This window comes from Sphaeramia orbicularis, chromosome 5 (assembly GCF_902148855.1).
Source record: "Sphaeramia orbicularis chromosome 5, fSphaOr1.1, whole genome shotgun sequence".
NCBI classification, from domain to species: domain Eukaryota; kingdom Metazoa; phylum Chordata; class Actinopteri; order Kurtiformes; family Apogonidae; genus Sphaeramia; species Sphaeramia orbicularis.
The window spans coordinates 28,673,601-28,745,689 of record NC_043961.1 but is presented as its reverse complement, the minus strand read 5'-3'; the positions used below and the strand labels follow the sequence as shown (position 1 = coordinate 28,745,689).

The 72,089-nt window shown below is 37.3% G+C and overlaps 2 protein-coding genes across 4 annotated transcripts in view; one reads left to right on the top strand and one right to left on the bottom strand.

The window, feature by feature from the left end:
• Nucleotides 1–17,452, bottom strand: part of c1ql4b (complement component 1, q subcomponent-like 4b) — a 24,350-nt gene extending 6,898 nt beyond the window's left edge. Inside the window, exons 1-3 of one of the 3 annotated variants that reach the window (XM_030134845.1) lie at nucleotides 17,002–17,452; nucleotides 16,434–16,516; nucleotides 15,109–15,782 (exon numbers count right to left, since the gene is read on the bottom strand). In XM_030134845.1, coding sequence (XP_029990705.1) covers nucleotides 15,109–15,648 — 540 coding nt within the window. In that variant the 5' untranslated portion in view covers nucleotides 15,649–15,782; nucleotides 16,434–16,516; nucleotides 17,002–17,452. Of the gene's footprint in view, nucleotides 1–15,108; nucleotides 16,517–17,001 lie in introns of all 3 variants that reach the window. The other 2 variants (XM_030134844.1, XM_030134846.1) reach the window with 2 other exon arrangements.
• Nucleotides 17,453–54,318: 36,866 nt separating this feature from the next.
• Nucleotides 54,319–70,616, top strand: pfkmb (phosphofructokinase, muscle b). The gene is made up of 24 exons (XM_030135483.1): nucleotides 54,319–54,444; nucleotides 57,264–57,329; nucleotides 59,282–59,386; nucleotides 60,747–60,820; nucleotides 61,030–61,107; nucleotides 61,664–61,853; nucleotides 62,598–62,763; nucleotides 63,513–63,557; nucleotides 63,975–64,083; nucleotides 65,299–65,394; nucleotides 65,480–65,572; nucleotides 65,683–65,808; nucleotides 67,334–67,398; nucleotides 67,483–67,546; nucleotides 67,638–67,784; nucleotides 67,878–67,948; nucleotides 68,536–68,623; nucleotides 68,822–68,974; nucleotides 69,057–69,221; nucleotides 69,306–69,367; nucleotides 69,459–69,570; nucleotides 69,670–69,769; nucleotides 69,862–69,967; nucleotides 70,478–70,616. Exons 1-24 carry the CDS (start codon nucleotides 54,354–54,356, stop codon nucleotides 70,614–70,616), a joined length of 2,511 nt encoding a protein of 836 aa, XP_029991343.1. The 5' UTR covers nucleotides 54,319–54,353.
• The last annotated feature ends 1,473 nt before the right edge of the window (nucleotides 70,617–72,089 follow it).

Here is a 72,089-nt window from a genome sequence, read left to right as displayed (position 1 = left end):
TATGAATCTCAAGTGAACACCTTAGAAAACCACAGAGCATATGAGACATTTTGTTATTTTATACTGTAGACTGCCTCTCTGTGAAGGGACTGAACAGCTCCCATGAGGAGACCTAATGGGTTTTAGGAAAAATATAACAGAAAAGAGATTCTGACATCTCGTACATCCAACATCTGTCTACATGGTTGAGCGGCAGGATTCCCCTGATATTATTTTCAGCTGAGTTAGATGCTGACAGCCTGCTGTAACTTGTACTATATATGTTTACAGCTGAAATGGGTTGACTTCAGTGCATGTACATGTACATATCCAATTACTACTTCCCACCCTGTTAAAATATCACACCTAACTGCTCGCAGCACATTAAAAAAGACTTGAAACCTGCGGTACATTTACCAGCTAAACATTCAGCCATGATATTCAAACCATCTCACTGAAATGGCCTTTTAAACATGAATATCAGCTAATTATATTTGCCAGGCAAAGGACACAACGTTATTTATGGCTTTTTATGGTTGACTTTCCTGTGAGATGTAGGTTTACAGACAGTGGAGATGCTGACATTTAACACGTTGTGTTTATGATTAATTCATAGTTGCAATCGCCTCCTATACAGTAACTCAGTGGAGACATTTGCTATACTTTATACATCGTATGCACATATCTTTAAATATGTGACATTTAAAACATTATCACTGATATTATTGGTACCTGTAACTATGTGCACAATCATAAATTAAATGTCAGATAAAAGAAAATTAACATGGGAAGATCTGCTCCTTTATTGCAGTGAATAGTTCAGGCAGGTTTAACTATTTGTTAATATTAATAAACCTTTGCCATGTTACACCAGCAGTTAAGTGATGTTAATATAATTTTGGTTTTGTTCTGGTGTGACTTAAGTTTGACCTGCTTGTTTGATTTATGTAAAAAAAAAAAAAAGAAAAAAGAAGCATCTCACCATGAAATGAAAATGAAAATTTTGTAATTTCTTGGGAAAGCTCTTTCTTTGCTTTATAGAGTGCTGTGGCATAAAAACCAGCACAGATGACTCTCAGGTTCAGCTGTCACTAAGAATCACAGTGAAACCTTGTTTTCTTAAAGTGGGCAGGAGGCACTGGGGTTTTCCGTGTGAAAACAAGAGGGAAAGGCAAATCAGGGATATTGTCAACAGCGACGGAGATTGATAGCGACAGGGGAGCAAATTTCTGTCTGTCGGCCCAATGCTGTTGTGACTTGATCTGCTGCTGTTGGGGAGCAGTAGACCCATGGGACAATAGAGTAGATTACACTGCTTCCACTTTTCATTAGGGGGGAACATTAAATGGGGAAAGAGGAAGAGAAACATGGGAGAGACAGTCGGTTAAAAAAATTGATAGTGTAAGTACTCAATAAAACATGCATTTTTATCTGTGGGAAAGCAATTGCTGTGACATATATAAAGACTGATATAGTTCTTATCTATTTCTCCAAAAATGTTATAAATGTTTACATCAGTGTCAAAATAAGAAGCTAATATTTATCTGAGCCCTCAGAGTGATGATAGTAGATAAAAATACTCATTGAAAACAACTGTGTGATTGCAGATATGGTGACAATACTACACAAATAATGAGCAGATGCATACACTGTTACAGCCTAAGCAGGATTTGGGTGTGGGAAGCCAAAGTTGAGAAAGCCTTTGAGTGATGGGGATGGAGCCTGTTGGATAACAAACTGATCAAGCATGCCTGTTCCAGAGGAGGGAGGGCATAAATGAGGTTGGGGAGGTGGGCTGTCCACATAGTGTGTTATTTTTTTTCAGTTTTGTTTTGTTTTGCAGCGGTGCCTTGATCCTCTGGTAATAAAACTGACAGGATTCATTCACTGTGATGTACAGACCTCTCAGAGCGGAGCGAGGCGATTGAGACGGGGTCTCTTAAACTTACCTGAGGGACCTCTAAGGGTGAACTGGGAGTGAGCCTGGTAGAGAGAAGAAGGGCAATTGAAATGGCCCTTTTTGTAAAAGCTGTTGTGTTCTTGCTGCCTCCATTCATGTATTTCAGCCTAGGGTGTCCTGTTTCTATTATACAGCCCGACACATAACCCCTCTCCTGCACTGCAGACTTACGTACTAATTGGCATACTAAATGTTAATATTTTTGCCATGACACTCAAGACCCAAGGTGTCAAGATGTTGATTAGAAAACCTCTAATTGGCTCCAGACTGAAACCTTTGAGGGCAGAAAAGATGCTTTAATTGGATATAAATGGGCCTACCTGCAGCGCATTAGCTAAAGCTCTAGTTAAATTATACTATTACTTTATGACAGTTTGTTTACTAGATCATTATAAATTGCAGTCTGTTTTACAAAGGTGTGTGCATATGTATCTGCACACACAAACAATAATCAAAAGTAATAAATTGACACAGACCTATTCATTATAAAACCTGTGTGAGAGGTCACAATGCACAGTAATGTCCAACAAATTATGTACCTAGTTGAAAAAAAAATCAATGGTGTATTTTAGTAGTGTAAATGCTTGTTCTGCAAATGTCACAATCAAACACTGAGACAGTGCTGTTTATGAAAGAGGAGAAATGCTACATCCTTGATTAGGAGAAATAATGATAGAATGGGCAGGCAAAAGGAAAACACAACAAAGGCATGACAAAACACAGTAACAACCAGCTGGGTCGGCTTAGTCGACAGAATATAATGGCCTCAGCCATTATAACAGGAATATATAGTCAAATAATGGCTGTGTGCATGAACGTGTGCATAAAAGTGTGTGTTCTCATGAGAAGAAGACGAAAAAAGGGGGGGAAAGGGCAAGCCTGAGGGTACATGTATATGAGAGGATACTTTTGGTTTGCTCAACAACAAATGCTGTCTAAAAGAGTACATGTTTATTTTGTATCATTAAATGTTCCCTATTATAATGTCACATACTAAAGCAATGCAATGTAGAATCAAGATTATGAAGTATTCCACCAATAAAACACTGCTCTGAGAACAAAAACACAGATCTAAAAGTGCCAAAATAAAATACATTTGAGTCTGTCTAATTAAGTGCCACATGAAGCCCATATTGACACCTTGTCTGGCAAACTGTAATTAACAGCTTCCACCTCTCACAGAAGCAACATCACACCTATCTACTGGAAGTATATTTCCTCATCCTAATTGAGCCCAATCTTGTCATTTCTGCAACTTTGAAGATGTTTATTTAATAGTCTAATTTCCTTCCAGATTTTTTGTGCACACTTGTAAAGACACAAGACACAGGCTTACAAATCTAGGAATCTCACTTTAATAGGACATGGCAAGGCTTTATAAAGACAGCCTCACATGTGGTCACCAGGATGTTCATCATAACAAACACTGTTCCAGGCCTTCCAACTGAACAGAACCAGATACAGAACAGGGTGATATCCGTGGGAGTCTTGATATCAACTTGGTTCTCAAATACAGTAAAAGGTCAGGTGAGAACATTAAACTTATGATTGAACTCACTAATTGTGTTGTAATTAAAGACCAAAACTCACAACACCTCAACCTTCATTTAACTTGTAGTAGCAAAAAATATTGAGTACATTTCCATCCAGCTATGTTTCCACACAATTTATTTAATTTAAGAAATGTGATTAAATACAATGCAATCAGAGTCAGCAAATGATGATGTGCCAATCTCACATAACTTCAATTTAACTAAAAAATGTCAAAACATTAATGGACGGGATAAGGACCTGTAGCAATTCATTGAATGAATATGTGAAACAAGCATAAATGTAAGATGGGAAATGGCAACAAAGCACTTCAGTGAATTAGGAGCTACATACAAACATCTGACAAACTGTGGAAGAGCTTGAAGCAATGCTGAATGAGTGGTTCAGTGGACAAAGCTAAATCCAGTTTCAGGTTTGATGAGTTAACAAAATTCTGGTTCACAGACCTCTGGTTTCATTTACAATGTTTTAATGTTTTAAGATACATTTCTAACAAAACCAACAAACTCCTAATAATTATGTAACAATAGAGGATGGAAACATAAAAATATAAGTGGTGCCAGGCACAACAAACCCCGCCTCTCACACATATTGTATCTTATTCTGGCAGCGATTCAGCTGATGTCATCATGTCTATGTGTGTGCTAATGTCAGCATAGACATAGACAGCATAGACAAATTTCGGCCATAACAAGTAAATGGGGGAAAAAAAAGATTTTAAAGGTGTTGTACAGACTTTCTGCGTGATCTTGAAAAAGTCTCATTTTTATATATATGACTGATTGTAGTCTGCAATTTAAAATGAGATTATCAGCGCCAAAATAGTTTTTTTCTAAATGCTATTTCCAGCTTCCCTGGTCGGGTCGGACAACACTGGACTGATTTAAGGCAGACTTACGTCACTATGACAACACTACACCTACCAGCAGAGTTTAGTAGTAAAAGTAAGCTGAACGAGTGAGGAGTAATATCTGTCCTTAATTCCTAAAGAAAGGGATTTATTGGATTTATTTTGTTGTAATGGTGGACACTGGAACTGGAGCTGGACTGGAAGAAAGAAAAAGAAAGTTAAACGGGACAGTGATAGAGGACGAGCTAGAACACCAGTAAACCTCTGCACTGGTTTGAACCGATGGAGAGAAGTAAGGGAGTTAAAGGAATGAAAACAGAGCTGGAGTTGTCCCTCTTCCTTCTACACAGGTATAGAATGCTTCTGTTCTTTATACATTTGCACTGGAACATTGTATTGGACTATAGTGGCTGTTGGTAGCTCAGTCAAACACTTAGTAAACACTTCTGTGTTAGCCACAGGGCTAGCTCTGTGACATGCTGTTTCATTTGGAGCATTGTTTCAGTCCAAACTAAGGGCTTCGGAAGGTGAGACTGAAATGGTTCTGTATGGAGTTGAATGTTCATGTCGGGGCCTGGATACTAAACTGACCTTCAGGAACACGACAATTCTAACAGTAGAATACTGTGAATGCAGAAGGCTGAAGCAGCTAGCACTGAACTGCTAATGCTGAATGAGGAAGACGTTGAATGACTGAAGTCATTTATGAAAATGCTCAAATACTTTGTGGAAAAGCTGGTGCAAATATATATTTTTGGGACACGTCTTAGTGCACCGGTCTGTGAATAACACTTAGGAGCTCCACAGTAAAAGAGACAGACAAGCAGGAGTCTGACTTCCAAAGTTAGTTTTCACTTTCGTTTTCACACCAGTTACTAAACTATGTAACGAACATTATGAAGTTTGCTTGTTGTCTCATTTTAAACGTCACTTTGCACCTGCAAGTTGCTGTCTTGAAAAAAGAAATGCAGTGTTGTAAAAAGGATTCGCTCTTCAGTCATTAGCTTCAAAACGCATTGGCCAGAGTTATGCCCTTATGACAGTAGGTGCTAGTGCTCATGGGAAACGGAGTCTTTGTCCCTTAAAAACACCACAGATTCCAGCTGAAGGTGTTGCTGCAATCCACTTTAAACAAATTATCTGTACAGGACCTTTAAAAATTCATAAAGAAATTTGAACGATGACCTACTTTTCCCAAAATGTAATCACATCTATTCTGAGTCACTGGCAATCTATAAACCCAATTTGGTATGAATTCAACCAATAGTTTTGCTGCTAAAGTGTTAACAAACAAACAAAGAAACAAACAAAACCAAAAACAATACCACTTGCCTCCCCTTCCAGGGGGCGGGGTAAAAATAAATTGGCATCTTTCTTTTGCCAATTTTCTGAAATCGAGTTAAAATTTGTGATGCATTTCAATGGAAGTCTAGTTTGCACAGCACTGTCATTTCTGTTGCTCAGTTGCCTTTTGTTCTACATGTTCAAATAAATCCTTAACTATTCCCTAACTAGAATAGTATGCACTTCAGCAGAAGCTGCACACCTGTTTCTAACCTGTACCTTAAATGCAAACGTCCATGAGCTTAATTCCCCACTTTGAATTCACCTTTCCTTCTAACCTTTACACCTTACATTGTTAAGGCTGAGTCACAGTCAAGCACATGTCAGAGCACATTGCTGGGTTTTAATAAGGCACCGGTTTGTCCACCAGTTTCTCCCCCTGCAGGTCGGATCCAACCTATTACCACGGCCATATAATGAGGTTACAGGCTGACAGTAGCTGAGCTGTGTGTTTTAGGATGAGCTGCTGAAATGCTGCCTCCACTGGTCTTTAAAACTAGAGTGTGGGCACAGCTGACCAACTGGCCACCACAAGTACAACCATATAGGACCAGCTATAAATATTCATGCTCCCTCTTCATGCTCATCACTGTAAAGGGCAAAGTACATATTGGTGGTGAATTATATATCCATTGAAAAGGTCATCTACCTCAACACCAATCATTTGATGAGTTATAGGACACCTGGAGTCAAGAGAAATCCTTTCTTTGAGTAATTTAGTTTTCCAGACTTGACGTAAACTTTCACATCAGATACACATTTCAACAGTGAGTCATCAAGACAATCTACTTGTAACAAGAGTGTCTGAAATGTCTCATTTGCTTCATATATATCACCAATCTGACTGATTACACCTCTCTTCAGCTACACCTTCATCAGAGGACAGAGGCCTCTATCGTGTTGCCCTTTCTCTCACCTTTCTCTGTCCACTCTGCAGTGAGCATCCATCCATCCATCCATCCATCCATCCATCCATCCATCAACCATCCATCCATCCATCCATCCATCCATCCATCCAACCATCCATCCATCCCCCTTGTCTGCTTCCTGCCCTTCTCTGCAGTGATCTCTCAACAGGATGTGTTTAATTCCTCCCCCTTTGACATGACATTGATCAACACCATGCACAGCAGCCTGATACGACTTGTTAACATACACACCCATGCTGTGAAACACACTATGGATAGACATAAAAAGGTACTTTATGCATGTTTTATGCACATTTTCTCATAATGAATAAAATTCTGGTTCAGCACGGCAGTTATCAGCCAGTTACAAGAATCAATAAAGTCTGAGAAAGGATTTTAACTTCTAAATACAGTCATGGAAAAAATTATTAGACCATTAAAAGCCATCAAAAAGATTGGTTATGCAATCAAGTACTAACTCCTGTGTGTATCATGAGGTTAAAACAGACAGAAAAGAAAACATGGAATGCCTAAAAGCAGTTTGTGGCAGTACAATGCCATAGATACTGATGTAAGAACTTATGTGATTTTGGTTATTATCAAGAAAACCATGGAAAATGGCTAGATATCAGCTCTTAAATTAAACTCTTTTGAGCTATTTTTGTTGTTATATTATATTTGTCCAACCAAAGTTACCTTTAGTTGTACCAGGTATTAAAATGAACAAGAAATTTAAGAAAACAAGGGTGGTATTTTTTTCCACGACTGTATGTGCTTAATGATCAAGTAGTCCACTTACAGTGTTCATGTTGGGTCTTCTATACCTGGAGCTGGTGCTACAGGCTTTTTGAATTCACTTCTCTCAATGAAAAATAACAGAAAAAAAACGGCATACCTGTGGAAGAAGCTAATTGTAAAGCGGGATGTTAATACAGTCATGTGACACTGATGGGGGAAAAAGGATTGAGCCTGAGAAAAGACAGTTTTATGCCCTGTTCACAGGAATACCAGTATTACACTTATATATAAATGGGTATTTTCCATTCAAAGAAGACTCCATACAGCCCAGGACAAGCCATGGTTTTTGTTGGACTTAAAACTGTGGACACCACAGACCTCTGATAATATTGGGTGCAGCAGATACAGAGGCTTAAGTTTGTCATCAGGTTTAGCAGCAACTTGATGACACTTCAACTTTCATCAAACTTTCAATCAACCTTTAGTGTTGATTTGTATTGTTGAAGGATATTCTTTATATTCTACACTGTTACATGTGTCCGTTTCCCGAATGTGTCTGTGCTGACCATGTTTTAGTGCAGGTAATATTCTCTCTTGTACAGCTACATGGCCTATATTTGATGTTTCAGGCACAGGTTCATTACAGAAATCAAATATAGAGAATATGCAACCGAAATCAGAACGGGAGGCCATTGTTTTTTAATCACTTAATTTTACACAGCTAAGGTTTAAAAATCTTTTTAAAAGCAAATGCCCATGTTAGTGATCTACAACTTGAGAGAAAAATGTTAATTTAGCAAAATATCCATATTAGTGTATAGAGGACACAGTTTGTTTTAAAACTAAGGGATGCTAGAAACAACACACTAATGTGGCGTTATTGTGGTCCTTTAAAATATACCATTGCCCTACATAGTGGGGAAAATCCTGCCATACATGTGCCTTTCTGTCAAAGTTACTTTGTATAGTTACAACTGTAGCTTAACATGTATGAATTTCTATCTATATCCATCTTTATTTACCACCACCCACAGCTTCAGGTAAATTAACCCTATTATCACTAATAAAGCTAGTGCTAGACCTAGAGATAGCTGACAGATTAAAGATTTGATCATACTAATCATATAGAGATCAATTTGACCTGGATAAACATGATCACTACAAGTGTTTCCATAGTCATTAACCCTTTCATGCATAGTGGTCACTACAGTGGACAGCTATTCTACAGCTCTCTTGTATATTCATGGATTTTGTTTTAATTTCATATCTGCCAACACATGCATCATCCCATACACTACAACTGATAACATTACTGTAACTTTGCTGTTCTTGATAAATCTGATCTAACATGTTTGAGTGTAAATCAATTGCTTGTAACTGTTATTAGACTACAATTAACAACAAGAAGATTTTTTTTTGCATATTATCTCCATGAAGTGAGTAATGACTCATATTAGAGTTTTAGAGAAAACATCAGATTAACAGCAATAAAATGTTTTTATTTCATAATTTTCACACAGTATATCAATAAATACTTGTTTCTTTGCTTCTTTGGTGTCCAGCTTAGTGGACATTTTTGCAACTCCATGAAAAATAGCTTCATAAAGAAATTTCAATCCCATTTTTTTTTAATACCTAAAGAGGAATAAAAACACTCAGGGAAAAAAAATCTCGATTAAGGTTCTCATAATTCATGCATGAAAGGGTTAAAATACGGTATAGGTTGGTTTTAAAAAATCTGCAAGTTGGCAAATCTTGCCATAATGTGCCCAAAACTTCTTCTCACTTCTCATTGGCCTAATACTTCACTCTGCAACAAGAGCACTCTTCTAGCCACAGAAACACACACACACACACACACACACATACAGAGGCACCCTCTGAAACTGTGAGGGCAAGATCAGCACTGAATTGGGTTAAATAATTTAGTTGATGGAAAAGATAATTAATGGGGAAGAAGTCAATAGCCAGTGTGGGTGGTGAAATGTGTATTTGTATATGTGTGTGTGTGTGTGTGTGTGTCTGTGTGTGCGTGTGTGTGTGTGTGTGTGTGTGTGTGTGTGAAGGAAGGGCACAGGTTGAGGGGAGAAGATCTCATCTAAAGGCTATGAAAGATTTAACAGCAGGAGAAGACAGGAATGACAATGTCTGTGAAGGCACGCAACAAACCAAGTCTCCCAATTATATGTGGCATTTAACTGTCTGTCGCCTTTACTCTTCATTTTATGCACATCATGTTAAGTCGATAAAAGCAGAATAACTATTTTAATGGACTTGATCAGTTGCACAAAAGATGTACTATATGACGACAAGTTTATTTTGGAAGTCTGTAAACCTACGAAAATGATAAAAAAAATATATATATATTTTTTTGTCTGATGTTATATTGATCCTTGTGCTCATTTCTTATTTAGCAGTAGATCTAAACATACATTTTCAATATATGTCAGTACAGTCTGTCGAATGTACCATAGTTTGTGATTACATTTTGGAACGGACAAAATTTTATTTATTTATTTTTTTAATTTCTTTATTTTGTTTTTTTTTGTGTGTGCTAGATCCAAATGCCACTAAAATTTACCAAATCTACTAAATTTTGCAACCTTAAAAGATTTTATGAAAGAAAAGCTTCAGAAATGTCCACTCTGCATCTTGTGCAGAAAGGCCGTAAAGGCAGTAAAATACATAACAATATGATCCTTATTCAGTTACAAAAAGAGTGTCTGAGTCTATCAAATCAATTTTTTTCTGTGCAAAGACAGACTTTCATGAAACAATTTTGAGAGTACAAAACTAAAGCAGTGTGAATTTGGAACTGAATTTCAGTGATTTGCTTTGAATGTATATAAACAGTGTGTTGCCCCTTATGTCTATTTCCCCCTGTGCATTTATTAATTGATGCAAAAATCAGCAAAGATGTAGATACTGTGTAAATTCTAGATGTATTTCTGAGTCTGGGTCCCAGGGAGACATCACTGAACCACTAGTTAGAAGAGTTAAAATTACCAGTATTTTGGTAAAAATCTTTGAATGGTCTGTTGATGTCATTACAAACTCCTCTGTGAGAGGAAGTCAGGGTGAACATGGTGAAGTAACAAACCTATGGGCTTCAACACTGGAAACTAAAGTTAATGTCCTATTTGACAGTTATTTAAAGCAAACGCTGTTATTTAAAATCATGTTTATGTATTTGTCAATGTAACCAAAACGACAGTTTTCATGCAACTTATTTCACTAATAAAGTGTTTTTTTGTGCCCAATTGTAAATATACCACTACCATGGAATTGCCACAGCCTAAATGCAACAGTCATTTAACACATTTCCCTGTTATCCATGGTATTTTGTGCCCTGCTGCCTTCACCTGCATTTAGCTTAAATCCTTCTGCCTGTAGTGGTGCTAATCTGTCATCCATGGCCAGATCAACATTTTTCCAGAGGACTGTTCCAACTGAAATAGCAAGCAAAGGACCATATTATTCATATAACTGCTGATTCTTGGATGATTGACTGCTTTATAAAAACATTCAGACTGGAAAACAGGTTGGAGGACAATTATAGAGGTTTTTGTCTTTCCTGCTTTCCTCCTGTTTCGTGGAATAGTTAGCAAATGTAAATGAAAGTTAACTTTTTGTGTTGTACCGTTGTTGTTCTTTGGACCCCACAATACTCTCTATGTATATTATCTTACTCCATATGAAATAGCATGTCTGATAAAACATAATAGACACTTTGTATTATTTTTGGGCAGGGAATTTTATTTGCCTTTGAGGACATTGTAGATTAAGATGAGCCAGTGGCCAGTACGACCTACCAAATCAGCTAAATAATCACATACTTATATATATATACTTTTTTGTTATTATTATCAATTCTATCATTTAAGTTAGAGGATGTGTTGATTTAGCCAACAGGTCCCTATCCAAATGTGTTGAAAATTTCAACAGAATTTTCAGAAAATCTGCTAAATATTTCAGATATAGCCTATTTGATCATCTGTTGTGGAGCTCATCAACATATTGCCTCTTCTGTTTCAGAGTTTATCAAAGATTTTGTCTAACATTTGTTCCTTCATCTCCACAGATGGAGGAATTTCTTAGCTCTTTGGCAGCTAATGTATTTCTGTTTCTTGTAATAAATCAAGTTTAGTTTAATTTATTATTTATTTGTCACAGACAATGTACAAATACATTAATCTCAAAGAGAAGAGATGCTTTGCACCAGTTAGCTACGACTTACTTTCCATCTGCTGTCCCCAAGCAGGTGCACACACAGTATAGAACATTTACATTACATGCAATTCAAAACAAACCTTAACTCATAACTACAATAGTTAAAAACTTATATATTTATTCCAATTTCATAAATTTCATATTGTTTCCTAAAAATGCAATTTCATCATACTTCATTCCTAAAACAAAGTGACTGCTGTGTTCTTTTTATTACTTCACACATGCAGACACACACAACTATTCTATTTCCACTTACTATGATACATACATTTAAAATTTGAATAAAAATATAAATTAAGAGAAATGTTGCAAAATTAAAAAAAGGAAAAAAAAACCTTTTAAAAAAATTGTTAGATCAACTTATTTAAGCTTGTTGTTTTTAATATATTTTATGATGACCCTGATGAAGGGCCTGATCCAAATCAAGATGGTCTGTGCTGAATTACTGACCTCTTTAGACTATTATTCCATCTCTGCGTTCTTTAAAAGTAGATGAAGTTATATCAGAACCCTTTTCTCTACTTTGGCAATAAATCAATAAAAATCCTCCAGATCCCACTGGAAAGTATGATGCCAGTTTCCATATTTATACCATTACATGAACTTGAAACTAGGATAATTATTTAGACAATATCAGTGAAAAAGGTTTCCATGTTGAATCTGTACTGGCACATTCTTTTAAAGATGGAAATTCAGCCAAACGTGACTGAAAAAAAAAAAAAAAAAAAAAAAAAAAACTCAGGACGATGATGGTCTGCCTTGTAGCACACTGCTGTCAGTTCATACACTGTGTAAAATATGTGTATAAAGAATCCACTGTTGTACTATCAACTGCTGCCTAGTTTAGTCTGGCCTGTAACAATGCAAAGCGTGTTTTCTTCTTCTCTGGTAATCCCCAGGACGTCACTCTTCTGTTCTGTAGCACATGTCAGAATCAGCGCTCCTCAACAGAGTGAGGGCTTAGTACTTCAAGCTTGTCATAGATCTCCAGATGGAAGCGTTCAAGGCTTTTTCCATGCATTTGTATTTGTTTATTTATTAGTGTTAAAGTCAGAGTTTCTCAGAGGACAGTAGCCAGCTGTTGCATTTTGGCTTCATTCCACTGAGACATGGAGAATTGTTATCCTCTTGATCGCTTGGCTGTCACTCTCTCTCTCTCCCATTCCCTCTGTTTTCAAGTTGTGCAATTAATTGCACTTTTTGTTCTCCATGCAAAACAGTTCTCAGTCCCACCTCAGTTTCCCCTTTCATTCAGCCATCCATTCTTGTTTGTTCTTCAAAGTGGATCACCAACCTTTTTTTTACATTTTATTTTGTGATTAAAATGTACTACTGAGTACACGTTTCATAGTAGCAGCAGGTTTTTAGAGCCTTAATGTGTGACTTTTCATAACCTTTTTTGCAATGAGCTCTTCATTATTGTATTGTCAGTGCTTTATTGTGCAAATAATGTATCAACAAGTGGTGCCAGGCACAACAAACCCCGCCCCTCACACATATTTTGCTCATTATAAGTAAATGAGAAGATTTTAAAAATTCCGAAAACTTTGAACTTTGATGTACTGTTCCAAAATGTGATCACATCTATTCTGGGTCACTGGCAGTCTATAAACCCAATTTAGTATGAATTCAACCAATAGTTTTGCTGCTACAGACATTTGAAATGTCACCCATTATAAGTAAATGGGGAAGAAAGATTTTACAAATTCATAAAAAATTTGAAGTTTGACCTACTGTTCCCAAAATGTAATCACATCTTTTCTGGGTCACCTGGCAATCTATAAACCAAATTTGGTATGAATTCAACCAAGAGTTTTGCTGCTGGAGTGTTAACAAACAAACCAAACCAAAAACAGTACCCCTTGCCTCCCCTTCGGGGGGCAGGGTACTAATACCTATCACACAGCAACAGCATACCCTTTGCAGAACAACACAACTCAGTTCAGTTACTGCAATTAACATGCTACTTTTTCTGATGTATTGAAGAGGACATATATGAATTTAGGTTGTACAATATCATATCCTATATTCTTTCAGCTCGTGTGTAGACTGCATCTTGACAGAAAATGGTGACAATGAATTTAACCAAATACTTTGTTTCACTTTTAATAGCTAATAGTTACAGAATAAAACACAAACTCTCTGCTCAGGACAGTAGAGTTATGTCAATGAGGATGGCGTGTTCTGATTATCTTATATTGTGATCGATGTAGTGGATATGTACAATCTGTCATTTCTGTGGGCCTGAGATTATGTCATTTTATGTGAGAATTTTCATTGTAATTTTATATTAAATTATTGCTCACTGTCATTAGTCTTGGTTGACTCAAACCAACATAGTAATGATTACTTTAATAGCGGATTAACGACTTATTAGTGAAATAGTGGTGTCTTTAATGTTATATAGTTCTTTAAAGCTGCCAGAATATCAGAATTTGAGAATACACACCATTCTTCTGCAGTTCTCTCTTCTCAGTCCAAATTAAAAGACTAAACATTAGTATAGATCAGGGGAATTCAAATCCGGTCCTAGAGGTCCGGTATCCTGCATGTTTTAGATATTTCCCTCTTCCATCACACCTGGAAGCCATTACATCGTAATCAGGCTTCTGCAGAGCTTGATGATGAACTGATCATTAATTGAACCAGGTGTGCTGGAAGAGGGAAATATCTAAAACATGCAGGATACCGGCCTTTGAGGATGGGATTTGAATACCCTTGGTATAGATAGATGATGCCACTTCATGCTCTTAAGGAAAAGTGCAGCCACTTTTTCCAAGTTTCTGTGTCAAAACCCAGAGTAGAACAATATAACTGCATCCAGGTCATGTCTGACAGAATCTGATCAGTGATTGGTAATTACAGCTGTCAGTCATGTCAGTTACAGGCGCTTACCTGTCTGAAAACACCTGTGATTAGACAGAACCTGTGTAAAAAGCCTTGTGTCTTCTCAGACCACTCCAGTTACGATATACTGAAAGATGCTAATGGATATTTTTGCCTGATGATGATTAAAAGAATGAAGCACTGCAACAACTAATTTTGCTAATAGAGTAATCAGCTGTTTTGAGTCTGTCCTGACTCCGCTGTACATTTTGCGATACTGATCTCATGAAATGGCACTGAATGTCACGCCAGTTCTTATGGAATTTGGCGTCCTATACGTTTTCATCCTTTCATATGCTATTCAATGCCATTTGACTGCGTGTCAATTTACACCAAGATCTCTGGTCCACATACCCCTAACCCTAACCCTAACCCTAGCCCTAACCATAACCATAACCATAACCCTAACCCTAACCATAACCATAACCCTAAGTAACCCTAAGTAACACACGGAAAGCTTATAATGCGTACAGATTGTACGCCAATTAACGCCAATTAAAAGTGGAGTGTATATTTATACGATTTCATGATATTAAATTGCAATTTGAAAAGAACACAATTCAAATTGTGGATCAAAATCACAGTTTAAAATATGGTGATAAGATCTTTAGGAGAGATTAACCACATCTGCATCATCCACACACACACACACACTCACTCACCTGTCCGTTCTTCTTCAGGTCCGCCCACATGCTCGTGCCGTCGCCACCTCTCATCAGGACATGGTAGGTGAAGTAGTAGATGCCAGGAAGTGGGCAGGTGAACTTGCCTGTACTTGGCTCGTAGTAGTTCCCAACATTGGTCACCACATCGTCAAACTTGAGTATTTCACTCCCTTCATGTTGTTTCCGCAGGCCAGCGTAGAAGGCGATTTTAGGACTGTAGAAGGAAGGGCCGTAACCTCCAGGTCCAGGCCCGGGTGGACCAGGTGGCCCAGGCTTGCCAGGTTCTCCAGGGGGTCCTTTAGGACCTGGAGGTCCAGGAAGTCCAGGGCTCCCTCTGAATCCCTGTTTACCTCTGCGGCTTTGGTAGTCAGGGGGCTGAGGGGAGACGGCTGTCAGCTCTCCCTGTGGGGGGGTGAAAGTGTCACACACCATCTTGCAGCTCCCAAGCATCTCATAATGTGTGCCCCCTCCTCCGGACCCTCCCCCTTTAGTGGTGTGGACCAATAGGGGGATGGCCACGAGCAGGACCAGGACCATGGCCACGCCAACTCCAGCCCCAATGACACGTTTTTTGCGGCTTAGTCGGGAGGCGGCCAGTGTGAGGAAGTCCTCCTCGCCCTTAGCTGGAATGGTTGTGCCGGCCAGACTGAAGTCTTGGTGGACAAAAACTTCTGGATGGAGAAAGTGGTAGAGGGAAATGTGTGATTGTGTGGGGCAGAGAAAACAAATGGGGAGCTTTTTTAAGAGCAGGACAGGCAAATCTCAGACAGGATCAGGAGAAAATCAGAGGCCAGGAGGAGGATTACAAATAGGTTTTTCCATTTCTTGGTTCCATTTGTTTTGTATCCTCCTATTTTCCACTTTGCCCTGGTTCACAATGTTTTCAGGCAATGAGCTTATCTAGAGACAATACATCACTTATAAGCCACAAATATCTTAATTTTCTTTGTCAAATGACCATTACCATTAAGATAATGTCAATTAAGGCTTAGTTTTATCCAACTCTATGGCTGTGGATGCTCCAGTGGAAAGCTTTCAGTTGCTCAGGCAGAGAGCTGTCAGGTGGGGTCTACAGTATTCCCACTGGAGTTCATCTCACCCACCACATACAGAGAGGGGTGCCTACTTCCTGTCCAGGAATGTGTAAAGAAAACAGAGGAAATCGGTCCTCTTTTTTTTTTTCTTCTTTCTCCCTGCTTGTGTTCCTGTTGACAGGTTTACACCTGTCTGTGTTGGAGCCTGGATTAGATTTATCTCAGTGGTCTACACCCTCATATACAGCACACAGTTGTAATATGTCATGAAAAAGGGAAATTCTTTACACCAGCAAACTGAATAGTGTGTTGTTTAAAAGCAGAGTGGACAGACTGGAGAAAATCACAGCCGAAGTCTTGTATGAAGCAGTCTAAAGAAAAAGGAGAAATACACACAAACAGACAAAATAATTCACTTCATAGAGTAGTTAGTATTTTAGCAGTTAGTAGTACTGAGTTTTGTTTTTTGTTTTTTTTTTTAGCAATAAGTAAACTACACAATTATATGGTATTTTAGCAATAACACGTTTAAAAGTGTGAGAAAAAATATATAGGCTATGCATCATGAAATATTAAACATTTTAACCAATACATGAAAACAATGTGATGGATTATTCAAGATTAATGTCAAAGGGATGGAATAAGTAAAATAATCAAATAAAGTGGTGTCTTTAGTTACATGCTGACCTTGTTGCAGGCCTACATTAATTCTGGTCTAAACAAACACGTGGTTAACAGAGAAAACATACCAGCTTAAATAACTGTTATTTCATTAAAGTGGTCACTCATATTCTAAACATCAACAACGCATAATAGTATTTTCACCGACAAACTTTTCATAAAATCATCGTCTTACCCAGTTTTTATTTGTCTTCAGGCTCTTTTCATTCCGCGGCTTGTGAGGGAAACGCCGCAGGAAAACTGATCCAGGACCGGAGGAGAGGGGGAAAATCCTCCCAAAGAATAAGCGTTTTCACGGTTGCATCGGGTGAAGTTGCGCCGCGGTGCAAACTCAGCTCGGATCAAGTCCCACTAATATCTAAAACTTGCAGCATCTCATCCAGAACTCATGCATGGTGGCCCGACCTCCTCACTCTCCTAAATGCCAAAGGCGGCGCTCACGGCGGTCCGAGCAGACACTGAGCAAAGGAGAAAAAAAAAGGAAAAAAAAAAAAAAAAAAAAGAGTGAAAATATACGATAAAGTGGCGACGCGCTCTTTCTAATATAATCACATATTTTTCCGAGTCACTTTTGCGGACTTGTTTTGCAGAAATATGGATGCGGATCGACTTGAGAGCAACAGTTCACTCACTTGTTGTATCCTCCGTCCTGCTTCTCTCTCCTCAGCATCTGCCCACTACTGCTCCCCCGCCCTCCATTCCATCCGTAACACACACATCCACTCACCGATCCACCGTCCCATCCCGCATGTGACCTTTTTACAAATCAAATGCCTACATATGTTTAATCAAACCGTTTCCTTTCAATTATGTCAGATCTCCAAAAACCACATTAATACATCAGACTGTGATGATGCTCCAAAGTGCTTTTACGCACCACACCTAGAGTTTTCAATGGGATTTTTTTTTTTTTTTTTTTTTTGTCTTGGAGCATCCATTTATCTTCATGAGTACGGATCACATCCTCTTTTGACCATGCACAAAGATTTTCACATAAGAGTAAATAAGATGTACTTATGGAGGAGTGTGTTTGGGAGCAGAGCAGGTGTGAAGAGACCAGCGTGTGAGTACAAAACGTGGGCTACCGATGTGAGACTGACACATATCATGCAGAATGGAAGAGTGAAAAGGATAAGGTGAAAGAAGCAGAGTGGTGTTCTCAGGGTTATTGTCAATGTCTGTGTTTCTGTAGCTTTCAGACCTCGTTAGAGATGAAAGATGTATTACTGCTGACAACCTCCCTCCTCCTCCCCCACCTCCTCCACCTCCTTTTCTTTTTGTTTCTTTTTCTTTCCTTGCTTAACATTTATAGCAGTTGTAGATTTATTAATTCAGGAATTACAAAATCTCTGTGTGCTTTTTTTCTTTTGTATTGCTTATGCATAGGGCAGGGATTACTCCTCTAGAATAGGCTGTTTCCGATGTTTCATTCTATCATGCAGTTTGTATCAGATACGGCTAACATTAAAATCTGTAAAACACACTTGTCCTAAAATTCATCCCAACTTTCATTAATCTTGCTTGTTGATTTAAGCGTATTTACAGCAGAAACAGCTAAGTAAACCCTTTAAGCACCACTGTGTCCTCCAAGGCACAAGCGGACTTGTATGTACTGTCAGTTCTGCTCTTTATTTATTCATCTCCCAACTTTACTGAGCAGGAGAGTGTAGCAGATATTGAATATGGATCAATAGATCACTCCCCAGGATGCATACTGTCAGCCGACTGAGCCCTCAGGCAGATGCCAAGCCTCTAGTCACATTTGCATTTGGAGATAGAAAATAACTACTGCTTGTCAGAAAGTGGGAAACTGTATGGTCTTTGCATTTTACCAAACTGGCAAATCAGAAGTATGGAGGCTAGGATTTTTCTGCATTTGTAGATACGTGTCGTTATAGTATATGGACCTCCCCTCTGTGTGTGTGTGTGTGTGTGTGTGTGTGTGTGTGTCTTTGTATGCTTTTTTATGTCCCTTTTATGGCATGTATGTGAGTGCTTACATGCATACATATGTGCACAGATACACATATAATTTACATGTAAGCTCTGACACACTGGTGTGACACTCAGAGCCTCCCTGCATTTAAATTATTATTGCCAAGAAGGGAGGACAATTTAGAGAGAATGAGGTTTTTAGAGCCCCATGAAATATTAACTAAGTCGATGAATATATAAGCTGTGAAGCGATAATATCTGTCTCTGACTCTGTTTCCTGGTGATATATGATCAGATGTTCCCGTTTGTATAATATCATCCTCTCCTGACCGGTTGTCTTTAATTAAAGCTCAGGATGGCAGGTTAGAAATGTTTTACTCTTTTGTTTAAATGATAAAGAACTGACTTTGGTTTTGCAAAATATCACCTGATGATTGGTTATTAACCAAGATATGTGTGAGAGCACAACATTTACTGCATCTGCTTTCTTAGCCTTGATATCCTTCCTTCTGTTTTCTGACCTTCAGGTGTCGGAGCAGGCAAGATATGATTGATTCTGAGGCTTTTCAAAAAGTCTGATGACCAGTGGGTTATGGGGTTAGGTCTCAGGTGGGGCTGTTGTTTGTTAACATTAAGGTCCACTGACCCGACCCTTTCAAAAAGAAGCTGGAGCAGGTCCAGAGAAAACCCGAAGTCAAGTGATCAGAGCACCAGTAGTTACTTCAAAAGACGTTTCCCCAGGCGGTTTGTAAAACCATGTAATCAAAACAGAAGCTTGTATTTTTTTTTTCTCACAAATTATACATGTGAAGATGTTGTGTTGTAAGAGCAACAGAAAGAACAACATTCTCACATTCTCACCTAAAATTCATTACTGTAGGACACATTATTGCATGTTATTTTAATTATAAATACACTGTTGCCCATAAAGTTGGAATAAAATATTTTTACCTTTTCATGAAATGATTATGACAATGTGATCTGTTCTTGATAGATAAACTGTAACTAGGACTCAGTATGTAATCATTGTACCAAGTCAAAGGTGATTCCTGATGAGTATAAATAGGAATAAGAAGAGGAATGTATCAAAAAACAAAATGATTATAACTTTATGGCCAACAGTGTATGCAAGGTTTAGAAAAAATGAAAATACATGGGAAAAATACTCCAACATGCCAGACAATAAATGTGCTTCCATGATTACGTCTGGTGTTTACATTATCCACCAGCCTCATTCTCATCAGGATTCACTGACCGAGGGTCAAACATTTTAAATTTAAAATAATAACATGAAGTATTAATGCATACATAAATACATGTGCAGTTTAAACATTTGTATTCTGAACTCAAAACACAAAACAATAGATACGACTGTTGCCTATCCAAAATTTGAGGAAGTAGTAGATTGAATCAATGGATTAGAAGAAATAAATCCACATAAGACCACATGACTGTTTATTTAAGTTTTCATCTAATAGTTTGCTCCATTTCTGTGGTTGTAAAAGGAATAAAATTAATGGAAGCATTTTGTTCAGGTCATTGTCAGAAGGTCGTCCAAACATGAGTAAAATGAATTTATGATATGATACAGTGTAGCATAAATTCACTACTGTTCTTTCTGATAATCATATCTTGCAGTAAATTATGAATACAAGTTGCATATACGTATTTTTAAATGATTTGTAAATAAAATGTGAACTGAACTTTAAAACATCAACATGTTTAATGTTTTAATTGGAGGTTTACTGAAGTTAATTATACTGTTCTGCACTGGTTGTAATTTTGATAATGAATGATTTTTTTGAATAATACTTTATTTTATACCTAATGATATGTGTATAGGTCTTTTCATGTTTACTTATGTCACTGGAGTTAGTGGGAATTCTTTCTTTAGTTTGGACCCATATGTCTTTTTATTTTATGTCACCTGATTTATGCTGGATTTTAAGTAGTTTTTTTTTTCCAACAGATTACAGTGAAATGACTCATTTAAACTGTTACGCTCTGGTTTTCCAGATGGCAGTACGATGAGTCCAATAAGGCTGGACAGAGGTGATTTACCAGCAGTACGGTCAGATTCTGTGTTTAGAACAATCAGTAAAACCAATCAGGCCATGAGCAGAGTGATCGGAGAGGTTACCATGGTATTAACTAGCACATTCAAGGTGGAGGTGCTTTCAACCCAGTAGGACACAGATACGAGCTGTGTAAGTGGCAGTGGAAAGAGTGTAACCCGACCTGCAATCTCACAGGTCAGAGAAGGATGGAGAAGGACAGAGACAAAGCCAGAGAAGAACCAAGGAGGAGTAATTGAAATGTAGGGGTCATAGCATCAAATTGGTATTGTATACAGTAACACGTTGCACAGCATTGTTCAGTGTTTTACTTCTACCCAGTGCCCGGTGTAATTTCAATCTTTCTGCATGGCATGCCAAGAGTGTCTTCACCACAAAAAATAACGGCGGTGATATGTTTACCTGATAGGAGCTCCTGAGGTCAGAGAGGATGGTTAAGTGTGTGAATCTGACATATAGACGACTAATGTTTAAGCCCAGTTTCCAGTCAGCCTTGGTTTGTTTTGACCATGACTGCACACTTTACTCGAGTAGCAATTAAACAATTTTGGTGGCTTATCTGAAAACCATTTCATCAGTCACTAGTGTTAATCAATATTATTCAGCTGACAGGGATGGAAGAGCAAAAAAGAAACACTAATTTAGGGAATGTTCAAAGAATGATAAATAAATGTGTCAAGAGGTAAAGGTCCTCTCAAAGTTAACAAAACGATGTGATCACACGTATTAGTAACAAACATGGAGCATCTAAGATTTTCCGTAATAACTGACAGAACTGAACCAACAATACATATGGAGAATTAAAAGAAATGCACTGTTGTCCATAAAGTAGGAGTAATTTTGTTTTCAGACACATTGCCCCCTTTATTCTTATTTATACACATCATAAATCACCTTTGACCTCGTGCAATGATTACATACAGAGTCCCAATTACACTTTTTCAAGAATGAATCACATTGTCAAAATCACTTCATGAGAAGAAGTTAAAATATTTTATTCCAAGTTTAACAGGCAATAGTTTATTAAAATAATAATGTTAAGATGATAAATAAATACCGGTCCTTCATTCATATCACACTTCTACATATTACTCAAGGGTTTATCATGGAATTACAGAAATTGTCTAATTGTACTTCTTCAGCAATCTTTTCTGAAAGCCCAATTGTTGTACAGACTTAATAACTTGTTTGCCTCTGGAATGTAGAGTATGTGCATAGTATACTCAAAAACAAATTTACACAGCGTTTCCATTATTGAAATATTTCCATTTACTGCCTATACATGCTTATTTCATGAATGTACCAGAAAATGCATTAAACCTGTCATGCATGAATTATGAGCACCTTAGTCAAGATTTTTTTCCTGAGTGTTTTTATTCATCTTTAAGCTTGAAAAAAACAATGTGATTGAATTTACAAAAATGTCCACTCATTTGGACACCATGAGTTTAATTTTTGAAGCAAAGAAACATGTATTTAAAACGCAAAGTGATATACTGTGTGAAAACTGTGAAATAAAAACATTTTTGATGCAGCTAATCTGATGTTTTCTAATATTTTATTATACTCTAATACTAGTTATTACTCACTTTATGGAGATAATATACAAAAAAGACCTTTTTGCTTTAAAAAAAACAACAAAAACTGTTAATTACAGTCTAATAACAATTAGCAAAATACTCATGTTATTGCAGATCAGGTTTATCAAGAAGAGCAAAGTTACAGTAATGGTATGAATTGCAGTGTGTGGGATGGTACATAAACACCCACTGTGTTGGATGATATGCAACTAAAACAATAAAGCCCATGAATATACAAGAGAACGGCTGTAGAATAGCTGTCCACTGTGGTGACCATTATGCATGAAAGGCTTAATAGCTGTTTCTAACATCCATTAAAACAAAACAAATAGGTGAAATTTCAAGACCAAAAAAAGATGCCTTGCTTTAAGAAGCAAGATCACACTTTTATATCATTCTTAGCAGAAAAATAAGTTACCTCAATGCTCATCTTGCAGACATGAACACCCAAAATAACTCTGAATCCCTTTAACATTCTGCACAATTTTACTTGTTCTACTGTGTATTCTTCTGGACAGTGAGACCATTTTTAGACCTCCTCACCTTCTCCCCTCCATCAGTTTGGTGTTGGGAGCAGAATTATGATTAGGTTTTGCTCAGTTAAGCGTTCTGGATAGTTTAGGGCTGGGACTTGAATGCAGCGCTAGACATTCTCTGTACAAATAAAAAAAAAGTGTGTATGTGCATGAGCGCCCCTCCCTCCTCTTGTACATCTACCTCTGTCTGTGTGCAGATCTGATTATTGTCCCTGATTGCAAGTGACAGTGTGCAGATTGAGTTGCACAGCCTCTCTAATTCTCTCTATTAATGAGTTGCGCTCCACACTGCTGCCCCGGACCCCATCTATTAATCACAATTTGTCATCTGTCTTGTGCTCTCCACACCGACCCTCTCCCTCTCCCCCTCCTCGTCCCCTCCCGTCCACCCCATCCCTCCTCTACCTGTCCCTTACCTCCCTGGCCGTTGATTCCATCTCATCCCTTTATCTCCTCATGACTTACTTCTCCATAGATTCTTGCCACAACACTTGTCTCTCAATCTGTGTCTTTCTGTGTGTTGTTTTGTTCTCTGCACCTGTTCCCTTTCCTCTTTTTTCTTTCTTCTTCTTTTTTTTTTTTTAACTTGCATCTCCATCTTCAGCTTGTGCACTCTTTTTTTTTCCCCTATGCACCCGTGTCTTGCTCTCCCTCCACAGCATGGTCAGGCATACAGAGTGGCTTTCCTCCCTGAAAATTCACATTCCGATTCTGCCAGCACTTAACAAGGTTAAGTAAGCCCTCTCACATCGGTAAATACTGATTTATGTCTACAATTTTTATCCATATTGGTATTCTGTAATTAGACACTTTATCACAGACATGTGGCCATTTGAGAAAATTAAAAATAGTTTATTCAAAGGTCATTTCTTCATTTCCCGCTTTCCTTCCTCCGGCTGTATAAGCTGTCAGAAGTTTGTATTCTGACAGTGTTAGATTTAAAAGCATGACTAATACAGTCTGTGAAACATTGCAGTTGCAGTGCAGTTATAGTGACATGTTGGAAAGATGAATGGAGCTCTGCAGACAGACAAGAGGAGAATAGGAGTACCATGTACAGTTCATTACTTGTGGATCAAAAGTAGCGACTGAATCCCTACTGAGGAACTGTGTCAGAAACCCTCCACCCCACACTGAACATTAATTAAAGCTCTTGTCTGTCCCAACAACCTGCTGCTCTCTCCAGGAAATCTGAGCTCTGAATCTCTTCAACATGGAAACACAGAGCGAGACCACATCAGGTGAACAAGAAACGCAAGAACAGTCTGGAACAGATGTGAAATACTATGGGAAATGCCTGGTATTAACAGTAATAGTTTGTTTAAAATTGTTTTAGTGAGTTTCTTGTGCTTTTTGTGTCCTCATACTGTCAACTTAAACAACCTTTACACTTGTTATGGAAAAATATTACTCTACTAATTACCTCCGCCAAGGAGGTTATGTTTTTGCCAGGGTTTGTCTGTCTGTCTGTCTGTCTGTCTGTTTGTTTGTCTGTCCGTTAGTGTGCAACATAACTCAAAAAGTTATGGACAGATTTTGATGAAATCTTCAGGGTTTGTTGGAAATGGGATAAGGAAGAAATGATTAAATTTTGGTGGTGATCGGGGGTGGGGGGGCCCACGGGGGGGGCCACTGATCAGCCTTGGCGGAGGTCTGCGCTCTCCGAGTGCTTCTAGTTCGTCTATAATAAAGAAGGATAAGATCAAACGTTCAGTGTCAAAGAAATCACTTTATTTGGAGCTCCATAGACAGAGATATCACTCAGACAATAGACTGAGACAGTCTGAACCCGAAAATACAAATCCCCATGTAGTTGTATGTCTCCCATGAGAAAATTATGACGTGTAGAAAGTGTTTTGGCTAGTGTCAGGAACTTAGAGATAATACCCCTGTGAGAAATTATCTCTATTCTACTCAGCTGTTGGCCAGGCCTTCTACTCTGGACACAACACAGAACAAGTCACACTATCTGAAATAAAGTTAGAAACCCATATGATATATGAAATACATGAATATATATGAATATATATATGGATATAAGTAATATTGCCATTACACACTGATCCTGTGGCTCTTGGAAAATAATTCAGGAGTTTTATTGTCCATGTGAGAAAACTTAGCCAAGAGTTTGACAGTTTAAACTCAACATAAGTTTGTAACACAGAGTTTCATTTCAGTTTTATTCCATATATTGTGATATTTAAAGTTAAAAAGATAAGAAAATTGCATTTTTTCCTCATTTTTTGATCTGAACAGAATTTCTTTGTCTGGAAGTCTATTTGTATCTGTGAAAAGGTGTCAATAAACATCAGCATAACGGTAAATATTCAACATTTCCTGCACGTATGTCTAAAAATGTGGAAACTCTTTGCTTGGAATGAACATCTGAAGATTTTCCACAAAAATCTAAAAACATATTAACATTATATCCCCTCAGTGTCTCACATTTGAAATCTAAATTCATGCAAATATTTTTTAGATTTTAATGTTACATTCACACATTGACCAAATGTCTGCGCTTTCCTCTTCAAACTACTTACGTAATGGTTCACAGTTGTCTGCTGCTGCCATGAATCATACTCATAATTGTGGAAAAATGAGCTCCGAGAAACTTCCCCTTCATCAGCTGCTACTTGTGGAGGTCAAACATCTAAATGAACAATAAATCGCATTTTTAAGAGGGGCTGTAAATAATTATGAGATAGAAAATCATTAATGTGCCATAATTATTGTGGAAATTACCAAGCAGTGCCATTTTGAATTGTATAGAAAAGTATAATATAGAGAGTTTTGTTCCCCACATCAAATTATTAAGATACTGCAGTGTATTGGGCAGCATGTAAAACAAAAACTACAATTTACACCTTTAATCTGAGGGAATCAGCAGATGAAAATAAAGATCAGCGAAAAATTAACCTAGGACATAGCTCCTATACAATAAACTGTGTCAGAATTTGTAAAATAAATGTTTAGCAGCTATCAAAATAAATAACATTGAGTAAAGGAAATTATTTGTTGTGGTGATGTTTGCAAAGTTTTGAACCAGAATTGGCAAATGTGACATTTCATTAAATTTACAGTAGGACCAAAATTTAAAAAGTGGTTTTAGTTTGATCTGACTACTTTCCCTCTTTAATAATACCATTTTCTACAGCATTCATGGATGACAGTGTACTGAAAACTGCAGTGCTTGGTAGTAATTACATTTCAGCATATTGTAATTCAAGAGGTCTGAGAGGAAACAAAAATTCTACCCTTTTCTCTGGCTGTAAAAAATCTACCCTCATGATGCAGGCTTTGGTTTATCACATTGGGTTTTTTTTCCACAGGGAGGGAGTTAATTATCAGGATTACAATTTACTGATCAGATTTAGATGTGACTCTACCGTTCTACTTGACACAGAAACTTGGAAAAGTGTCTTCTGTGTGAAACTGTGTATTTATTATTCTTATATTATATTTGTTTTTTTGATTTTGACTGCGACAAAAGAGCTATAGAAAGAATGTGCATATTTTCTTGTCATCTCCCCTGATTTTGACTCTTACAGCTTAAATGAATAATTTTTTAATTTACCGATACATGTTTTTTTCTTCATTAATGTTTGGTTCCATTTTTTTCTCCATTTTTGGACAAAATTGTATAAAGCTTAATGTAGATAAAAACTGGGTAAAAAAAAAAAAAAAAAGATATCCTGCATTTTATATTTGTGTGTAGTTATATAATAATGTAAAGCAGGGGTGTCAAACTCATTTTCTTCCGGGGGCCACATTCAGCCCAGTTTAATCTGAAGTGGGCCGGACCAGTACAATAATAGAATGATAGCCAATAAAAAATGACAACTCCAAATGGTTTTAGTGCAAAAAACGACATTAAATTATGCCAGTATTTACAAACTATCCAAACAAAAAGGAGTGGAATAACCTGAAAAAAAAATGAAATTTGTAAAGAAATTTTTATCAATGTTATGCCTTGACTTATCATTTCTACATATGCATTACAGACCATATCTACAAAGGTACAAAACATTTAGTAAAAGGCAGAAAATTGTTAAAATTGCGCTTAATTTTAATTTAGGTCATCATCTTCAGCACATTCTAACCAATCAGAGAAGCAGGTACAGTGGACTTCATCCACACTGTGCAATATGTTGATCAATTAAAAAAAAAAAATGACTGGAAACTAATTTGTTGACATAATATTCTGTAAGTAATTCGATTGTAATTGTTTGAATTAATTATTTTTTCTTTTCCTGAGCTGATGAATTTCCTCATGGGGATGTTTTCAGGTTCTGCTCTTTCAGTGTGTTGAGTGTAGGGATGTAACAATATGAAAATTTCATACCACGGTTATTGTGACCAAAATTATCACAGTTATCATTATTATTGCGGTATTATTGAAATTGTGCCTAAAATGTTCAAGAAGTACTGATACACACACTGAAATAATTTAACCAAGTTATATTTAAAAAATAAATAAATAAATAAAAATAAAATAAAATAATTGGCACAATGTACCTTTTGTTGTAGAAACATTCAAATATTAACCCTTAGTGGTCTGAGCCTTTTGTCCATTTTTCAGTCCTTTTGATTTTGCCTTTATATATTATATAAATAAATGTTTACTATACCCATGTTTGGGATCTGTTTTGTTCAGCACAACTTCATCTGTATGATCTGTCTACTATTTTTTCCACTTTAACCTACTATAAAAACATAAAATAACAGAAAACACACAAAAAATATATAAAATCCGATTTGAATAATGCATATAATTTATTGCATAAATAACACACAGATGCTTAACAAACCTTTTCAAAGACTTTAAAAGTGAATATTGGTTCCAAATATTAGGTATATACAATTAAAATTGTAATAAATTAAAACTATACTTAAGTATTTGACATAAAAGCAGAACTTTACATAGGCGTTTTCTCTCTGGGAAAGTGTGGTAATCAATCACAGTTATCATGATAATTAGAATTTAAACGGTAATACTAACCATCTGCAATTTTACCATGGTATATTGTTATACCGGTAATCGTTACATCCCTAGTTGAGTGTTTGTTTCTGATTAATAGCCATTTGTGTCATTTTGGAAGCAAAATGAAATATTTGACATTTATACATATTTCATTTCACCCAAAATCTCACTTCTATCCATGTGTTAAAGCTGGTTATCTTCATTTTTATGGACAAACATCTACATGCCAGCTCATTTCCTAAGAGTCCACCATGCTTCCAGCAGTGGATCCAGCTCCAGTAGATGTAGATATGTTTTATTAGATGTCCACTGGTGATATGGAAGAGTTGAATCTGATTTCATCTTCAGGAACCAGTCAGGAGTTGTATCCTTACTGTCACCAAACACAGTGGCAGTTCATTCACACCCAGTTAATTTCCAGAACTCACCAACCCACACCTGCCAGTTCCAAGAAAAAAAAAGAAAGAAAGAAAGCAAAACTACAAAATAAAAAGTGGTGAATAATTTAGCAGCTGTGTTCCTCTCCCAGCTCGGAGGTCACAGCCCCTCTAAATGATGACAGGAGATGGATCTGGCAACCCTGTTCAGATGCTCCAGCAGACTTATTCCCTGGGACTCAGCAATATACCAGAGCTGGACTGGGACCCTTTACCCACTGTAGCTACTACAGACCGTGAATGGAGCACAAATAAAATCAGTTTGGAGAAGAGGAGTTCAGCACGGAGCAAGAAAAAGAAGAAGAAGAAAAAGAAATGGAACACAGCAACCCGTGACGAAGGACAGAAAGACAGCTGGGGTGGAAGAGAGAGCGAGGGATCATCCAGTAGGGATGACAGGGGCAACAGAGAGAGGAGAGAAAAGGAGGGAGAGATAGTGAAGCGAGACATCGATGACCTTCTTTTAGCTTTTAAACCAAGCTGTTCATGCCATCACATCACTCAGAGACAAGAACACCTCCTATACCCTGCTGCTGCGACATGAACATGACAGGGGCTGTCTGATATACTGGACAATGCTCTCTAATACGCACACACACACTATTTTCTACCTTTGTGTGTGTACATCTACAGTAAAACATCTGATTTTCATGTATTTCTAATCGGACCTGCCTCATTAGATCAGGTTCATGTGAGCAGCAGCATATGGCTCAGAGACTCATCAAATCCAGTTACGGACGTTGGTTTATCTCACTTTAATTGGTCTTTACATTATAACCACATACAAACAGATATACAATGCAGGATATCGACTTCTTTTTCCCTCACTTTACATTTGCCCCACAAAACAAACACAGTTGGAAGATTTTACAGACTTTCACAGTGAATGTGTCTAGAAAATCCGTCATGGCAGTAGTTCCCAACATATTTTTGGCTTTTTATCCCTTAAAACAAACCACTGTCAGCTCCTTTTCACCAGTGAAATCTTCTAGTCCTCAACCATCTGTCTGTGGGTTACTGTATTGGTTCATTATTCCTAAAAGCTCTAATGCATCCTTTTACATTATTAATTATTTTAGAAGGAGCTATTTTTCTGTTGCTCTGGGTTTTTTTTTTATATTTACAACTAAGACTAAGTTGAATTCATAGTAAATTAATAAACATTTGATTAATTAAATATACAACTTTACATGAACATGCACTAATGTGGACAAGTCAAGAAAATTGATTTATGTTGCTCATTTCGAAGTCACTGATTTCAGTGAATTCCAACTACTATGTTTTCTTCGAGCTACAAGTGACTCTTGATATTTTGAAAAGAAAAAAGTTGTGTTTTAGTTGTTTTTTGAAAAATTACTTAAATTTAAGTAAATTTTCCACAACAAAATCCAGGCACGTGATAAATAACAATAAATAAATTAAAAATAAAAATTGTGAAAGAATTTGTTTGATTGGCAATTGATTGTTTTGGAACTTTAAAGGAACTATCTGCAATATTTATTTTTTGAAATAAAATTATTATACAGGGTGAGTGAAAAGTAACTAGGCATTAAAAATTAGTAATAAAATCCATATTTCTACAATAAATTTATTGAAACAAATGAAACAGGTTCTTTATTACATGGGAAAATGAAAGTAAATCTTTATATTTCAACGTAACAACCGGTGGCGTCAACCAGATTCCTCAAACAGCCAAGAATGGAAAGAACAACCTTCTGAACTTCCTGAATCCGTGAAGTAAGAAATAAGACAAAAAGAAAACAAGAAATCCCCATTAGGGTTGTCTGTTTAAAAAATATTTTTGTCATGACTTCAGTGATACTAAAACTTCTATAAATAATTTCTAATGCCCAGTTACTTTCACCCACCCTGTATATTCATTATTTAAAAGCATCACTACAGTGTTTAGAATTAAAAGTTCTGACATTACATCAAAGGTGTCGTATTGTATTGGAGACATATGACCTTATGTCTCTATCTTATGTCACTAGAGGGAGTAGTGGGTCACTCTGCCAGTTTCTCATTACTTTGAAAACTAACACCAAAGCCAAGTGGATGATGAGAACCTGTAGGAAACAACTTTGAGAACCAAAGACAGTGACAAAGACATTTTCAAAAATCACCACTGAACATATCTGTAAAATAAAAGAATAAATGTTGATGCTAAAATTGCAGTTTTCTCTACATTTTTGAGTTTGATTGAGAAGCTTAAACCATACCATACCATACCATACCATACCATACCATACCATACCATACCATACCATGCCAACTTTATTTATAAAGCACTTTAAAAACTTAAAGTTGGTCAAAGTACTTTACACGAATCATAAAACAAGGGAATAAAAAAGGAAAACAGTGATAACATAAGATGCAAAGTGGGCTAAGAACAACAAAATACAGCCATCATAAAAACAAAAACAAAAACAAAAAAAAATCAAATCTGGTAATAACAACATAGGAAATCTAAAAAAAACTTTCCCTCATTGATTAAAAGCAAACAAGAAAAAGTGTTTTTAGATGTGATTCAAATACAGGCAAACACTGAGCCTGTCTTGGTTTATCAAGAGTCTGGTCTTGACCAGCTCTAAACGTAAAGTGTCATGGGATAACTTTTGTTATGATTTGGTACTATATAAATACAATTAGATTCAATTTGATATAAAGTTATGTGATGTTATTATGTTTACTGCTTTTTGCAGATACAAGTTTCATACTAAACTGTGATGATTCTGACTTTTTTGTAACAATTCAAAATGGATCTTTAATGCATTTACTGACAATGCAATGGGAAACTGAGGTGATTTGTGGTTTGGGGCTGTCTTCTGTCTGTTGACTGAAATGTTAATACTACATACAGTCAAATCTCTTTAAATCTTTTCTATACTTAACCTCCTAAGACCCAGGAAATGTCAGCAAAGTACAAGATTTTTTTGTTCTTTATTAAATAAGTGCCTATATTGGAAACATCATGATGTAACAGTTTTTTCAGATGCAGGTTTAAATTTTTTTTTATGGAATATCTTTTGTGGTGGAGAGTTTTCTTTTCTTTTTTTTTTTTTTTTGTATAAAGTTGTGGAACTCTTGTCCACAAATGTGGACAGAAAACCCATAGCTGGGTCTTAGGAGGTTAACACATGCCTCTTTGTTACCATTACTTTTTAAAGTAACCTGTGATCACATTTTCTACAGTGTATCTGGTTTTCAGAGCCAAGCAAAGAAAGAAATTCATCAGAGACGTTGGATTTTAACTGTGCAGATGACAAAAATAAATGTTCCCTATTTTGCTGGGAAATACTACATGCAGGTTCATGTTTAAATCCATTAATCAAACCCAAATTTCATGAGAAGTCTTAAAAACACAGAGTGAAACTTTTGCCTTTTGGGGTCTCTCAATCAGGACAATAAAAAAGACAGTGTAGATGACATTGTGAAGTGGTGTTGGACGATAGGAGCTGTTTGATACATGACTCAGACAAAATTCATGTCCACCTACTGTAGATTGGGGGACATTTACGTTATGTCGATTCATTCTGATTATTATCTATGTGAAGGAGATATGGTACCACTGACAGGCCATCAAAAATACAGCTGTTACACAGAATAAAAATGAGGGATTTAGTCTGAACTAGAACTCAGTTGGAGACAATTCATATAAATCCCAATTCCAGAAAAAGTTGAGACACTGTGAAAAATGTAAATGGAAAGCAAATCTCATAAACCCATATTTTATTCACAATATAACATAGAAAACATATCAAATGTTTAAACTGAGAAAATGCACAGTTTAATAACATAGACCAAGTCATTTCTAAATATCTAAATGAGGAAATATTACATATTAGAGCATATTAGATTTCACTCATATTGGATTTCATTTATAATAGAGTAGAATGTGATTTATTTTTGAAAGGATTTGATGTAGAGAACAATATTATTATTATTTAATGTCTGCAGATTAGGAAACTCCATTGTTTGTTTGTCTCTTTGTTTATCCATTCATTCATTTGCTCACTTATTTACTTATTTATTTATGTGTTTATTTCAGTATGTGGTTTTATGACAAACCTAAAAGAAAGAGGACGTCAGTATAAAGTTCTGTGGTTGTGTTCACTGAAATAGACATAGAGGTACAGTCTGCTGGATACAGCAGGTGTAACCACATCCAAGGAAAACCTTTAGTGTTGCTAAGGAAAATTCTCAAGTGATTTTTCAATCTCAGGCCATAGATTGAACATGACTTCATGTAGATACACAATCCAGAACATAACGGTTGGGTTTTTTTTTCTCTCAGGATAAGAATCCCATTATTTACTGAACAGGTCATCCATCTCCCTCCATTTGTCTTCATGTGCAGTCTCACTGTGAAAAGTCATCCATCTCATAATTTGTCTCCCTCACACTGATCTGTCCATCTGTGTCCTTAATCTGAACTCCATACCTGTCTTGTCTGCGGGTAAACAAGTGACACAATTACAGTAACAAATCCTCCTATACGCTATTTCTGTTTTCCTCCCACAGAGACTCCATTCTTCTACTTGTTCATCTCAGACTCTCGGTGTGTCACCATAAACCACAAGTGCAGTGGCCTCATTTGTTTTTGTCTTGCAGTTAACAACCTTTAATTTAGCCTGTGTCTGGGTGGGTTGGAAAGCCAAAAGCCTCTGTCTCTCTGTCTGATGAAATAATCTCAGCTGAACAGCCATGTAAAAAAAAAAAAAAAAAAAAAAACACCAGTTGCTGCTTTAAATTCTTGCAGAGATGTACGTTTTTCTAAGATGATGGCTACTTTACCACAGTTATTGATGTTTTCAAATGAGCAGTGGATACTGACAAATCTACAGCCAAAGCTTTTGTCAATTCTCTAATGCTGTTCTACAAAGCTCTGCCTCATGGACTGAAGTCAACAGAAGTAAACCTACAACAGATGCTGGTGTTTATCATCATATCGCTTGCTTTTCGTCAGTGTTGCCATCCTGCAAAGCTTTCGACTGTCTCTGAACAAAGACTTCCCTGCGTGGTTCTCTGTTTTGTTTTGGGTTTTTTTTTATAGGTATACACTTTGTCTCTCTACTGAAAGGGAACACAAGCAAAACATCAGTTGCACAAAGGCATTAGTGATACACAAAGGGTCTCGGTCCACATGAGGGATACACCAAATCATTTTGATCATATTTGTAATTACGTAATGATGTAATCATAGTAATTTTTGTGATGGTTAAATTTGCAAGGATAAGTTGATTTAAAAAATCTAAATAATCAGTATTCTGTACATTATTGCTACTATATGGTCCACATTAATCACAATTGAACTTCTTCACTAAATTATTACCACTGCCAATGAGGTTATGTTTTTGCCGGCATTGGTTTGTCTGTCTGTCTGTCTGTGTGAAAGATAACTCAAAAAAATTATGGACGGATTTGGATGAAAATTTCAGGAAATGTTGATACTGGCACAAGGAACAAATGATTAAAATTTTGGTGGTGATCGGGGGCGGGGGGGGGGGGGGGGGGGGGGCGCACTGATCTGCCTTGGCGTAGGTCTGCGCTCTCCGAGTGCTTTTCTAGTTGTTTTTTGAGAAGTTTGTCAAAAATATTAAACTATATTAAATGCTTATATTTATCTTTAGAGATATTAGGTGTTACAAACATAATGAACTGATATTTCCAGTGTCTATTCTTATGTTACTCTGTCTTGAGACTGGTTTATACTGCTCATTGCCTTGTCTCAATTATTTAAAGTGTGTATCAGGAGGTCAAGTATGGGTTCAAATATCTCATTTGCTTCTATAAAAGTTTATTCCCTGTGTAACTGTATTTACAAATTAAATAAATGTACATTAACCACAACAATTCCTGTATTTTATTGGGAAATCCTCGCTGTAGTATGTTTATATTTGACCATTAGGGATGCTATTTTTCGGTGGTAATAAAGCTCATTAGATTAGATGGCCCTGTTGGCAGTAGACTACTTATCTTCTGTTGTAATCAACCAATGAAAGTTCAGGGATATTTAGATTCACAATTTGCCAGACCATAGTCCTTAAAAAAGAAATGAGAAAATAAGAGCTGCTGAACTTTATGCCTCTGGTGATTAAACAGGTTTGGGCAAGTATTCACCGAGAAACCTGCCACAGAGGTGGATATTGTTCACAAGGAGGATGCCTGAAGGGAAATAGGCTCAGAGTAGAGTGGGTGGGATATCACTAATGCTCAACATCTATCAGGTTTGGATACAGGTGTTGAGAGTAAAAACCAAAACCTGAGTCAAAGGTAATTAATGTTGGTCAGCCTGGGCTCTATGATGATGTTTCATATTATGAGCTCAACATACAGGAAAGGAACCAGCACAATGTCCTTAAAACAAGAAAAAAAGAGTAAAACAGTGCAAATCTCAGAGGGAGACAGCATCTTAATTAAGTTTCTTCTTCAGTGAAAAATCTACAATCTACTTACTGTCGCAAATATGATGTACTGCAATATATTCTTGACTCCCTCATAAAGGTGCTATAATGAGTATAGCAGGAGTACTTCCTGGTATTTTTGGGTATATTGCAGTGCCTGTTAAATGAACTGACTCTGATCTCTGGTGTAGCCTTTGGATAGAGCCTGTATTTTCATTGGAGCTATATATCTGTGAGGACTGAAGCTCAGTATATCTGCAGAGTTAACATAGGGCTGAATGATGTGTTGAAAAAGCAAAGACAGGATGGCCATGGATTTTAAGAATACATCGAAGCTGCTTAGCCGGTGACTTATTATTTCCTACATTCACAGCCAAGACAGTAAATCTTAGCTGACCAAACTTACTCCCGCTCTCTTTTTCTTTCCATACATCTTATTCAGAGGCTGCCTTTGAACATTTCTCTTCCCCCCCTCATGTTTCTCTTTGTCTCTTTCTCATTTTGCCTAGTAATGACTGCATCACGATTGCTTCATTTCAGAAAATTACCATTACCTTTGTAACTCCCTGTCTCTGCTTTTGGCAAAGGCACATAAGTGTTTACTCCTTTACAGACAGACTATAGCAGTTTGATGCTTCTGAAATTCAGCTCCATCTTTTCTCAGTGTGACTGAATGTGGTGATGGGCGCCATAGGACCTGAATTATTCATGTATGCTCAGGCTCTGTCCATGTGTTTTAAATACTGGTTATAGACCAGGAAGCTATGAATCATTCATCACAGGCGATTAAAGTCTGCTGTTAATTAACCCTTATCCTTTTGCAGTAGTATAGAGGGGGTCGGTGACTGGTCCCTGCCCCGACCCCTCGGACCACCTGCTCCCTCCCTCAGCCTCTCACCCCTCAATTCAACAATCAGACTTTGGAGCCTGAGGATGTGATTGTTAGTCTTTCTTTGGATAGGAAAGGTCAATCCAATCGAGATACAGTGTTTTTTTAGGAGTTTTTCCAAGCTGAAATATCAAAACACATGATTTTCTTTTTTTATTTTAAAGTGTTTCTAACTTCATTCAAAAGACTATGCTGTTTTTCAATATGTTGAAACACATTTTGAGTGTACAAAGTATGTAAAATCTTAAATGTGTGTATTTGTGAGTGTGTGTGAGCGCTAGTGTGTATATATGTGTAATTGCCGTGACGAGACAAGATGTTGAGAACTCAGCAGAGCATGTCGTCAGAGCGCTTGAATGCTCCATGGATGGCCCACAGAGAGGAGGAATGAAGGAGAGACAGAAGGGGGTAGAAGGATGAGAGGGAAAGGAAGAGAGGGAGAGTCAGATAAATGAATTAACTATGTCTGTTTTTTGTTAAAACCAACATGGATATCAGGCAGAGAAACACTGCTACTGTGTGAGGTTTTACAGTCACCTAGAAAGAGGTGTAATTTTGTAGTGGGTGAAATTTCTCTACCGGTTACTCTCATTATTCTCAGCTGACAAAACTAATTATAACACGAAAGGTGTGTCCTTCTATTGTATATGTAAGTCATGGTAGTGAGTAGTGTGGTTGTGTGTGTGTCCATACTTGTGTCTGCTTTGTTTACAGAACAGTTTATCTTTCCTCCTAGGAACACAAACACCGGGCGAAAAGAAATGGAGAAAACTGGTTGCAGGCCGCACAGTTATCCTTCTTCTTTTGTTAGTTATTAGTAAGGAGATTTATTGGAGGATGGCGTTGCTAACAAGGGACTGTTATTCATGAAAAACATAAGGTTAAGGTGTTATTGTTGCTAAGGCAGCAGACAGGTAAAGTGAAATGGATTATAATACTTCTGTATTTATAGCTTTATGCAGTAATGAATCACTTCAAAATCTGGATGCTGAATATGATGAGAAAATTATTCATCTGCAAATAAAGCTTCCATGAAATCAATGCAGTTCCAATATTTGACTGCACCACCTTTGGTTTTGATCACAGCAGACATTCACTGTGACCTTTTTTGCCACATAATGCTTATGTAGTGTCACAATAAGGTTCAAAATATTTTTTCCATCCACAGTTGCATTAATTTTGATTGTTGATGATGGAGAATCCGACCGCTGCATCAAGTCCTCATCCCATCCCAAATCAGAGTCTGGACTTTATGGAGGCTAATCCATGTGTGAAAAGGATGCCTCATTCTCCCTGAACCATCCTGTCACAAGTATGAAGATCTGGATCATTCCTGGCATTATCTAGCCTTTTTGATGTTATAGACATGAGAGGCTACTTACTGCATCAGTTAGAGTTAAATAATCTGTTAGAGCTGAAACATTATTAACCACCACAGTACTTAACCATGGAAGGATCTGAACTATTTGCTTAGTTAATTCCAGGTAGTTAATCAAAAATTAATACAACTATGGATGGAAAAATACTATGAACCTTATTGTGACACAACATAAGCATTATGAGGCCAAAAAGATGTCACAGTAAATGTCTGCTGTAATCAAAACCAAAAGTGGTACAGTGCAATATTACATGTGCAACTTTTTTTTTTGGCCTGGCAGTGTATATGTTGATGACTTCATGTGATCTATACATCAGTACCTGGTTCAAATGTCACCACTTCCTGCTCTAAAAAGCCATGATTAAAATACAGCCTGCCTTGAACATAATCATTCAAAAGAGGTGAAATCATGGTAATTTCATCCACTTCTTATATTCAGTCTTCTTCTTACACTCTTACAGCACTACTTACTTGAGTACTTGCTCAATTATTGTGTTCCCTGCAGAGGAAGTGTTTGCCGGGTAATACATTGTTGCTCTGCTGGAAGTGTTGAATCAGAGTAGAGTGAGCACTGGAGGTGGCCTACCTATATTTCTGTTTTTACAGGAAAAGTTCAGAATCAACTGGGAAAAAGTCTGACCAGCTGTGTGGACAAATCAGGCCTTTTGGGTCCAAACCACAACTGGTGCAAACTATGTTATAAGTATTTTTAATTAGAGCATTGTGTTGCAGATGAAACACAATTGAACTTGACAGTAATTCATGCAGGCAGATCTAGTCCAATCTGTTTGCAACTTTAGTCTGTCCCACCACGATTAGTACAACTCATAACTGAGCTACTGTTCATTCATTCGGCCTGCTGTATTGTCACCAGATTACTCCAGTTTTGTCAGTCTACATATCTTTTTCTCCACCTCCAGAGCTTCCTACTCTATTTGCAACATTCTTTTCTTTAGTCAGATTGCATTCCATTGAAATGCTGCAGTGTGTCATCTCAGGGATGAAATGTGTTTCACTCAGCTCAGATCCTATCGGAGCATCCCTCATTCAATCTGTAATAAATTGTAGATCTGAACTGTAAATATGTCTAATCTTAGTCTTAGCATGCAAAATTGTAACTAAAAGTAAGTCATCATATTATCTCTTCTTATACTGCTTTTGTTTTAATTCACCAAAATACTACTTTTTGTTCATTTTGTAGAGAATTCTAGTTTGAGAAAAAAAAGAAAAAAGGTGAGACTTGTTTGAGGAGGGATGTAGATGAGGCCTCTAAGGACCCGGCTGATTTTTGTCAAGTGAGCAGCATTTTAATTCCACACTGAGAGTTGCAGACTACAGATGGACAAGCACGTGTTCATCGTTTCACATGCACATTCCCTGTCTGTGCGCATTTTATCTGTCTTACACTGCTCATACACCAAATGACACTTCACCCCCTCCATCACCAAAGCTGTTAAGCTGTAACCTGTCCAGGGTTCCTCTCCTTATTCACCACAGTGTCCTCTTTGCAAAGGCAAACGGTAGGTTGGTGATTCTATGGACAGTATATCGTTGACAGGGCCTGGGACTGATGGACCGTGTGTGTGTGTGTATGTGTGTGTGTGTGTCTGTGTATGTGGCGGGCGGTGGTGGTGGGGGAGTGACAGGCAGTGACGGTGGGTACACAGCGTAACCTTTAGAGTGGAGCCACAGGAGCATGACGGCCAGACTCCAAGGTAACAGAGAGAAAGACAGTGAGAGGTGTGTGGGGGTTGTTGGAAGGAGAAGCAGAAAGTCAACAGGTAAGGGAGAGAGGAACTTCGATGTATTTATGTCATCTGCTCTTCTGTCTGTTTGTTTTACTGTGTCCCGCTGCAAAAACTGCCAGCAGACAAAAGGTCGTATTAAACATCACACCACGTTGTTTGGGACCTACACTATGTGCATTTGTTTTCTTTCCAAATGTGTAAAAGATCATATTTAACCGTAACTTGGTAATGCTTATTTAATGCATGACACATGATAATTTAATGCATGACTTAATGCAGAATATATCATGAATTCCTACTGCTTAACATGAACTAATTATCATGACTTCACATGATTACTTCCCACATACTGGATCATCACTGAAGGAATGTTAATGTACAGTTGCTTCACACATTATTTGATTTGCCATGTTATAAAATTAAGGAGCTATGGTACTGCAGAGTTCATGTTTGACTGTGCAACTCAAACTGCTCAAGCTTTACATTAGCTTTGACTGACATTCAAAATACATCATTGCACAGAATGATTATAGATTATAATAACTTATCTTTTGCAATGCATTTTTTTAAAGACTCTCTTGCTATGAATATGAGAAACTGCTGTAAAGACCAAGCTAAAAAACACAACTTCTCTTTAAGTTTTCATGGCAAGACTTGGTATAATATTGGTTTTTGCAATGATCCTCAATTAACTGCATTTATATCTGCTTCCCTGGATTTAAGGTAAGCCAGTTATAAATGTATCATGTCTTCCTGTTGCTTGATATAATGGTTTGGTGGGTGGTGGTGAGTTGTTCTTGATAAGAAGAATCAGCAGAAGGAAGATGGATTAACTCATGAAAGCAGTAAGCCTTACCATCCAACCTCACATGCTACAATACAGTGTACACACTCACTTCCCTGGCCTCCTTAGTCCTGACACCAAGGTGGTTTTATAGGCAATAAAAGAATAACTACATGACCAGCAATAATAATAATCAGAATCCAGAAAAGTCATTATGGTATTGGAGATTACAACATCATTTAAACTTTAAATATTATAGACATTACCCACGTAAACATAAATATGTTCAAAGCTCAAAATATATTTTGTAAATTAACTACCGTACTTAAATATTAAGTACATGAAGTGAATTAACGTGACCTTGGAACATTTCACTCAACATGAACTAATAATCACACCACTGTGGCTTCATGACACTTCACACTGACGAATATGAATTCACAGTTGTTTCATACATTAATTTATGTCAAACCAAATTATAAATATAAAGATTCTATAAATATTACAGTCAAACCCATGCATTTAATTAATCTGTCATTGGAAGGAAAATACATTCTGAGAGCATATACAGTTTGTACATCAACAGGAAGACTATCATTAATAGTGGTAGAAGTAGTAGTAGTAGTATGTATGTATGTATGTATGTACGTATGTATGTACGTATGTATGTATGTATGTACGTATGTATGTACGTATGTATGTATGTATGTATGTACGTACGTATGTATGTATGTATGTATGTACGTACGTATGTATGTACGTATGTATGTATGTATGTATGTATGTACGTACGTATGTATGTATGTATGTATGTATGTACGTACGTATGTATGTACGTATGTATGTATGTATGTATGTATGTACGTACGTATGTACGTATGTATGTATGTATGTACGTATGTATGTACGTATGTATGTACGTATGTATGTACGTACATATGTATGTACGTATGTATGTATGTACGTACGTACGTACGTATGTATGTATGTACGTATGTATGTACGTATGTATGTACGTACGTATGTACGTATGTATGTATGTATGTATGTATGTATGTATGTATGTACGTATGTATGTACGTATGTATGTATGTATGTATGTACGTACGTATGTATGTACGTATGTATGTATGTATGTACGTATGTATGTACGTATGTATGTACGTACGTATGTACGTACATATGTATGTACGTATGTATGTATGTACGTACGTACGTACGTACGTATGTATGTATGTACGTATGTATGTACGTATGTATGTACGTACGTATGTACGTATGTATGTATGTATGTATGTATGTATGTATGTATGTATGTATGTATCTATGACCCAGTGGTCAGAGGAAGCACCACAGACATTCACCATTGTGAATAATAAGGATAAGTTCAGGTTATTTAAGAATTGGTGTAATAATTCCTCTTCTTCAATTGGTTGTGAAGAGCAGGAAACTCCACAGTCAAAATATATTTCAAACTTCAGTTAACACCAATGTAAAACTTCAGCAAGCCAGACACCAAATTAGACATGTCAAGTCCCCCCTACAGTAAAGTAGTGAAGTCACTTTTAATTACTTTCTTTAATTGATAATGAAGTGCTGTAAGTGTAAAGTAATCACATGAATCGACAGTGACTTGACAATTAGCTCATGGTGAGCAAAAGGAATTCATGATGCATGAGCCATTAATTTCCTGTATTACATCTTCATGAGTCATATCATTAGTTATTTCAGGCATTTCCAAATCAGTCTTCTTGCAATATTCACATGTGTATTTTGAGATGGTGACAATGACAAATCTTTCAGAACATATATGGCTTATCAATATTGTGTTAAGACAGACCTGGAAAAAAATCTGAACATTTAAGTACAGAGATGGTGTCATGGTGCGTTACTATTGCAGTACTGTGTAAAAGTCTTTGGGCATCTTTAATTTTGCCGTTTTTGCAGGGGTTGAAATGAGCATACATTTTTTTTCTCATTCTCTTTTCTTCAGACACAACAAGAAAATACAGGATATATGTGTACAGTCTTAAAAGACACAAAAAACTGGACTTAATGGGTTCTAAAGGTTAAAGTCACTATTTATTATGGACCCTGACTCTATGACAAGAAGCAACACAAACATCTGACATGTGCTGAATGACTGGTATAAAACATCAGAAAATTAATGCAATAAATCTAGCACTGTCTGAATAAAAGCATTGAAGACATCTTAAGTGTAAAGGGAGGACTCAATACAACTGTTTTGATTTATAGAAGCTTTGAGAAGTTACAAGAACTTTTTTTCCCTGAAACCTTTGTTTTTACTGCTGTCCACGCATCCAGATTTTTCCAAAATACAAAATTGGAGATATACATATGTGTGGTCATTCCACCTTCATTAAACCAACAAACCTAATGATGCCCCTGGACGTTTGTATAGTATGAGCAAAAATAAGAAATATGATCAGCTTCAACATACTTGACTAACATCTTTGGTGCAGTAGGACCAGGTCAGCAAGCTGAGGTTTTACACACACACACACCTACACACACACCTACACACACACACACACACACACACACACACACACACACTCTGAGACCTTCCAGTATTATATATATATATATATATATATATATATATATATATATATATATATATATATATATATATATATATGTATATATATATATATGTATATATACACACACACACACACATATATATGTGTATATGTATATGTATGTGTGTGTATATATATATATATATATATATATATACACATACACACACATATGCAGACACAATGAGCTTCAACATGCCTTACCAAACATGATATATACATCATTACAGTTGTTAATACTTGTATTTAAATGTTACTAGACAGCTAGCCTCAGGCTACAAGTCCTTATGCCTGACTCCAGCACCATGCAGAAAACTCAGCTATACAACTCAAATAAATCTTGAGCATAAAATTAATAAGTGAATTGAGCTTATATGTAAATAAAAAATAAATACAAATTGCTTTCTCTTGGTATTCTTGTGTTGTACTCTTTTATTAGTGTGAGAAAATATCTGGGTGAATTTAATCTATTCCACCATGACTTAATTACACAGAGAGACTTAATCATTCCTCTTGTCCAGCGGCACTGATGCTAATTAGTTTCTGTGTACACACACAGACACACACAGTTCAGCACACACCCGCTACATATGCAACGACATGATGCCTACACTTTACACATGCTCATGTGCACACACTGACACAGCTCTGTGTCCCCCACCAACATTTTTCTCATTAAGATCTACAATACGTCCCATCAATCGAGGCTTGGTGAATAATTTATAGATTTCCAAGAACAGCTAGTTGGCTGACAATGTGCATGTCCAGTCAAAGTCCTGGATTTTTAAGCCTCTTTAAGTCACAGGGGTCTTTACTGTCCAGTGGCTACGACCAAGCAGCGTATGCACATGAATTAATGTGTACAGTGACTGGGTAAACACAATGCACATATGACAACATGTGCATTGTTCAAGGCCACATATGGGGTGAAACAGAAAATTCACTGTATAACAACACAATCTCTATCAAGGTTCAGTGAGTGATATTTATTGATTAGCAGTGTTGAAGTTAGAAAATACCCCCATAAAGAACATGGAGGTCCCTCATTATAGTTAATGTTTTGCCCACTCTGTTTTTTGTTTTGATATGTTTTTAGTTAAATACATTTTAACCCAGTTTTGCACCTTAACACTCGATACCAACCACTATGAAACAGAAAAATAAACAAGTCTATTGTGAGCTACTGTAGAAAGATGATGGACTAAAATGTAACCTCTTCCTTCTGTAAAGAGTTCATTTTTAAGATAATAATACAAACATAATAAATGATTATGCTCCACTGGCAATACAATTCTAATCATTATATTCTATTTCTTCCCTGTGATGGTCTGGTAAAGTGTCTAGGATGTACTCTGCCTTCACCCAATGGTAGCTGAGATAGGTTCCAGCATTCTTGCCACACTCTCAAGGACTAAGCAGTTTGTAGAATAACTGAATAAAAGAATCAATGAATCTTCCATTTCTGCCATTAGATCCTTCTGAATCCATGTGAGTCTTCAATACTGGACCTTTCAATAACTACATCAAACAATACTTTTAAGAGAAATCCCACAATATCTGGCCATATCAGTGAGTCCAAATTAAGTAGACTCATACATGTTCAGTCACATACAGTACGGATTCATATGCTCTTACACACACACACACACACACACACACACACACACACACACACACTCGCTGCATTGGACGTAGGCCTGTGACTATGACAAGCTCTGCTGTCTGCCTCGGTCCTCTCCCAGGCTTTGGACGAGGATGGGGAGGAATGCTAAGAAACCAGGAGAAGCCAAGCATACAGTTCCACTGTGGTGGTGGGGGAGGAGAAGGAGGTGGTTTGAAGGGAGGGAGAGGGGTGGATGCTGCTCGCCACACCACACAACTCCCTTTCTCTCTTTTTCTTCCTTTCCTAGCATCCTCTCAGTCTGCAGAGACCCCATGTGTGTCAGCCAAGCAGTGGAGCATCGCTTCAGTCTATTTTACCTTCCTATGTTTTCCCTCCTGCTGTCTATTTTCTCATCCTCCTCTCCTGTTTTAACTTTATTTTTATTCCTTTTTATTACATTTGAGCTCTCTTTGGGCTGTTTGGTAAGAACACGGACAGGATGAGGAAAATCAAAGTAATCTGGCAAAGAGAAGAAGGAGAGATAGAAGGAGAGAAGAGTGTAGAAAGTGGGTTTAAATGGCTCGGAGAAGTGATCCTTTTAAGATATACCGAAAGGGGTGACAGGGGAGACTCTGTGTTTGACACCACTCCTCTAAGAAGTACTCAAAAACTATACATCATTACTACGAGAAAGAAAGAAAGAAAGAAAGAAAGAAAGAAAGAAAGAAAGAAAGAAAGAAAGAAAGAAAGAAAGAAAGAAAGAAAGAAAGAAAGAAAAAGTGTTGTTCTAAAGCTACAGTCAGCATGTGTCTTTTTTTTCCTTTCAAACTTCTCAGCAGGTGTCAGCTGAAGAAGGAGGCTTAGAGGCGGAGACATGGAGGAAGAAGGCAATTACTGTTGTGGAGCATTTTGTTTTGTTTGTGGAAGCAGCATTGTGTGGCCTGCTGCTAATGAGGCCCGGCGAGCTCGTTAATAATGAATTGGGAAAAAGGTGACACAGGAGGAGTGTGTGCGAGTGTAGAGTGTGTGTGGATGAGTGTGTGTGTTTGCGTTTGGTGGGGTCATCTCACCAGAGGGTGTTGACATTCTCTCTGATAGGCCCCCAGACTGAAAAAGGTATCATAGCGCTGTCTGATATCGATCTGGTCACGCACTTTTCCCCCTGTCTTTCTAATTTAACCTTTTTTTCACCTGTGTCCATTTGCCTTCTCAGTAAGTAAAATTAAGTATTAACAACTGGTTTTTAAAGCTCAAATACTGACAAACTCACTTTTTTTGGAGAAATTATCATCACAACAACAAAATACACTTAAAAAAAGGAATATGGGAAAAATTTACTGTCATTTGCAAGTACATTTGATGTGCTCATACTGCGTAAAAGACTCATTAATGTTTGGCAAAGTTTGGTAACATGGTCTGCAGAACCGAATAATCAAACCCATCAAAGAATTCATCTATTTAATGGTTTCAGTCTGAAGGGAACAGCGGGAGAACGAAAGTTAACTTCAGATCACTTCACAATCAGCCACTCTGATTTATGTTTAAGCAGTTTGGGACTATATAGGAAATCAGCAGGTAACATGTGACTAACAACAGATTATTATTATTACCAATAATTGTTAGCCTCATTGTGTAATGGCCTAGGCCGTATTTTTTTCACGTCATAGCCAAGGATGAAAATTGAATCAGCAGTGCTTGGAGAGTAAAGTTACACACATATCACAATTTAGCCAAAAATATGACATAAGCATTTATGCTATGAGGCTGACAATATTTCATAATAAAAAATAATTGGTAGCACTGCAACACTTATGATCTTTGATTGGTAGTAATAACCACATGTTTAAAAGCAAAATATAAAGTATTCATTTTATGTGTTTCATAGCTAAACCTAAAAAATAGCTCAACCTAAAAAAATGGACATGAAACAGAATAATTCAGATATTTATAATGGTTGAAAAGCAAAAAAAAAAAAAAAAAAAAAAAAAAAAAAAAAAAAAAAAAAAAAAACAACTATACAAAAAAAATTGTGCATTTCAGTATGTAAAAAGCTCCTAAAGTAGGCTGTACAACATGTAATGAATTTATGCACCCTGCAGACGTCTATACGTGGTTGAAGGCAGGAGATAAAACTATGTGTTTTGCTTTAAAATAAGTCACCTGATCTCTCAGCTAAGGAGATGATTGCAATTAAGTGGAACTTTGCAGGAGAAAATAATGCCACCAACTGTTGACTCCTTTATTCAGGGAATAAAAAAAGACACATTATGTACAACACTCAGCATAACACAACGTATGATCATTACTGTAACAGAAGTGTTCATATCTGCAAACCTGAAAAAATTGGAATCAGATCACAAGCTATTTTATTGTGTAGTGTCTATCCTTAATACATTGCTACTGTTTCCTCTAATTGTGCTCTTTTTTCAGTTGCTTTGTGCTGCTCTCAGCTTTCTAGTGGTGTTGTTCATCAGCTCTGGGCCTCTGTGAGGAGCAGAAGGATTTGGGTTGGATCTGACATGAGGGGGACCACTGCAATAACAGCACTCATTGTTACACACCTGTCTGTTCTGTATCTAAGTATCAGTTGCTCCTGCATGTGGGTGGCTTGGTGTGTATGAGTGTGTGTTTTTGGTTGGGTGTCTGTGTTGAGTGGAAGGAGAGGGAGAAGAAGAGAATTATTACTCCCCTCAGTTTGGTGTCCAAACGAAGCCCCTCAGATTCCTCCAGACTAACACCTCCCAGAGGAGACGGGATCAGACAGTCTGCAAGAGGAATGAATCTATGTCTGCGTGTGTGCGTGTGTGTGTCTGTGTGTGTATACGTGTGTGATTGTAGGAAGGTTCAGTTTAGCAACTGAATATCCAAAAACCACTGAAAGCTTAGCTCCTTCTCTTCCATTACACTTCCTCAGCCTTCTTTGCACTCCAGCTCATCTTTGTCACTCTCCATCTTCATTGTGAATACTCTGATCCTTCCATTTCTCCTTTTAGTCTTCTGGCGTACCATCTGACTGCTAATAGCCTCTGTCAACACCCGCAATCTTTTCTCTGACTGCCTGTTTTCTTTAAAAGGTGAATACTTTCAGCGTCCTGCTTTTGTCTATGTAGCTGTCTGTTTTTGACACCTTCCTCAGTGCTTCATAAACCCTTTCTCCTCTCTGTCTCGCTTCCTCTCACCTCCGCAGAGATGGTCACCAAAATATGCAGTCTTGTTTTTTGAAAAGCATACTTGTATGCCTCCCTCTAGCCATTTAGCTTTTGTCTCATCTCATGTCTCCTTTCATTTTTCTGCCTTTCTTTTACTCATTTGTATCCAGCCAGTGTGAGCATAGACGTGAGGTGCCTTCTCCTCCTAACTTATTCCTTAATTTATTTGTCTCCTCCTATTAACCACATCTCTTATCACTATCACTGTCTTTGATCTATCACACTGATTGACAGACTTGTAGATATTTTAGCAACACTAAATACTAAATTGTCTCGTGCCACATCTGTGAGTCAAATACATATATCGTGTGTTCTTTTCATAGTAGCTCATGGTTGTGGCTGCTGTCATTAAGTCAAATGCCATAGTATCTGGTTGAACAGCTTCACATGTTTTGCCCCGGGGGCTTTTTACTCTCTCTCTCCTGTCTGTGTCTGTATGTCTCTCTCCCTCTGACCAGTCTGTCCCTTTGGGGTGAGGCAGAGGAGAGCCCATGGACCACAGCAGACCTTGTCTATTTCTATCCCCCTCTTACCCTGTCCCAATCTGACGACACCGGCAGCCCCCCTGGTACCGTGACTGACCCCCTCAGTCAGCTCTCATCAGCTGGACTGACAGCTGTCACTCAATGTCTGGACAGCTGCATGACAGGGTGGAGCACTGATAGACAGTTCCTGTGTTTGTGGGTTTGTTTATGTGCATCTATCAACATGTTTACCCAGTGCAGTCACTATAGATTTTATATCAAAGCTGTCATGATTTGCATTTGGTTAAATTAACAAAAGGGCTCATTGTTATTGTAGGTTTGTATCTGACCGTATCACAAAATCATTGTCTACAGCATCCAAATATCACTATTTACACTGTATAAAAATGATTCCGAAGGACAACTTTGCTCATTTAGGATTTCTTGGATCATCTAACTTAACACTCATTAAAATCTACTCATTAAAAGCAAAGCTCTGTTTTGTGTGTTTACGTTGAGGTGTTTCCAGAGGTTTGAATGTGTTATAGCCAGAGAATGAGTGGAGCTGCAAAGGATTTCTCAGCTCGCCTCTGTTTTTTATGTGGAAGCAGACACATCCATTGTTGTTCTGCATTATAATTCTCCAATGCCACCGACCCTCTAATGACATAGCTTCCAGATCAAACCCCTCTATTTATGGCATCCAGGTTGGAGCTGCATTCTCACACTGCACAGACAATGTAACTGCCAAACAAGCCTCAGTGTTACACAGAAAGAGAAGGAATAATTACAGTTTTTAACTGTATTTCCACAGTGGTAATAGGAAATATGTTGTAGTTAGAATGCATTCTGCGTATACACAGAATGCGGCTGAAAATGACACTATCTAGATATATTAATTTTATCTGAGATGTTTTACCTTAATATGCCTTGGGGTATTTATCGCAAGCTCTAAAAACTCAGTATTTACTAACCACTGAATATTGGCCTGTTATTAAATCACATTAAATTCAAGAATTATAGTACAGTACAGTAATGTAGCATGGATGTAAACCTGCATTACTGAATGTACCAGGCCTCTTAAATGAAATACAAAGTTCTCATCTGAAAGTTACTGGACCACATTGGAAACTAAGGATTTCAAAAATGTTTGACATTGTAATAATATAGGCATATTGTTAAGGTGCACAAAAGCATTCATACCTGGCATCTGGAATGGAGCTGCTGATTTGCCACCGGTGTTCATACTGGGAATTGCCCATGTGTGAATAACTGTGAAGGGAATTGGAGAACTGTGCTTTAATTTTTTTTTTTTCTTTACGGTCTCCTAATCATGTTTTTTTTCCTTAAAAGCAAACAACACTTCTTGGTGAATCAACAAATCAGCTGGTCTAACAATTCATCATTATGTGCAATAAAAATCTTATTAACTAAAGGCAATTCAATTAAGACTGTGATTTATATGACTGCAGATTAACATATCAATAAGCCTTATAGGAAATGTCTCATTAATTAGTCATCCCTTAATTGGCCCTGAATGCCATTAGTGTTGTGTGTGAGCCATGCATTCATCAATAACATTACTGTGTGACCTGGATCTACGCAGTCACATTAAGATTAGTTTAACTGTTGTGGCTGCTTAAGCTGTTGCACAGCAAACGGTGAGCATGAGAGAGTTTGAACTGCGTGTGTGTTAAGTGTTTCTGTGAATGATATGACACCCATGCCCATGCTGATGCACATGCTGGTTCCTCTTTGATCAATGTTGCTTGGCATTGCGAGGGGGTGGCGACTTGAGGTGAGGTGGAGGGTGAGGGGGGGTTTAAGCCTCCCACTGGTGCTGATGAAGATGAATGAGCTAACAAGACATGACGGAATTGCTTTTGCAAAGGGGGGTGTGGGCAACGTTCTATGGTGATAGTGTGTTGAGGGCAGCTAAAGGGGCAGGTTGATTTATTGTTGTAGCAGATAACCACAGTTTTACCTCCCCTCCCTACTTATTCGCCAAGACCCTTCAGTCTTTAATTACAGTCCCCAGCCTTCTCCATCCTCTCATCCATGTCCTTATTAGAAGAGTCATACCACACATCGTACATCCATGCCCACAGAGGACAACACCACAGTGTATATCTGGATATGAGACAGAGCCTGAGGGGGCTGGAGCCTAAAATGTCACAGCCATGTTAATTTTCAATTCAATTTCCACCTTATGGTCACAAAAACAGGGAAGTCATACAGATGATGGAGGAAGTAGTGAAGCTTGTGGGAACCTGAAGGTCAAAGGAAGAACGGGAAACAAAATGCAACAGTGAACAGATGAAATCCAGGAGAGGAGGAATGTGGAGATTAAGATATGTACATAATGGGAAAAAGGGATGGGGGATGACAAATGAAATAGAGTAATCCTCAGAGAGTAAGGAGGAGGGGTAAAGACATGTTAAATGGTGTTGGAGGCCTGAGCATAAGGTGGAGCCTGGTGGTCCAGCCTGATGAATTCATAAACAGCTTTTGGAACAGAAGAAGGAGCAAAGCTGTGAAGGGAAACAATGACAAAATGAAGACAATTAATTGATGAAAATTAGAAAAGTCTGTGCATTTGCAAAGAAAAAAACAAGACCAACAGGTTACCAATCAGAACAAATTAGTTTGTGCATTACAAAATGAATATCAATTATCTAAGTACATAACAGAAACCTGCTTTGCACCAATAACTGGACAAATAGCTGTGCAGGTCTACATTAGTGATTCTCTGCTGCAAAAAGGCGAGAGAGGAAGACATAGGGGAGGGGGCCGGCTCACCCCACACAATTTATCACTGCATTGCCATTCGCTCTCTGAAATATCAGCCTATTAAAACATTCATTGAGCTGATTAAACTGCAATAAAATCTAACAAAATTTGCACTGACACTTTCAGTGCATGATTTATTAGGCCAAGGCTTTGGAACTGTTGCTCCAGCCCATAAAGACTCAGCGAGGGGAAACACCAGATGCTGCTGCCACCTGCTGGCTGAGTTTGAGCTGCAAGGAGGATTTCAGTCATTTTCAGATATAGGGAAGAGCAAGACAATACAGGATTATTTCTCCCATGTAACATATGGATTGTAAAACGAATCTTTACTGCAGATTTGTTTGTGACATATAAACTTAGCTTTTTTTTTTTTTATCTTAATATGATATTTTGTTATTTAGTCAAAATCTGATTTTCCCGCTGTGTGGATGTGTGCGGATGTAAATTAATTCCATTTTTTTTTTTTAGTTATTTTAATTTTTATTTCTTATTGTGTTTAAACTGTTATATATAGAAAGAAACTGGGAAAAAAGGATGTCTCACACTGAAATTGAGCATCATTTTGCAGCTACATTATAAAATTCTACTGTGCTAAATATGTTGTACATAAAAAACACAAAACGTAGTGATTTTGCAGCCCTTAAAGGAGAAAACTGAGCTCACAAATAATACCTGCCCGAGTCCCAGAAGAATGACAGAGCAAGACAGTAACAAGTCTTGTAGGTAGTGGAGTAAGTGAAGTCTCTGAATATCTGAACTGAACTACAATACAGATATTCTGTAACTTAACATTTTTCATTTCATTTTCATTTTCATTTTATTCATTCATTCTAATCTAAATGACTGGAAAGGAGCAGGATGAAGAAGACTTATAATACCTGTCCCTTTCTTGAAACATCTGCTTACATCAGATAGGTTGCCATTACAGCTATTACAGTAAACAGTTTACATGATAGTCAATACAAATAAAACAAATCCAACATCCATAGGTTAAATTATTTCATTGCATGCTTTTTTAAAGCTTCTCTATTCTTTCCTTATAGAACTTCTTAAACTGAAAAATATTTGTACAGCTCTTCTCTTCCATTGCCAAAGAATTCTACATTCTGACACCCACAACAGAAATACACGTTTGCTTCACATTAGTCCGAACCCTTTGCTGTTTAAAATGAAACCTCCTTCTATGTTCTTCATCCTGTGATACTAAAACAAATAATCTCTGCAAATTTGCAGGCAAAAGTCCGTTTCTCGCTCTAAACACAATTAGCAATGTCCTTAATTCAGCTAACTCTTTAAACTTAAACAATCCTGATCTAATAAACAACTCATTTGTATGTTCCCTGAAATTAACATTATACATGATTCTTATTGCTCATTTCTGTAATAAAAATAATGGCTTTGTGTTACTCAGATATGTGTTGCCCCATACTTCAGTACAATAACTCAAATATGGCAGAAGAAGTGAACAATATAAAATTCTCATTGCTTTATAATGCAACACATATTTTGCTTTGCTCAACACAGAAATATTTTTAGACACCTTTTTTTTTTTAACATAAGCAATATGTGGCTTCCATGTTAATTTATCGTCCACTATTACACCCAAAAAGTGAATTTCTGAAACCTTCTCAATCATAACCCTATTAACAGGCAATAAAATATGTTCTTTCTTTTTCTATCTGTGAACACCATAAACTTAGCTTTATTCCAATTCACAGATAATTTGTTTATATCAAACCATTTTTTGAGTTGAACCCTCTCATTCTCTATTTCTGTGCTAACGTTTTTAAATCATCTCCTGAACAAAGAAAGCTTGTGTCATCCGCGAACAAAATAAACTGTATTGTCTTTGATATATCACATATGTCATTAATATATGAAATAAATAATTTTGCCCCCAGAACAGAGCCTTGTGGAACTCCACATTAAATTTTTAAACAATTAGACAATTTCCCAGCAAACTGTACATACTGTTGTCTGTTGTGTAAATAACTTGTTAACAAATCTAAAACAACTCCTCTCATACCATATGAAAATAATTTTGAAATTAAAATGTTGTGATCTAATGTATCAAATGCTTTCTTTAAATCAATAAATAAATTGTATATTTTGTATTATCTACTGCATTTTTTGGTTGATCTAATTACTAGCTGTGTTTTCTGGATAACTGGCAAAGGTGAGGGTCAGACTGTAACAATATCCAGTCCACATTTCACTGCATTAACCGAGGTGGAAGTGTTTTGTGTTGAACTGGTGTTGTATTGATCCATATGGTTTATTACAAGCTGTGTGAGTGTTAGCACTGTCTGGGCAGACAGGAGAAGGGGATTACCTGGAAATGGTGGTATTGATTGGGGTTTGCCTCAGGAGAGGGCTACACGTCGCTCAACCCACCAGGGGCACACAGTGATACCGCACAAACAGCCAGTGCACATACACCTCCAAGATATGTATTTATGGCATCTTGTCTTTTGTCCACAGTGATGTGTGAGTATTAGAGGTCACTTTAGTGGCAGTATCAAAGCCGTGTGTGTGGTGTTAGGGATGAAATAATCAGCACCACAGCATTTGTACTGAAATCTTCTTTAATGATATGCTTATTTGTAGCCTATGAGGACAAATGTGTGTTAAACTTGAACACTGACAACAAAAAAGTAACAAGGAAGGAAATTTGATAACTTTCACATGTTGCGGTGATGGCTATGATTCAGAGTAACAGAGGAATGATATTATATTACAGATGCTGTCATGTGTAAGTGTGTATGTGTGTGTGGACTTCTGCATTACTGGGCATCAGCGTTGCTCTGACACTGGGATGATTCTCATACCAGAGCAGACAGAGATTATAATAGTAGAGCTTCAGTCTGCGCTGGTATGAGAATTATCACCAGTGTCAGAGGCTCGTTGCTGCATAGCTCTGTGTCTGCTCCAGGGCTGCAGCGTCAGTCAGCAGTGGCCTAAAAATACCGATCCAATTTTACCTCTTCCTACTGTCTTCTGCCATGTACACGAAGGAAAAAGTTTACACAAAGTTTGATAGGTTCATAAACTCCATTTTATACAAGGTTTACCTCCACTTTAATGTTAACCTTATAATAAGATCTATAAAATACATGTGTGTGCAAAGATTTTTATTCATATCTGTGTACTTAACTTTAAATAAGTACAGTTTGTTCACTAAGTGTAAACTGGACTACTTTTACAACACATAACATGTAATGTGAGTGATTAACTGCTTTTGGATGTTAGTTTAACCCTATAATGCCAAACGTATCATATCTGATACATGAATTTTGAAGCTCTCTACATGATCAGTGTGATTTTTTTTTCTTGAAAAACCTGATGTATACAATTAGATACATGCAATACACAGATAATCCACCAGGGGGGAGGAATTTGTTCACCAGAGGCATTTCCAGTGACATTACAAGCTTGTCAGGAGGCAGAACTTTGCAAATTTTGAAAAGGAATTACCAATTTGTTGGACATGTTTGTGTTACACAATGTTTTTGTTTGTTTAAAAATGATAATATTTGAGCATTGAGACCTGATGTATCAAATATGATACAAAATTGAAAATCATACATGGAAATTAATATTTGTAAAAAAAAAAAAATGTTTTGGTTGTTCAGAAGGAGCAATAAAGGCTCCGGTTTCAAAGAACAGGAATTTTCTGTCAATGATTTAATGGTTCAGGCTTTACAGGGTTAAGGAAAGATTTTTAAAAAATATTTCAACTGACCAACCAAATGTGTGCAGAAAAAAATAACCAAAGTGTCACTAAAGATCATAAAAAAGAATTTAGTCTGCACCCTGTCATGGTCCGGAACATACAGAGCACTAACAAAGATCTCCTAATATAACATGTTTTTTTATATTTCAATAAACTGAAGCATGTTATATCATATCTTCATACTTGTTATATATATGTCACATGGTTTTATAAACACAGCAGCCTGTTGCATTATTTGAGACACTGGCTGGTTGTATCTGATTACACACCATGCTTTAGTGATGAAGGTCATTTCCATATAGTGAAGCAGTGATATCAAGCCTATTAATACAGAACAAATCCAGAGGGTTTTCCAAAAAGACAGGCAGTGTGAGGATGTGGTACCCGGGTGTCCTCCCAGTCCAGTGGCTCCTCTCCGTCATATTGGTGTTCTGTCTGGTGATCTGGATCAGAAAGAAAGGCCAAGGTATGGGTATGATGGGGACTGTGTATTGACCTGTATATTTTCTGTGTTTGTATCCTATCTGTATTTTTTTTTTTTTTTCAAATTGTTGCAGGACTGGTAGATATTTCTTTTGCCAGAGTGGCTTGGAACGTAGTTTTTTTTTTTTTTTTTTTTTTTTTTTTTTTTTTTTTACATATCTGTGTGTCCAAGGTAGTAAATGTTAACAATTTACATATTCTTGCATGTGCAGTTACAGGGATGACTTTGCAGTTTCACAGTAATGGTGGCAAGCAAGGGGAGGGGAGGGGCTCCTGTGTCATTTATAGATAACGGCTCTGTTACTATTACTTTTACTATTGACACTCCTGTTATTTTCTCCTTTTCATGTCTGTTCTATTTTTCTGGGCATCAATATTAAGTTTCATCCTATCCATTCAGACTGATTTAGTTTAGCTTTTCTTTCCATAATGTACTAAAACATCATCAGACAAATACTTTGATTATTTGCACTACTTTTTCATTTGGGTGCCAGTAAATCTAATCTAATGTAATCTAATGTAATCAAATCTATAGCGAGGTGTTTCGCAATTAATTTTTCCAATTATGTTTGTGTGTGCTGACTGAAATCATCTTTCTTAACAATGATTAAACAGATATTTCATTTGTCACAGGTTCACTCACATGTCTGAATCTTCAAGTCTATCGTTGCATGTAATTACTGCATCTGATTCATAATTATACACATGAAAAGTGGTCTGTTAGTGGTCTAACAATATATGTCTGCTATGAAAAAGAGTCAATTAATAGGGAAAGTAACTGATAGCAGTTTTAAGGGGCTTTAGGTGGTTGAATATCATCTATATTAAAATTACACTGTGAAATGACCAGTAGTGCAAATAATGTTCTGTAAATTATAACCATTCTGACTGGAGGTCTTAATTTGGAAAATTTCAGAGGGCTTTTTGGTTTGCAGTCAGTGTACTTCAAAAAACACAACATCGATCTGTATTGAATTCAGAATATCAGAGTCATGATAAATCGAACAAATAGACAATTTTCACTTCAACATCACACTACAAAAAACAAGTGTTAGTCACAAGATTTATTATAGTTGATGTATCCCATATGTCCCCCATGTTTGTCTTGTTTTGTAATATACATAAAATAAACAATAAAAATAAAGTAAAAAAAAAAAAAAAGAAGAAGAATTCAGAATATCAGATTCACTGTGCACAGATGAGACACAGATGGGATTTTTCAGAATAAAGACAGATTTTGTTTTTTTATGTGTTTATTGTTTTTTTTTTCTTTTTTAAACACACAGATAAAACAAAATAATAAAACTAAGCACAGGCTGGGAATGGTAAATAAATAAATAAATAAATAAATAAATAAAATTATATATATATACAGTACCTATACATATACGAGTGTACACACACATATACATATGCACATATATGTACATACATTCTATATGTCTGAGAGGTACAATATACATTATGTAGTATATAATACAATACAATGGAAGCTGGATAGAAAGAAAATCATTTTTTATACAAATGCTCTTATCATTATAGCAGATATGTTCACATTAACATAGTCAAGGAATGGTTTCCATATTCTTTCAAAGGCATTGGTCCTGTGGTGCATGAGACAGGTCAGAAAGTCCAGGGGTATAAATTCCATTAATATCCTATGCCACCCCGCAACTGAGGGAGGTTTATCCAAAAACCAGTGCTGTAAAATATTTTTCCTAGCACAGAATGCTGTAACGTTTTACAGTTTTTTTCTGATATTCATCAGGTATACTGACACTAGGGAGGCCCAGAAGTAGAGAAACTGGGTCAAGTTCAAGCTTCATTTTGAGAACTTTTTGTATTTCAAATAATACATCATTCCAATATTTTTGTATTTTAACACAAGACCAGAGACAGTGAGTAAGGTCACCAATTTCTGTCCTGCATTTCAGACAAACTGAAGACACATCCTTTCTATATTTGTGAAGACGGCTTGCAGCAACATGTGCTCTGTGCAGTATCTTAAACTGCAATGTTCTTGTTCGGTTACAAACTGAAATTTTCCTTGCATTATCCCAGATAACGTCCTCTCACATCTCCTAAGTTATTACAACATCCAGTTCCCTCTCCCAGATCCCTCCCAGTGTCCGAGCACCAGCATTTGAACACTCCTTCAGACTGGCATAAAAGGTTGAAATGGACACTGCTCCCTAAGGCAGAAGCACTTGTTTCTCTTGTTGTGTGACTTTTGTACCAGTAAGCAGTGAGGTATCTTTCATGATATAATCTCTGACCTGAAAATACAGAAAAAGATGATTTGTCGATATGCCATATTTGTCCATAACTTTGTTGAAAGACATAAGAATAGAGCCATCAAAAAGATCACGCAAAGAGGAAATTCCTTTAGCTGACCAGCCCCTGAAAGCTGCATCAGGGATCCCTGGAAGAAAATTGAAGTTGTTGGCAATCGGAGTGAAGATTAAGACAGATGTTTTTAATATATGTATTTGCTTTTCTTTGTGTGTGAGGTCTAACACCAGCCTATCAGCTACAGCTCAGAGCAAAAGACAAGATAAGGCCAGACAGAGTAAACTAAGCTGCTGTGTACAGATAGAGAATGCTACATGGGAGTCACAGTAACAGGAGGAAACACTGAAGAACAATGCTTGAAAAGGTCATGTTTTGTAGAAAAGGTCTATCGTGTGAGTGACATCTTGCCTGTATAACGATCTGTAAATGATCACTGTTTAGAACTGCAGAAGAGCCATATACAGAGTGTATTTTTCAATGGATCACAGTTTGGGGGTTCTCATTCCTCAGGCGGTGATGATGGCTCAGCATCTGAATGTGAAAGTAGGAACATCTTTGATCCAGGAGGAGAAGTTGGTAAGATAAACTGCTATTAACCCTTAAGACCTTGACCTATTTTTGTAGTGACTTGTAATTGAATTTTTCTCTATATCTTTTCCTAAGGGATTTATTGCCATTTATTATATTATCATCTTCCTTTTGCATTTTTCAGTAAAAATCAGACGTTTTCCTATATTTAATTTACAGATCATGCAGATGTTCATAAAAGCTCAAAGTAAATTCAAAGTTTGAAGAAAAACGTAACTTTTTCAGTAAAATACATCACTAACGTAACTTCTTCTTGGTAGTTCTTCTCAGTTCAACTGGACTGGTTTAGCTCTTTTCCACCTTCTTCCTGCCTTCAAAAAAGTTTAACCAGTCCAGTCAAACCGAGAAGAACTACCAAGCATCATGACTTGACAAATGAGAACCTACACAGACACTAACGTAACACAAAAACAAATGTCTACAACCACTGTCATGTGTCAAAGTACATGGGTTTCACTGGTGAATCAGTGTTACAGAACATGATGTGTATGTCCATGTTCACTCTGGAAATAGATCATATCTGATGTTGCAGGAAAACAGAAACTGCATTTTACCTGAATTTTATAAATACACTGAAAAAATGAACAGCTCAAAAGTTATCAAACATTTTAGATCAGTAGACGCTTTTGGTTGTCAGCAGTTGCTTAGGGTTAAAGGGATTTTAGTATTAGTATTAATATGTATTTTATTTAGCTGCAGTAGACCAAAATGTCATACTACACATACTACACTCCAACAACAATTACCCTCAACAATAATTATATAATTAATATTTATTGTCAAAAAAGATGTTACTGGATAAAATTAAGAACAGGTATGAAATTAACTTTACAAACATTTGCTCTCTTCATCATGCACATGGTGATCACTGGTGATGATAAGTTTGTTCATTTATTCATTGATTTATTTATTATGTAATATATAGTAGGAGACATTTAATTAAAACTAAAAGTGTTGTCAGTCCTGCTATCAACAAACTCACAATACATACAATGCTTACAATCTAGGTATGGTAAGACTGATAAAACTAAGTAGTGACGATGGTTGCGCACATGAATGCAGCAACTTTTGGCTCTCTTATACATGAACGCTGATGCATCAACCATTTTTTCACTTTCAAATAAAGTGTGTATTCTTTGCTATATTGAACATGTGCAACTTAACTATTAGTCAGAAATTCAATGACTTTATTAACTTACTCAAATTTGCCCTGGCAATAACCCACCTTTTAAATATTTATTTATTGCTATTTATTGGTTTCATACTCTTGTTTTTTCCTTAGATTGCACATAATAGATGTAGCACTTTTAATTTCACTGAACTACACGTAAAATGACAATTAAGGCACTCTATACTTGAGGCAAAATCCAACAATTGCCAGGTCAAATTCCACATTCTACCGGAAAACATGAAGTGGAAGAAGATTAATTTCCTGGATAGCCCCAAAACCTTAAACTCAATCTCAAAGAAGAGTTTAAAAAAGCAGAACTAAGATTAGTTGGGTTAGTCAGAACCCAAATTTCAATTCACAGCTTCTTTGTTATTGGATGAAATCTGCTGTTCATGCATAGTCCTTACAAATTTACATTGTGTATTTTAATTTGATGTCTTTTGAAACTATTGAACCTGGAGGTATTTACATTTTTTGCTGAACACTGTGAGAAAAGATGACAACCCTTTGATCAAAACTTAGTTTGGGAAATGGATATTTTTAATAGTCACTGTGTACGCATGTCTGTTTGTGTGTATCTAAATGTGTTTGCACAACTATGTGTGCCTCCACGTCTGCCAAGTGGATAGTTAAGCCGGGCACTTTTGCAACAGCTATTAGTTTCCATAACAGGCAGGCTGACTTAGAGGTGAGTGCTCCACTTGTGCGCCACACAGTCCATCAGAGTGGAAGGGGTTCTTACACCCAACACTTCTTCCTTCCTCCTCAGCCGGCTTCAGGTCCAGGACCATGGCACAACAGGCTTCCATAGACCCCACCAAGATGGGGGTGGGTCGGGCGATTGCTGTGCTGACCTCAGGAGGCGATGCCCAGGGTAAGTGTGTGGTTTGTCAGGGTGGTATGTGTGCCTCGAATACCATAGAAGCTGTGTTTGCTGTTCGGTGGTTCTGACAGTGTGCAAGTATGAGACAGGGACTGAGTCACAAATCAGAAACTTGTCTAAATTCCAAAACTAATATTAAACACTTAATATATATCTACAAACATATATATTTCCCCCTGACATTTCCCAGTGAAGCCTACTGTCTACTCTTCTGTCACATCAACTTTATATGCTCACATTCATACTATTTATACATTCACACTTACATGAAAATCCAAAGACGTCTGTTTAACTATCTGTCTCCTCAAGTTAATACATGGAAAAGTGTTTCATTCATTACTTAACTGCTTAGACTCTCAGTCTTGGAAGGTACTCCTTTGACCTTTAACTTGATTAGGAGTATCTCCTCTGTGACCTTTGAGAAGTGAATCTGACCCCACACACCCCCTCGAGCATGAGACTATGAGGCAGCATTATTGCGGTCACATCTGATTTTGTTTTTATTTTTTTTATTTTATTTATTTATTTTTTTTTATTTTGCCTGTGATAGATATGTAAATGTAAATCTGGCTGCTCCTCACACACTTTCCAGTCTGGAAAAATGCATAATTCTTGCTACACGCTTACCTTTTTCACCATGGTGATATGCTTTAGTCCAGGTTTCTTCGTCCTTTCCTCCTTCGTTTCTTGTTATCGCCGTCTGTTATGAATGCTAATTTTAGACTAATGACCTTTCTCTCATATGTTTGTAAAATTGTAAGCTGGAGTGGGTGCCCCGTCACCCTTCCTTTTTCTCCTCTTCTCTTTTACACTGTAAGTGGAGATGCTGTTGGCACCCTCAGAGTTAATCTATCCACATCTTGTCCTTTAAGTTACCCATCTGGGTGTCAGGCCCTTTGGCATAATGTAGACTTCTCATCACCACAGACCATTTGACTGTTAAATAGTTTTTGTTACCAACAGTTTTAGCTGTTGTTGCTCTTATATACTGCTCAACAAATGGAGCAGTAAGTTTGAGTAAAAGGTTAGAAAAATAAATGCTTGCAGACCTGAGATGTTATCATCATACACTGTAATAGCATCAAATATCTCACTAAGGTTAATAAACTGTTGCAATTCTGCCTGAAATGCACTCAAGTAACTGAAAACTTAAAGCAAGCCATTCCATTTGAAGAAAAACCAAGTGAAATTCATATAATTGTGTCAGATGAATAGCATACACAAACTGTAAAATAAGACCTAACAATACACTGTTTTTGTACACCATTTTCCCATTATTAGAGTAAAATGTATTTGTTATTGGTCCCTATAAATATAGTGGCTAATGTCACCCCATACAATGCACCTCCAGGTATGAATGCCGCTGTGAGGGCCACTGTTCGAGTTGGACTCTACACCGGAGCTAAGGTGTTCTTTGTCCATGAGGTAAATAATACCTTTTTATTTGCTTTACTAGGACATTTGAATGACTTTATGTGTATAATGTCACAACTTTAAGTGTTGGACCAAAATAACAGCACATGCCTGAATATAAATATGTCTGTGTCATGAGGTCTAATTCTTCTTTCCCAGCAATGACCGCTGTTCAAGGAGCTTACATGGTTTTTTTTTTGTTTGTTTTTTTTTGCTGACAGGGTTACCAGGGTTTGGTGGATGGAGGGGACAACATCCGCCCAGCAACTTGGGAAAGTGTGTCAATGATGCTACAGTTGGTAAGTACACATTGAAGCATGTTTAACTAATTTGTCTGTATGTTTACTCTGGTTTGAACTTGTGAGACAGATGATGAGTGTAACTGTAGCAGGTATTTAATCCCTACAGGGTAGTTCTATAGGTCAAATGGTCATTTAAATGCTAAAGTTCATGAAAGAGACACAGTTAATGGATGTGAGGTCTCAGATAACACTACCCTTCTCTTGATCTGTCATTCTTGCTGAACATCAGGGTGAGTTAATATTCATACAATGTAATAGAATCAAAATATCTTAACTAAGGTTCCTAGCTTGATGCAGGTCAACCGAAAACTAATGAAAGCATCTGCTTGAAGTGCATCCAACTGATTTTAAACTTAAAATAAATAAGCATTTACTTTTGATGAAAAACCAAGTGAAATCCATATGGTTGTTGCAGAGGAATAGCACACACAGCTTGTACAGAATAAAGCTAACAATAGAATGTTTTTATCACCATTTTCTGCTAAAGCTCATAAAAGGGTCAGAGTAATTGGATGTGAGGTTTCAGATAACTTTTGTTTTTGCTGACCATCAGGGTGGGACAGTGATCGGTAGTGCCCGCTGTCAGGACTTCCGCACCAAAGAAGGTCGAACCAAGGCTGCCCTGAACCTGGTCAAACTGGGTATTACCAACCTGTGTGTGATTGGAGGCGACGGCAGCCTGACGGGTGCCAACCAGTTTCGAACAGAGTGGAGTGAACTGCTGGCATCTTTGATCAAAGCTGGTGAGACTACAGACCACCAAAAAAACAGTTTTTAAGCATCCTATGTCTGTCCAGTCATTCTGCAAATGTAAAATGTATCGCATTTAAGATAAGATAAGATAAGATAAGATAAGATAAGATAAGATAAGATAAGATAAGATAAGATATACTTTATTGATCCCCCAAGGGGAAAATTCAGATTCATTTATCAACCAAAGGGTGTAAAACAATTGGCCCGCTGGGCAAAGCTGGCCCTTCAAAGGTCCAATCTGGCCCAAAAATTAAACAGAAGACACTGACAGTAAAGACACCAAGGAAGTCACTGTGTCTTGACCAGTTCTTTTAACGTCATAAAGTTAACTGGTATATTTTTCGGTTCCAGATGCCTGTTACTAAATGTTTTATGCCTTTGTAGATCCATTGTGATGCTTAAGTTATAATGTACATGTGTAAATGATAAACTGAGACATAACATTGTTTAAATTCCACTTACTTCTTTTAATAAATTTCAGGTTGTTTTTGTGAATTAATAGTTTGCAAATGTAAAGATTTTTGCACTTTATATTGTTTTTTGTGCTAAAATAAAGAGAAAAATTTGGAATTATCTTTATTTATAAGTTATTATGATATTAATTTACTAGTCCAGCCCATTTGAAATCAAATTGGTCTGTATGTGGCCCCTGATGTAAAATGAATTTGACATCCATGCATTAAGTGGTTTAGTGAGGATGTATTTATTCATCTGTCATTTTAATGTATGCCCAGGTAAGATTACAGCAGAGGAGGCCAAGAAATCCTCTCACCTCAACATCGTTGGAATGGTGGGTTCCATTGACAATGACTTCTGTGGCACTGACATGACCATCGGCACAGACTCCGCCCTGCACCGCATCATAGAGATAGTGGATGCCATCACCACCACAGCGCAGAGGTAGGCACTATGGTCCACTGACCAGGGCATGGATTAAGTCTCATCCAGGACTATTTTATTTCCTATTCATTTATTTTATTTTGTGAGAAATTTTTTAAAAAATTTTTTAGTATCAGACTGGGCTTACAGTACAGTGCAAAAGTCTTCAAATATCATCGGGTTTTTGTTCTTTTAGCAACATTATAATGACCACACTTACATTTCTCAATATCAGCATCAAGATACAGCTGGAATATACAGCAAATATGGGAAGAATATAAAAGCAAAACATCAGAAAAAAGTATGAATATTGTAGAGACTGAATAAGGAAAAAATGAAAAAAGAGAAGAGGGGAGCACTGAAGGAAGAGTGGTATTATATAACACAAGATCATGTCAGAAAACTTAAAGGCCCTTGACACAAGACAATATGTACTAAGTACTTAGTACTTCATGTACTAAGAGCAAATAAAGGTCACAATAAATGCTAACTTTTGCCTGTATTATCCATTTAGATATGATATTTTGGTGTGTTTCTAATATTATGTATGTATTTTCTGTGTTGTCTTTTTCTTTATCTTAATAGAGAAACTAAAAAATAAAAATGTATGCTCATTACAACCCTGTGAAGATTACAATGCTAAAGATGACCTATGACTTTTGCAGAGTATTGTAATCCATGACTGGGAAACTGGCTGTGTTATAGTGAGTGAATAAATCCTGTCACTGGTATGAAAGTAAGACCCTTTAACTACATGTGTCCTTCTGCAGTCACCAGAGGACCTTCATCCTGGAGGTCATGGGCAGACACTGTGGGTGAGTACAATCTGTTCTCTGGTAAACAACCTTTATTAATCTCTGAGGAATCTATCATAGAGCTCAGGTTCCAGAAAAGTAAAATAACTTTTTTTGTTTATGTCAGTAACATTTCTACTTTTCTGAAATACAAAATTCCAAAACCATCATTTATAGCAAGAAAATGAGTATTTTCTGTCTTTCAAAACATATATGATGCTCATTGCAGGTAACTTGCACAGTTCTGACATATATTCATATTTATATCTAGGACAGAGGAGACAATTAAGAAATCTTTTGTGTGGTCTTCTCCTGGCACAGTTCTGACATCCATAATGTATCCACGTAATATGTTAGCATAAAATAATCATTGTGTGGCTGTCTGGGTGTTTTTCCTCAAATAAACACAGCTGAACTCTAAATGCTTTTCATTGTCAGTTACCTGGCTTTGGTGACAGCTCTGGCTTGCGGTGCTGACTGGGTTTTCATCCCAGAGATGCCCCCAGATGATGGATGGGAAGAGCATCTCTGCAGGAGACTGACAGATGTAAGTATCTTTTGTGTTCCGTCACCTTAATGATCATGTTAAAACTGGTTCTAGATATTCCAGACTATCAACACCAAGGGGAACATACCCACAGGCCACAGTTACCAACACAACAAGATATTTAACACTATGTTTCAAAAGACTGTGTCACACAGAGAATATGGTGTGAAGCTTTATATTATATCTCTGTTAGCTTAGCTCAGTTTTTAGACTGAAAACAGCCTCAGCAAAAACCACAGAGTCCCTCTATTTCTGTACGGTTTGTGTTGTCAGTATCTGCACTAGAGATTTGTTTTGATCATCCAAACAAGGACAGAACTGTCAAAGTTTAGTCTGAAGTGTGTATTAACATGAAACATACATGGACATAGTTACTTTATACCTTCATGAGCTTTATTAAAACTCACCTGTGTAGAAGAAATGGTGCAATTTCAGCATCAAACTTCATTTTTTTTCCTTGAGAGCTGTGTCCAGTGGTGAAAATTCCAGTGCTTCTATTTTAGCCCTAGATGGTAAGGACTAGTATTACCTGTAAACCTTTGGTAATTTGTAATAACTGAAGAAGTCGTCTGTGATCTTAATCCAAATAGACCATGTCTATAATTTGTAAAGTAAAAATTCTTTTGCAAATCACATACCCTCTTTCAGCAAATGCAGAAGTCCTGTGATGATACTAGTCATATGAGCATCAACATCACTGTAATTTAATAGAATATGCCATTTTTGTTTTTGTTTCTTCTGCACATTCATTAAATGTTTTTTCCAGGATGCAGTATGATGGAGCTTATGCTGCTACTGATAAATAAAAAAAGTAAAAGTGTTTGGGTGGCTAATGTCATGATATACATAGTAAAGACTTAAATTTTTCAGAGGTGCAACATCTGAAAGATGATGAGATGGATGACAAGCATGACCGTTACAGAATGAAGCATTTTCTGTCTTCATCTGTATCTGGTGAATCTGCCCTTGACATCAGAACTGAGGAATAATGTCAGTAAATGCAAGTAAAAAACTACCATGAAACACAAATGTTGGGGGTTAATTTCCATATCGCAGAGATCCACAGGTTAGACCACAGGTTAGGTCACACTCTGATTTTGAAAAGAGTTGCTTCTCATTCTCAGCTCCTTAGCATTTTCAAGCTCATGGGAGATCAGTATAGTGAGTTCAATCTTGTTTTTGTTTGTTTGTTTGTCTGTTTGTTTGTTTTTTCAGCAAAGAGGTCGTGGTTCCCGTTTGAATATTATCATTGTTGCAGAGGGAGCGATAGACCGTAGTGGTAAAGCTATCACCTGTGAACAAATCAAACAGGTCAGTGATGATGGAAAACATTAGCATAAATGACTCCCCATGACTGTCAGACTGCTCATAAAAATATTAATATCTGTCTGTCCAGCTGGTCTCCACGAAACTGGGCTTTGACACTCGCAGCACCATCTTGGGCCACGTACAAAGAGGCGGAACCCCCTCAGCCTTTGACAGAATCCTGGTAACTAACTCATATTAAAACTAATTCTAATCCATGAAAACAGTATGAAGAAATGAATCCATATTTTTCTTGGTTCCTCACCTGTTCCTTTGTTTCTTGTCGTGATTCAGGCTAGCAGGATGGGTGTGGAGTCAGTGATGGCTCTGCTAGAGGCCACTCCAGACACTCCTGCATGTGTGGTCAGTTTGTCGGGAAACATGGCGGTCAGGCTTCCTCTGATGGAGTGTGTCCAAGTGGTGAGATAAGTTTGTTCATCTGTAAAGTCAACTGCACTGCAACACTCTGAAGTACACAGCTCTGATTACAGTGGATTTGTAGTGAACAGTCAGGTGTCAAAACATGATCTGAGTTCGGAGAACTTCATCTGGTTAATTTAGAATCAAAAATTTACATTTAAATGTATACGAAAATGAATAAGTTTCCAAGACATAAAATGTTTTTTAAAAAATGCATTTTTTAATGTGGCTACGTTCAGACTGCAGGCAAATGTGGCCCAAATCTGATTTTTTTCCCCCCTATGTGACTCAGGTCAGATTCTTTTATGACAGTGTCAACAGCACAAGTCACATGGAATCTGCTTGGGCCACTTTCAAATGTGCGGATACATATTGGATTTTTAAAATGCGACAGCAATCTGAATGGCCAGGTCGCATTTATCCAACCTTTCCAGTTACTCCCGTTACTGACACAGCAAACGTAGAGACCCGGAGGTAGGCTATTTTGAGTTTCCGACTAGTTTAATGCATTTACAATTCCCATACACACATAAACATTGCACTATCCACGGGCTGACCTTTAGCACCACAATGTTTTCACAATCATCGGACTTGTAGATCACCAAACCTTGAACCCAGCCACAACAAAACTGTTCATAGCTGGACTAGGCTTTTGAATTCTTGCACTGTGTAGTAACTTACACCCAAAACGAGATAGTTAACTAATTGCATGTGAGTACAGGGTGGCAGGGACCAGACGGACGCTGGTGAACACCGGTAGCTCGTAGGGGTCTATATCCTTCATATCTTTGATCCTCTACAAATACCTTGCTTAGCAGTCGTGTTGAGCTTCTCCTAATAGGGACTCCTTGCTTTTGCCACCGCCTTATCCATTTTTTTTCTTAAATCTTGATTTGTACGGCTCTTTCCTGCACGTCTGTACTATGCTGTTGCCCATAGCAACTGATAAGTTGCTATTGCCATTTTGTAAGTTCAAAATGGTGCAGCCTTCCAGATATGTCACGTGATATGACGTATGCCCTCATTCCTAATTACATCAGGATCTCTGTTGCGCATGCGGGTCACTTCAGGGTCATGTTCAGTTTATACTCAAAACTGATAGAAGCTGCATTTAATATGTAATATGAAGGAGCACACAAAAAAATTGGATTTCACCAAAAAATCCGAATTGTGCATTACAACCTACTTTCTGAAAGTAGCCTTAGACATATTAGATGTTTTCAAATGAATTATTGTCTACATCTAACCTTTCCTAAGTAAGTTACAACAGTTTTTTGATCCATATTAGGACATTGTAATGAATCAATGCTACACAGTGTTAGAATTTAGATATCACAGAGTCTCCAAATGTAGGACCAACAAACAAGAGAAATATCTCTTTTCATGATCTTTCAAAACATGTGGACAGTGTTGATGGTTCAAAAATTTTACAAAAGAAGCTATTTAAGCCACAGACAGTAGTCTCAATCACTGGGGCTTCAGCACTTATCAGTGAAATACTCCTTTGTATTTTCTTTGTCAACAGACCAAAGATGTGACCACTGCTATGGCTGAAGGGAGATTTGAAGATGCCGTGAAGCTCAGGGGAAAGTGAGGCATGCATGCTTTTGTGTTATTTACATAAATTTGTATCATGTTGAGTTGAAATTGAAATGTTGCACTTTTTTTTCACAGGAGCTTTGAGAATAACTGGAACACTTACAAAATGCTCGCTCATGTGCACCCCCCAGATGTAAAGGTGAGGAAATAGACTTCTTCACCCATTTGATATCATGGTAAGTACTTTAAACTTATTCAGATAAATATCTCATTTCTTGTGCCCCTGCCAGAGTAATATCAATATTGCTATACTGAACGTGGGCGCTCCATGTGCTGGGATGAACGCTGCAGTCCGTTCAGCTGTCAGAATCGGACTTCTGCAGGGTCATCAGATGCTTGCAGTGCACGATGGCTTTGATGGCTTGGCTCATGGGATGGTAAATTCTACTATTACACAAAGAAACATTAACTGTCACCATAGTTCATTTGCTTTAATGTGTACAAATGATTAATGATGTGTCCCTGCACAGATTGAGCCCATTGGTTGGTCTGGAGTAGCAGGATGGACTGGAAAGGGGGGCTCAATATTAGGCACTAAAAGGTGAGATATTTCAATAATGTACTCTGTAAAGAGGTACAGAAATTATAGTATTTGTGTCAGTGTTTGGAAATGTATGTTGATTTTTACAAACACCAGCAGTTGTTGTCAATCATTGGTATTTTAGAGTCCTTCTAAAGACACATGCCTAAATTCAATCTCAGAATCAACATCAATCCTATTAACTTTTAGGAAGTCTCACTGTTTTCTGAAATACTATGTGTAACTACGTGAACTGCCAAACTGAAACAGGTTGAATACTTATACAAACACAGCATCCCCTTCTTCCTTTTCTCATTTGCTTGAAGATATTAATAAAACTTATGACTTAAAATTATTGTACATCAAAATGTATAAAGAAAAACATTCTATCATACTAACGTAACATGCTATCCAATAAAACAAGTGATTTAGCAGCGAGTGAACACTTTTGCAAGGTAATGTATGCACGCCACATTCCCTTCAGGGGTTCAGCCCCATTGAAGGTCTGATCCTGGAATTGGGAATGAGTAAACATTGATAAAAGATGTTCTGTCCAAAAACAGCAAATGTTATGTACTGTTCATTGTCTATTTCCTTCTGTTTCAAAGGTCTCTGCCACATGACTTCATGGAGGAGATCAGTCTGAACATCTCTAAGTTCAACATTCATGCTTTAATTATTATTGGAGGCTTTGAGGTGAGGAACTAAAACGTCCTCTAGTTCGGTTTAGTTGCCATTATATACATATACATATACATATACATATACATATACATATACATATACATATATACTATGTCCATATAGACTAAATGGCAATATGTAAAATCTGTCACAATGAAAGTCATTTGTTTCTGATTATGACTGATTTTGGTTTCTTCATGCCTTTACCAGGCATTTGCTGGAGGTCTGGAGCTTGTTCAGGCCAGAGAGAAGTATGAGGAAATGTGTATTCCTCTTGTTGTTATTCCTGCTACTGTCTCCAACAATATCCCTGGATCTGACTTCAGTATCGGCGCCGACACTGCTTTGAACACTATAACAATGGTAACGTCACTAATTAATTATGAAGAAAAAGCTTACAGTACCAGATAATCTAAAAACTTTACATTCATCCTCTGGTTTTTAGACATGTGACAGGATCAAACAATCTGCTGCTGGCACAAAGAGAAGAGTCTTTATTGTTGAGACAATGGGAGGATACTGTGGCTACCTGGCAACAATGTCGGGTCTGGCATCTGGAGCTGATGCTGCGTACATCTATGAGGAGCCGTTCAACATTCATGACCTCGAGGTTTGTCCTCATAGATCTACAAAACCGAGGAAGCTTTGTGATGGCGTACAGAGAATGATGGTCCAATGGCTTATTTGTTTGTAGGTTAATGTAGAACATCTGCTGGAGAAGATGAAAACCACAGTGAAGAGAGGACTCATTCTGAGGTGTTTACAGTGATTATTGTCTGAACAAATTCAAATTTACTCTGAATTTCACTGTAGTTTAGTTTCTCATTCAACATTATATTTTTTTCAGGAATGAGAAATGCAATGCAAACTACACCACAGACTTTATCTTTAACCTTTATTCAGAAGAAGGAAAAGGAGTTTTTGACTGCAGGAAGAATGTTCTTGGACATATGCAGCAGGTGTGTCATTTCATACAGACCTGTTTGCTGTGCACAGTCTCATTATTTTCGACCCATTTCAACTCTCTTCACGTATGGCATTCTGTCTTTTGTCCTTAGGGAGGAACACCCAGCCCCTTTGACAGGAATTTTGGCACAAAGATGGGGATCAAGTCTGTGTTATGGCTGACTGATAAGCTGAAGGAATGCTACAGACATGGTGTGGACATGATTATAGTCAAAGCACGATTTTCTAGTATGAAAAAACTCCCTTTGCTAATGCACTCTGTCTTTTTAACATCAAACCTCCAGGTCGCATCTTTGCCAATTCTCCAGACTCAGCCTGTGTGCTGGGCATGAGGAAGAGAGGTTTGGTTTTTCAGCCACTGGCAGAACTTAAAGAAGACACTGATTTTGAGTAAGACTTCATTTTTATATCAATTATTTAAATAGTGTCTTCCTTCCACTGTTTGTACTTAGTCATATTATATTAGTACTTCTTTACCTGATTATTTGACATCAATTTAACAGAGAGCTACAATTAGTGTATAAATCCACTAAAAATCAACTATTAATATAGCTTTCATTGCTTCATTTCATGTTTGTTCTGACATATTGGTATACCCTTGGATAAGCTGCTGATGATACATGAATGGGGTTTCAAAATTAATCAGTATCTGTAAATAATCATAGGGAAGACAGTTGAAAGCATGTTGACATTAGTTATGCATACATGGGTTTTTCTTTAATCCTTTCTCACCTAATACTGCTTCATTATTTTTAACTGTGTATTTGGGTGTTTTGAAAGGTGCCAATGAGTAAAATACATAACAATAATAATGATAATATAATTTACATTATTTGGTCACCTATCCTTTGAGATATTTGTTATAATACAGATTCTTTCACGAAATATTTTTCTCTCCAGACATCGTATCCCAAAGACAGAGTGGTGGTTAAAGCTGAGACCCATCCTGAAAATCTTGGCCAAATACAAGATTGACTTGGACACTTCTGAAATGGCTACGATGGAACACATTGTCAAGAGGAGAGGCCTCGTCCCCTAGTGTCTTGTCCATGTGATTATTCACACATACATTCAGGACCTGACCGGTCTTTCTTTTAAAGCACTTCGTAAACTCAGTTTAAAGTGCAATATTATTAAAACTAAAACTACCAAGTTTCAAAATAAACATTCAAAAAAATTGAACTGGTGTGTATTTTTTTTACAGAAAACCACAGTATGGTATTAAAAAACACCATTAACCTGCTTTGAGTTGTCTCCCATTATTGAGGGTCCTCTCCAGCTGCAGTATTTTAAATGTACAAACCACTTAGTGTAGATATTTTACAGTCCCTCCAGGATTTCGCGGGATTTTTTTTTGGATTGTTGCGGTCTAAAATGCCTGATTTTGCAAAAAAAATTGCAGTGAAAGTTGCGATGATTTGAGGCTTCTTTTATTAAAGTCACAGGAACATGGGGATTTGCAAATGACCTGGAAGAGTCTTTTTTGAGTTTTTAGCCTTAAAAAGCACCAGGAAGCCATGATTTTAAACAAAACAGGCTTTTTTTCATTCATTCATTTATTTGTTTTGAGCAGCCAATGAGAGCGGCGCATCACAGAACACCAGCCAATGAGAGCGCAGCATCACAGAATGTCAGTCAATGAGAGCGCAGCATCACAGAACACCAGCCATTGAGAGTGTAGCGTCATGGAACGTCAGCCAATGAGAGCGCAGCGTCACAGAACATCAGCCAATGAGAGCGCAGCGTCACGGAACATCAGCCAATGGGAGCGGAGCATCACAGAACGCCAGCCAATGAGAACGTAGCATCACAGAACACCAGCCAATGAGAGCGCAGCGTCACAGAACATCAGCCAATGAGAGCGCAGCATCATGGAACATCAGCCAATGGGAGCGGAGTGTTACAGAACGCCAGCCAATGAGAATGCAGCGTCACAGTACGTCAGCCACTGAGAACGTAGCATCACAGAATGCCAGCCAATGACAGCACAGCGTCACAGAACGTCAGCCAATGAGAGTGCAGCGTCACAGAATGCCACCCAATAAGAGCAGAGCATCACAGAACGCCAGCCAATCAAAGCATAGCATCACAGAATATCAGCCAATGAGAGCGCAGCGCCACGGAATGTCAGCCAATGAGAGTGCAGCATCACGGAACGTCAGCCAATGAGAGCACAGTGTCACGGAACGTCAGCCAATGAGGGCGCAGCATCACAGAATGCCAGCCAATGAGAGCACAGTGTCACAGAACATCAACCAATCAAAGCATATCGTCACAGAACGTCAGCCAATGAGAGCACAGCGTCACAGAACGTCAACCAATCAAAGCATAGCGTCACAGAACGTCAGCCAATGAGAGCACAGCATCACAGAACGTCAACCAATCAGTGTGCAGCATCACAGAACGCCAGCCAATGAGAGCGCAGTGTCACGGAACATCAGCCAATGAGAGCACAGCGTCACAGAACATCAACCAATCAAAGCATAGCGTCACAGAACGTCAGCCAATGAGA

What these genes read in the sequence shown, in the direction of transcription:
- pfkmb (XM_030135483.1), top strand. Translation starts at nt 54,354, where the DNA reads ATGTGGTACCCGGGTGTCCTCCCAGTCCAGTGGCTCCTCTCCGTCATA. An exon ending in TCAATATTAGGCACTAAAAG is followed by an intron (nt 67,949 to 68,535) that starts GTGAGATATTTC and finishes TCTGTTTCAAAG; the next exon opens with GTCTCTGCCACATGACTTCA. An exon ending in TTATTATTGGAGGCTTTGAG is followed by an intron (nt 68,624 to 68,821) that starts GTGAGGAACTAA and finishes TGCCTTTACCAG; the next exon opens with GCATTTGCTGGAGGTCTGGA.